Source organism: Hibiscus syriacus, unplaced genomic scaffold (genome assembly GCF_006381635.1).
Source record: "Hibiscus syriacus cultivar Baekdansim isolate YM2019G1 unplaced genomic scaffold, ASM638163v2 tig00112737_pilon, whole genome shotgun sequence".
Classification (NCBI taxonomy): domain Eukaryota; kingdom Viridiplantae; phylum Streptophyta; class Magnoliopsida; order Malvales; family Malvaceae; genus Hibiscus; species Hibiscus syriacus.
The window spans coordinates 369067-441155 of NW_024063391.1; the positions used below are offsets into that span (position 1 = coordinate 369067).

The 72089-nt window shown below is 34.7% G+C and overlaps 1 protein-coding gene and 1 pseudogene across 1 annotated transcript; both read left to right on the top strand.

The window, feature by feature from the left end:
• The first annotated feature begins 6949 nt into the window (after positions 1-6949).
• LOC120182712 (protein Ycf2-like) lies at positions 6950-10973 on the top strand. Its single transcript, XM_039187602.1, has 2 exons — positions 6950-7149; positions 10364-10973. Exons 1-2 carry the CDS (start codon positions 6950-6952, stop codon positions 10971-10973), a joined length of 810 nt encoding a protein of 269 aa, XP_039043533.1.
• Positions 10974-26693: 15720 nt separating this feature from the next.
• LOC120182713 lies at positions 26694-45926 on the top strand (annotated as a pseudogene).
• Positions 45927-72089: the final 26163 nt, after the last annotated feature.

The window sequence follows — 72089 nt, forward strand, 5'->3', positions numbered from 1 at the left end:
ATAAAATAATTTGGGTTATTCAAACCCAAAATGATATAAAACCATTTAGTAAATCAATATAAAGATATTTCATAAAATAATTCAAATTGTTTCGAAAACAAATCTTCAAGGTTGGCTTATCGCAACCCGTCCTCATATCGAATATAAACTAAGATGCACTCACCTGGTGCTTCACCAGCTTATCCTACGATCACCTTTATAATCCTCTTATTCGGTTCATTTTGATCTCGATTATAACCACGAACTACTTGGTCATCGATTTTCAACATAAAAACAATTCACATACATTAGTACTCGCACTATTATAATAAAATTAAATTCGAACCGTAGTTCTAAAAATTTGACTAAGGAACATTCAATACTAATTTTTACCCCGAAATTGAAATCAACCTAAACTTAACCAAATTCACTCTTGAACTGCGTTCCTTTTTCTTTTTGCTCGTTTTGTTCTCGATTCCAATCACGATCTACTTAAAAATTAATTATCTGACATAAATAATTTCAAACATATGTTAGTATCTAGCTAACTTGTTAAATACATATCTATATACAATCCGATAAAATTCAATAAATAAATATTCGATGTTAATTTCTACAACTAAATCAATTCTACTCAACTCTCCCAAAAATAACCTTCCTAGTCCTTGAAAATAATAATTCTCAACCTTAAATCACTTTTTCATAATTTAACATTTAACCCATAATTACACATTTCTTCAAATTAAACCCCCATATTTCGAAACTTGTCAAGTTGGTCCTCACTATTCACTTTAATCCCTAACAACCATCATACTCAACTAATTTCACTATATTTCCAAATTAGTACATTAATCTTGTACTTTTCAATTTCACCAATAACTTTCCAAAAACTTGCAATTTAATCCCTAGGAATTATTCAACTTCCAAATCAACCCAATTCAACATTTCATCATTCCATCTAAAATTTCCAGCATAGTACCTTAATTTTTCAACATTTACTTTACAATTCTCCAATTTCTCAAAACTTGCAAAAAGATCCTCTAAGCTTAACATTGATCCAAATTGATACAAAACTTAATTCAAACCTTATGAAATCATCATTCTATCTAATTTAAACCCAAAAGAAATTTTTATACAAATTTTCCTAATTTTTTTCTCCATGGCTGAAAGTTTTGATTACTTTCCTTAATGGTCTCGAACTTTGATTTAAGGTTGGTTTAGTCACCTACAACTCTTTTCCATTGATTTCTAATCATTCATATATAAAAAAACAACCAAAAATTAAACATTTCTCTTACAACCCATACATGACCGTATACTTACATCTTGGTCCCTCGGTGGGTTTTTTTATTAACTTTTAAGCTTGTAATTGATTCCATAACACTACTATAATCCAAATCCAATCTTATTTCATTGATTTATCACCTCCCCTTCAACCACCATAAAAACCCATTTCACTCTTTATGCATGAAATCATTAAAAACTTATACCAAAAGAAAGATAATTTAATGGGGAACAATTTCTTATTTAACACTTTAGTCCTAATTCTAATTAAAATGGCTCAAAAATTGAAAATAAAGCTTTGCTTACCTTAGCTATGGAGGACGTCCAGCAGCTGGAGAAGAAAAAGAGATAGTTTTCGTGAGTTTTCCTTGCGAATATCTCTAATTTGGCCTTTTAAATTAATTAAATATTTATTTTGGCCTAAATATCAAAATTATATCATCTTATTTACCCCATGTCATCTTTTTATATATAATTTAATAAAATTAAATAAATATAAAATTCTTATCTATCAATTTCCCTCTTTTTCCTTTCAATTTTCCAAAAAACCAATTTAGTCACTAAATTCCACTATTTCACTAAAACATGGTAAATTCTTTTAATCAGACTGATCCACTTCAAATTCTTCATATTAAAAATACTAAAAAACATTTATAACCTCATAATGCCATCCTTCAAATTTTTGTAATTTTTTTATTTAATTCGGATATCCGATTATTTTATCAAACTTTACTGATTAATAGTGTTTTCTACAAAATTCGGATAAAAACATGACAATCATAAAAATCATTCTTTTAAGGTAAACTATACATTCATGGGACCAAAATATATAAAATTTTCAAAATTACATTTTAGGTCCATGAACTTTTCTAATTTTATACTTTAGTCACCAACTTTCAAAATTTGCATTTTTAGTCACTTGTTGAAATTTTTGAGGAATAACAATCTTCGTAACAAGTTGTTGAAGCCTTTAAAAATAATTCATACTCAAAATAAGTTTTATAGTGATGGTAAGAAGAATCAAATTTTCAGAGAAGGTGTTAGATTAATTTTATAAAAATAAGCAAAAAGTAAAACAAGAGTATTTATATAATAAGAATTAAATTAACGTAAAAAAAGCAATTAAAAATAAATTGAAATTCAACGATGAGAAGATATTTAGTCAATGTATATCAATGAATTTAATACATGATTTAATAATTGATTTTAACTTAGGATTATCTTTTTTTTAATAGGTTGGTTATAGTTACTCGGAACGTCCTCATAACCTGATTTATTTGTAGTTATTCGATAATCAAACAAACACTAAAATGATTATTTCCCTTGTTGATTAGATAATCCCACAAAGACACTCTTATAATTTATTCTTATAAACAATTTTATTAATTAAAATTATCCAACTCTAGTTAACTAACTAAAACCAGCGTGAATGATTCAAACTAGTTAATTAAAAATATGTTCATGGATTATTTTATTACTTGTACTAAAATGTACCTATAATTACGGATGAAAAATTTCAATTAGAAAGTTCAAGGACTTAATTAATTCTTTTAGAAAATTTAAAGGCATATTCAAATTTAAGAATTTTTTTAATTATTTAAATTTTAAAAAACTAAAAAACTAAAAATATAAAAAATTACTAACACTAAAAACATTATTAAGTATTTCAAAAAAATAAAATTTTCAAAATATTAGAATCAATAAAAATGATAATGATAAATTATTAAAAATTAAAAATTTAAAAACATTTATAAAGTATTAAATAACTTGAAAACTTTCATAAGAAAAGTCTCATTATCTTTCATAATCTTGAGTCTTATTATCATATTTTTAGTAGAATCAAGCTTTTATTAAAGTAACGATTCATTTGAATTACATTCTTATTCTATAGTTATGATTAGAACATACATCTTTTTTATTTTGTTCAAAGTTTATTTTATGATATAAATGCATAGCATAATGATAATGATTCCTCATACATTACAACCTTTACCACAATAATGTTATCCATAGATCAAAATTATTTTGTGAATTGAATTTTGTTATCATATAGGTAAAGCACATGGTTTGTTAGGGGCTGAATATTGAGCAATGATTGTTGTGTGATATTGCTTGTAGTTTATTATTAATTTGTTAGTGGAATAGTGTACAACTATAAGGTTTGCTAGTGGCGTGTGTTGAATGACTACATACATTTTATATACGTGTTGTTGACTTTCAAATAAAATAAAGCTCATTGTTATATTTTTGAAGAAAGTTCTCAAGAAACTAACATGGTATCAGAGCTTATTGTTGCTTTAGCTTTTGTTGTTGTTGCATATTCTTTAAACTATATTTTTATAAAGTAATAAATATACATGAAGTAAGCTTGTTATTGGTGATGGCAATGAGTTAAGTATTATTAATGTTGGACGTTTATTTATAGTTGCGTCTTCTCGTGCTTTGCAATTAACTAATTTACTTCATGTGTTGAACATTACTAAAAAACCTTTTTTTGGTGTCTAAGCTTGCTCGAGATAATGGCATGTTTTTGGAGTTTCACGTTCATCGTTTTGTTGTTCATGATAAAGGGAGATTTTACTTGAAGGATGAGAAAATGGTTGTTTATATAAGTTTGACTCTACTTTACTTCAATCTAGTGGTACTCGGTTTGAATCAAGTTTTGCTTGTGCATTTAACTTGGATTATGATGTGTTGTATAGGCATTTAGGGCATCATTCTCATGAAGTGTTGCTAAAAGTGAGTAGTTCATTTAATGTTCCACTTAGTAATAGAATGAAAAAACATGTTTCCGTTGCCTGTCAAATAGGAACAAGTCATCAATTGTCGTTTGTTAAATAAAAAATAAAATATGTTGCACTATTTTAATTGATTTTCACAAATCTTTGGGGCCTATTACATGTATCGTCTAATGACTTTAGATACTAGGTTTTGTTTGTGGATGTTTATTCTTGCCACCCTTAGGTGTATTTATTATGTGATAAGTCGTAAGCGTTGAATGTGTTTCTTCTATTTCAATAGATGATGCAAACCTAGTTATGTATTTGTATAAAAGAAGTTTAAAGTGATTGAGATATGGAGTTTCGTTGGTTGTCTAAGGTGCTTTAAGACGGTGGCGTGGTACATCGTGTGACATGTCTACATACATCAAAACAAAATGATGTTGTTGAGCGCAAGCATCGACATGTGATTGATATGGGGCTAACTTTATTGGCTCAAGCATCATTATATTTAAATTTTGTTCGTATGTGGTTGTGACGTCCGTTCATTTTTTCAATAGGTTGCTAACCATGGTGTTAAATGATATATCTCCATTTGAGAAGTTGTTTGGGCAGGTGCCTATGATCACTTGCAGATATTAGGGTATAAATGTTTTCCTTGTTTACGACCTTCTCATAAGTTTAATGTTCGATCACAACCTTGTATTTTTCTTGGATATAGTTTGCAACATAAAGAGTATCTTTGTCTAGAGGAGAATGGACGTGTTTATATATCTCATCATATTATGTTTGATGAAACGGTTTTTCATTTGCTGCTACTTGTGATATAGGTGGTAGTGTTGCGTCGAAGGAGCAGGCTTGTGTGCATCCTGGTGCAACATTACTGTTACGTATTATTGGCCTTCTAAGTGGCAGTATGAGGTCTTATTTACAGCAAAAGGATGTTAGCACTGGTGGTACGGGTCATAACAACCGAAGGAGTATTCAGAGTGAGTCTACAAAATCTTCTAGTAGGTCAGCTTCTGATAATATGGAAACTGCACTTGGGCAGTCTCGTGAACCGAAAGCTTCGACTGAGAAACTTGGTGAGGTGGTTGAGGTGCTATCTAATGAGGTGGTTGTTGATGTTGGGGTTTCTAGATAAAATGGTGATGGCATGTTGCTTGATTCTACATGTTTGATTGATACAGATTCTTTACGGGTTGTCGCCAATGTGCATCTGATGGTTACGCGAGGGAAACAAGGAAATTTCAAACCAAAAGTATTTCATGTAATGAAGATGGACAATGGCACTCTTGAACCAGCGACGGTAAAATAAACTCTTTCTTCACTAGAATGGAAGCAAGCTGTTTTTGTTGAGTACGATACTCTTATTAACAATAAAACATGGAAATTGGTGTCATTACAAAGCTCTATAGCTTTGCAATTGGATGGCTCTATAGCTAGTAACAAAGCTCGTCTTGTAGAAAAGGGGTATGTTCAAGTTCCTGGCCAAGATTTTTGAGACAAATTTAGTCTCATTGTAAAGTCTTCGATGGTGAATATGGTCTTATCTTTGGCTGTTCATAACAATTGGAAACTTCACCAAGTGGATATGAATAATGCATTTTTTGAATGTTGAGTTAGTTGAAGATGTTTTCATGGTCCAACCTTCTGGTTTTGAGCAAAAATCTATTATCGGGGGAACCTGCTGATGTATTATTATTTGTTCGATGGAATAAAGATTGTTGTGTTTATATGCTTATCTATTTTGATGACATAGTCATCATAGGCAGTTTTGATACGTTGGTTAAGGAGATGGTAAGCATGCTTGGCAAAGAATTTTCATTGAAGGATCTTGTGGAGTCGAGTTATTTTCTTGATCTTATGGAGTCAAGTTACTTTCTTGGTCTTGAAGTTGAATATGTTGGTTGTGCCTTGAAAAGTTAAAGGCACTTATTCCAGATTGGGAGGAAACATCCCTTGTGAAGGGTATTTAAAGGCACAACCAACACGTATTGGACGTGTTGGATGTGTCGAAGACATTACCACGAGCCGAGCCCGGTGACGACGCGTGCATGCAAGGGAGTTATTTAACCACATTCAACGTATGCGCGCGTTGTATATTATTAGAGAAAATACACTGAAATGAGAATTTTTAAAATGTATTTATAAGTAAAATAATTTTAAATCGGTCAGATTAATTATCTGTGTAATTGTTGTGCAAGCTGGTAATCTGAAAATTAATATGTTGTAACAGCTGTGTCAGTTGGTATTTTAAGAATTATTAATATTGGAATTTGACTTTCCAGAGATTGAACTTAGATGATTTTGAGGCTAGGTTCAAGTCTTAATTACAACATATGACATTTTTATTTTCGAAGCTTAATTCATCAATATGTGTCGCTGATTTAAAAGTTGTCTCAACAACTATTTTTTGGACAAAACTGGATGATTTTTGGGGCTAGGTTTAGCCAGCTACACCAGCTAAAATTATAGCAATTAATAGACATTTAATTTCAAAATTAAATCAGTGATTTATTATTGATTTATTTTTAAGATTTTACCCCTTTAATTAGCCTATAAATAGATATGTGTTTTATCATTTTAAAATATCTAACAATTCAAAGTATTTTCTCTCTTTTAAGAATTCTTTAAAAAAGTTTTCTTATTTTTTTCCTGTGAGAAGAGTGATTCCACAATTGTCCACTTTGAAAATTCGGGTGTACGAATTTTATGAGAGCCGCGCTAACCTTGGGGGATGACCACCTATAGCAACAACTTTCATTCATTGTTAACGATTTCATTTTGTTGTTTCTATTTATACCATGACGCGGTTGTTCAAATTTACTATTTTATTATTTTATTAATTTTCATTTAGTGTTAACGATTTCATTTTGTTGTTTCTATTTTCAATAGAACATAGTGATGGTGTTCTTTTGTTAAGTTTGCACAAGTATATTAGAGAATTGTTGGATCATACGAATATGGGTGATGCAAGGTTAACTTCTATTCCTATGCTTTCGTTGCCTAGACTTACTCATGATGATAGGTATCCGTTTGATGATCCTCATATTTATTGGAGTGTGATTGGTGGGTTACTTTATCTTATTCATATCACACCTGACATTTCGTTTAGTGTTGGTCGTGTTGCTCAGTATATGCATCAACCATTTGGACTTCATTGGTTAGTACTGAAGTGTATCTTACAATATTTATGTGGTACTCTTGACTATGCGTTGATGTTTAGTGCCTCTACGAGTTCTCTTGTGTTTTGTGCTTTTTTTTATGTTGATTAGGCAAGTTATACTGATGATAGACGATTGACATATGTGTATTGTGTGTATTTTGGTGACAATCTTTTTTCTTGGTTCTCTAGGAAACACAAATTTGTCTCTCGTTCTACCATATAGGTTGATTATCGATGGGTCACTGATATCATCTGTAAAGTTATGTGGTTGTGCACTCTTCTTGTCGATATGGGAGTTGAATGTTACGGGACTCCAATTATTTAGAGTGATAACACAAGTATTGTAGCCATGAGTGCTAATTCAGTGTTTCATGCTCATTCCATACATGTTGAACTTGATATTTATTTTGTTTGGGAGGAAGTTGCTAATGGATTGGTATGTGTTAACTACGTTCCTGCCCAATATCAACTTGCAGATGGCTTCACCGAGCCCCTTTCAAAGGCTTACTTTTTATGTGTTTCGACAAAAACTTAATGTAGTTGAGTAATGATTGTTGCATGGCATTGGCGTATAGTCTGTTATTGATTTGTTAGTGGGGTAGTGTACATCTAGAAGGGTTGTTATTGGCTTGTGTTGCGTGACTTTATGCACTCTATATACATGTTGTTGGCTTTCAAATAAAATAGAGTTCAATGTTAGTTTTGAAGAAAGTTCCCAAGAAATTAACAAAATTTACTTGATATTTTATGACTTTATAACATGTATCTGGGTAAATGTTTTGTATACATATATCGTCAATGCTATTAATTATTTTTTATTTAGTTTTTTTCATTTTAATAGGTCAAATATAATAATTAGATTGAAGTATAATGATTATAAGCTTGTAATGTATTATATATCCCATAATATATCTTATTCTTCTACTCTTTTTGAGGAATTGGCGACTATTCATAATTATTAAATTTTATTTTATGGTTATCTTGACACCAAAAAAGAGTTTGACCTAACACTTACTAAATTGAAGTATCAAATATGAATTTCCTAAGTATATAATTTTAAATTTTGTGTGTATGACCAATTTAGCAAATTTTATCTAATATCTATGCATTGATTTTCTTAAATGAGAAAAATAATGAATTTTAAATTCGAATACATAATTTTCCTAATATTCATCAACATCAAAAATGGAAAATTGAATTTAGGCAAAACACATTGACACACAACTACATATATCTACCTGAAATGAAAAGTCAACTTAATATTTTGGAAAGGAAAGACAAATAAATATCTACAAATTGAAAAGATAAGTGTTCTAAACACCATTAAAAATAAATATTTGGAAAGGGCCAATGGTTGGAATGCAGGCTGAGGGTCACTAACAATTCTATCTCAATCATTTTATTAAAAAGAGAAATAGTAAATCATATTATTTTATTTACATAATTATGAGATCAAATTGGTTCTAAGTCAGAAGCTATTTTTTTGGTACACAAAATATTAAGTCTAGGTGGATCCACAGTCAGGGTCATAGATTTACATAGGATTTTGTAGATTGTTTATCAAGAGTAACGGTGATGGGATTTAAACTTAACATTCCAAACTCAAATTTTTAAATTTCAATCACTTGTATTGACACTCGTTGACACTCCATAAGCTGTTTAATTTAGGTAAAACGTAAAAAAAAATGGAATAGTGAGTGAAAACAAATTAAAAATAGAAAAAAATTCCGAAAAGGAAGACAAAGTGGTTTCGTATGAGGTGGCAAGGCGTCCCACCTGATAAAGAATGATGAGAGGAGGCACATGCCTTAACTTACTTTATGATCTAACGACCACATTAATACTTTAAATATAATTTTTTAATATTTGAATTTGAACTTATTAATTAATTTCTCAATGAAGCCTTAATTCATTGGATGCTGTTTTTGTTTTATCCAACATTAGATGATGTCTGAATCGAAATGTAATTAAATTCATTGTTTTAATTTTTTTTATCATCTACTACCATTCAGTCCTAGATTAGGGATAGTACAGATTATAACTTTTGAAAAATCTTAGTAATATAACGAAGTTTTGTTCTCCTAAACATTTTAAATTTGAATAATTATATTTACGTGAAGGTATCGGGCAGTTCTATGTTATAGGGTAGGGTTGGATTTAAGGGTTAGTTTTAGTTTGAGTAAGCTTTGGGCCTTTGGGTAGGACCATAAAAATGTGGTGCCCACAACCACCATTCCATAAGTTTGGATTTAGGCCGTGTTTTCCCGCCAGATCGCTCGACAGTTATAACGGAAAAAGAATCAATCTGCTTTCGTTCTCTTTATATAAAGCTCATTCATCCCCATTTCTCCTTCAAAGAAGCTTAAATCTCATTCAGAAAATACAAATTGGTAAGAAGTCAGAATCAAGAAACGTCTGAATGTTCATCTTTATAATATAACTTTGGGTGTTTCTTCTTCTACTCGGCTGAAACAAAACAATCAAATATCGTTTCCTCAAAGCTGTTTCAATGGCGTCGCCTTCAAACCCTAACTCCGGTCCTCCATATCATCTGAATATTGAAACTCCTTACTTCTTTTGTACTCATTGCAAAAACCCCGTCCTCGACTCCGTCAACTTCCTTGGCATTGTATAAACTCTCTCTCTCTTTTAAAATATATATCCCAATACATATTCTTGTTTTACTAATGTAACTTCGATTCTTGATCGTTTTCATTGTGGGATAAGTTAATTTCTTTGGAAAAGAAAAGCACGTCGAATGGACTTCTTTGCGACGATTGATAAGTTGTAGCTCACTGAACAACTCAATCTACATTTCATTGTGTAATCTAGTCTTTGTGCTTGGTTGATATATAGTTCCAACTTGAGTATCGATGAGACGATTCACACGTCGATTATCCATGAATTGCCAGTCAACAATGTCAGTTGCAAAGATTGCAACAAACACATTGGAGAGAAATTTGTCAGTTCTTTTTATGCCTCTGTTTTTGTCTCTTTTTTTTTTGGTTGATCAAATATAATCTGAGTGCGTTTTTTGTACTTACTGAGTTCAGATTGTGGTTGGTGATAATGATCCGCCTGCGCCTCGCCCTTTTCCATTGAAAAGAATGGTTTATTTTATACGTAAGTTGTTATTTCCCTTTGAAATAGTGGAATCATATTCCGAAATTAGAAAGTTGGTTTCTGAATGAAAATGGCGGTTGCACTGCAGGGACCGGATGCTGTATTGGGATGGAGATCAGTTGGTTAATGCTGCTGACACAGCTGCCGAGCCGTTCAGGAAGTCTTTTTTTTACGATGGAACCCAGTTGCAAACCGGCCAGGGAATCAATGAGGGAACTAGTGAGCAAACCGATGACGGAATCAATGCCGAAACCGACTTTGAAAGCGATGAGGGAACCAGCGAGCAAACCAATGAGGAAACCGACGAAGGAAACAATGAGGAAACTGACAAGGAAACCAATGCGGAAACCGACAAGGAAACCAACGAGGAAACCGGTGAGAGAACTAGCGAGGAGATCGACAAGGAAACCGGAGAAGGAACCAGCGAGGAAACCGACGAGGGAACCAGCAAGGAAACCGACGAGGGAACCAGTGAGGAAACTGACGAGGCAACTGGCGAGGGAACTAATGAGGGAGCCGACAAGGGAACCAATCAGGAAACCGGTGAGGGAACAAGTGAGGAAACCTTGGATGGAACCGGCAAAGAAACCGACGAGAGAACCAATGAGGAAACCGCTAAGGGAACCGATGAGAAAACGGTAAGAAAACCAATGAGGAAACCAACAAGGAAACTTTCGGTGGAACGAAGGAATAAATGAAGAAATTGACAAGGGAACCGGCAAGGATACTGGGGAGGAAGATTGCTAGTAGATGAGATCTTGGAAAAAAGTTCACAGTATGTGGAAGGAAAACACTCGGTAGATTTGTTGTTCCTTTTTGCGTTTAGTGATTGCTAACATGATCAGAGCAAAATAATAAGTATATTTCGGATTATCCAATCATAAAAGATATTTCATTCAAAGCAAATTATATTGAAAAATTAAATCACAATTTAAATCATTTGACATAGCAAATCATAGTTATATAAATAAAATATTTATAAATGGTGATTTTAGCCCTTATTAGGTCAGTCATTTAATAGATGGAGATGAATAATCATAGCTGGCTAAAGACATATTTAATCTTATTTCTTTATGTTTTACTTTACTTATTATTACAGAAATTAATTAAACTCATGGTAGTATTATTTTGCCATGAGTGCAACCACCTTGGCGAGAAATTTGTAAGTTGTTTACATTCTTAGTAAGATTAACAGTAACAACATTTATGTCTGCTGCTGGTGTTTTGCGTTTTAGCTTTCTGTTTCAGTTTAATGTGTTTTTGTAACCCTTCAAAATGCTGCAAATGTGAGACTGAAAGTATGATTACTGTTGGCTTTGGTACTATTTTCATGAGACTGTACAGTTAAAACAAGGATTTTAAAGCCAAAGACAACGTTTTGTTTTGGCTTTCATTTGGTCTAAAACAAGTATATAATCTGTGCTCAATTTACCTTGCATTGTTTCGTCCTTCTTTCTTATAGAATGCAATTTGTTTAGTATATAATTTGCTCATTTTACCTTGCACTGCTTTCGTCTGTGCTTCGCATAACAGTTGCAAAATATCACTCGGATTTTATCTTTTGAGTCGCAGAAATTTTATTAATTTAAAAAATAAAGATCAAGTTTTATTTATTTATTTTTAAATTTATAAGAGCTTTAGAAATATTTAAATTAAAAAAATAGAATGAGTCTCGTCTTAATTTTCTTGGTTTTAAAACGGACCTAAAATTTTGGGGGCTAAGGCCATACCCACGGCACACACAAATAGATCCGCTGCTGTTTAAGAAATCATATTCTGAAATAAAAGAAGTAACTAAACTTATCATTTTAGTCAAAATACGTACTTAAAGTATTTAATTTTTTATTTAATTTATGAAAAAGTTAACATGTGATATTAATTAAAGAATACTTTAATTACTTAGATGAAAAAAAATGAATACTTTCGTACCTATTTTGACTAAAAAAATACTTTAGGTACTTATTTTGACAAAAAAGATAAGTTTATATACTTATTTGAAAAAAATACTTTAGATACTTAAATGAAAAAAGATGATATATTTTAGGTATTTATTTGTAACATAAGCCATATATAAGATAAGATTAAAGACAACAATAAGATCCTAGCTTATTTATATATTATGTAGTTTAAGAATTGTTAGTAGAGCATCATATTTATTTTTGGGTTAATATAAAAATGTTACACAACACTCTCATCAATCTCCCTCCTCCACTGCTGGATTAGACTGATCTTGGATTATATGATTCCCCTCGTTAGACGAAGTTCGTTCTCTGTTTGGATCGCGGAGTTGTTACTCCAATGACTAGAAATCGCCAGACGGTAAAAAGTAAAACTTTTGCTTCTATTTCTTTTTCTTTTCTTGATTTCTTTATCACTTTTTTTTTTTTTTTACAGATTTCTCTTCCTCTCATCTTTTTTCTTGTTGATCGTCGTCAAGTTTAAATAAATACAATTTTAGGTGATTTTTATTGTTGTGTTGGTTAAGATAAAATGGTGCTAAGTTTGAAATGAGGATAATAATAAGGGTTAGTTTTGGGAGATTATTGATCATTGGTGTGGATAAGGTGGTCGATAGTGTCGTGTGGCCGAAGAAGAGACAAATGACAGCTAGGGTTCTATATAAATTAGGGTTAGGGGTGAGCATAATTTAGGGTACAATTTGGACCTTGGCAGTGATTTTCCAAATTGGGCTCGAGTTTAGTTTGGGCTCATAGCTCGAGAAAAAAAAATATGCGTCTATATTTGTTCCTCTTTACTCGTTATCGAGAAATGATAACATAGTAAAGATTAAAAAAGATATATTTCCTTTGCACTCTAGCTAACTTTATTCAACGGAAAAAAGATCCTCCAACTTAAGGGTAAAACTTCAATGATAATGAATTTCCCCTTCAACTTAACGATATAAGACTTAAAAAATCTAGACCGCTCGACTTGAACCGATGAGAGATATATTCGATCCTCCAACTCGAGGTAATTAAACTTTGAATTGCTCATTGAAAAGTGTCATATATTGTCAAATAAATAATCCTTAATCTCAAAGTATATAATTAAAAAGCATATTAAAGAGAAGAAGGGTCAATCCACAGGGACTAGGGAGCTTCTGACGTTGGGAGGTTTTTGATTCTGACTTTGATGGAAAAGTAAAGAAAATGAAGGGTTTTAGTTAAAAGCTCGGAAATAAATGTAAAAGAGTAAAATTGATTGTGAAAAATGAAATATAGAAAAACAACGAAAGTAAAATTTGAGAGAAGGAAATCAATTAAATAAAATAACCTTAAGCTTCGCTTTGCCTCAGTTCATTTTAATCATCGAAAGAGATTTTACTTCGGGATTCATGCATGTTACATTCTACAAGGCCCAACCTTTGAAACTTGCTTTTCTCTCCAATAAACCGATTTTCCCAAGTAAATCTTTGAAATTCAGTCCTTATTTGGACTAACTACAACAATCGCTGTTAGCATCGAAACAATTTTAAGTATTGGAAAAGCCCGACTCGGATTATATTGTCTCAATGAGAATTAAATCCGATCTCAATTTCCCTTAGCGGACCGCCGCTAAGTGTGTTCCTAGGAAGTCGAACTTACTACTAGCCAATTCTTCCTCCCCACTTTAAATTAGAACAACATTCAGACTAACGAGCTCTTTCGGAGATGAAAGTGTTAAATTTTTTAAAGGAAAGGCTGATTGTCAATCCAAGTTTACATAAAACTGAGAATGTTATCTGAAGATTTTAAGTGCTTTTCAATTCTCACACTGTGAATTGAGTCATCACTAAGCCATCGACTAAATGAGAAAATTAGCTAAGCATGATAAAAATCATACTTAGCATTTTTAAGAAAAATAAGAAAAAATAAACTTAAAGTAAAAACAAATATGAAAAGAAGAAAAACTTTTATAAAAGTAAAAAGAAAATAAAAACAAATCGAATCCAAGTGTGTTTCAAGCTTTACCCTAAGGGGTTTATAGCTTTCTAAAACCCAAAAGATAACATGAAAATTCAAAGATAAATTATCCTAAACATTAAAAGATAAATCCAAAGTTTTTTTTTGTATTCAAACTTAAATTTAGATTCATAAAGATTTTGTCCATCATCTTCCTAGATAATGCTGACTAGAATGCTTCTAGAAACCGTTATTGATGACCGGATCTTTTGGAATCTGCCACGTCAGGCTGCATCATGTTCCAGGTTGTGCCCATGCCTCCAACCACGATAAGATAATAAAAAAATGCAGAATGTGCTCTTCTTACTACTGGTTTTAAAAAATAGATTATTGCACATAAATAAGTGAAACATAACCAAATCAATAGTAATAAATCGACAACACAAGAAAATTAACAAGTAAATATATACAATTTAAAACACTCATCAAATTCTCTCTCACTTATCTCATTCTTTTCCTTAAGCATGCTTCAATTAAACAAGTCAGAACTCCATTTATCTTTCTTCATCAAGTCTCACATCCTAGAAAGCCATGCAAGTCAAGTTCACAACAATCATCCAAATCAAGATATCAATCAATTGGAAAGCATAAGTTGGATTAAGTTAAGCAAGATCATGACATTCATTCATCCATTAACCTCAATGCAACCTAACTCAATACCCAAAAAGTTCACTCAAATCACTCAATGTGTTTTGGGTGTTAAAACGTTCAATGGTCGGAACCACACATGATATTACCATAATCCTGTAAGAAAATCAAATCTACGTTACTTGTTAGAACAAGATGCAATAATTAAAAGGCCTTGAACATGTTGTAACGAGGCTTAGGTAAAGGTGGGGAGAAAGGCTAGAAACATGGGTAAAGAACAAGATAATAAACTCATAAATAATTAGATCAAAGTCCACGAAATAAATAAAGTAAAGTAAAAACAATACAAAAATAAGAAACAAACATCAAACAAATTTTTTTTGAATTGTTTTTGTTTTTTTTTCTTTTTGGGTTTTTCCTTATAGCATGATCATACATTCAGTTAATCGTTCGCTTGTCCTGATAAGGTTATAAAAGAGGGATAAATAAAAAAGCTCACGTTTTAAAAATGTAATGAAAATAAAGATTGGGAATAGGCTCAGATGTGGCTAACTCGGGGAAATGAATGGGTATACAATTTTAAGGATAAGAAGTGGGTGAATGTAACCCCTCAGACCGATAAGCGTAACCTGATCCGATCCGGGGTGTCACACCGGAGTGACCCACTGTAATTATAGCAGAAAATTTAAAACTTTTTATCAGAACATGTAAACTTATAAAATCAGTTTTCACTATTTAAAAATAAAACAGATTTCCAAACTCGTATATAAATCAAAATACAATTACATGCCCCCTAATCACATGCACCATACTCTGCAAACAGCACCGGAAAAACTCCCTTACTGAAGTCGATAGATGCACTGGTACAATTCTTTTAACCTGAAAATGTGAGTAATAGAGTGAGCTTCGAAAAGCTCAGTAATACAGAACTACCAGATGATGCTGATGAACGTGCAGATACAGATAAATATATATTTCTTTATTGTTTCCGAACATTTACAGATTTTTATGCTGAGCAGAGATCCTACTGATATTTCAGGTGGTAACGGACAATGAGCTTTCAGTTCAGAGAAATATTTCGGATGACTGAGTTCAGGAGATCAGAACAGGTTATCTAGTGTGTTCCCGTAAAACCAGTGAAAAGATACATATCTTTTAAAACAGTAGCAGTTGAAAACATATTTACCCTGTGCACAAAGCAGAGGAGCATGCAAAAACGATAAGGTCTTATACTTGCACATAGCAAAAGAGCCTGGGGAAACTGTAAGGCTTACCCTTGCACACAGCAAAGGAACCTGGGAAACTGTAAGGCTTACCTTTGCACACAGCAAAGGAACCTGGGGGAACTGTAAGGCTTACCCTTGCACACAGCAAAGGGACCTGGGGGAACTGTAAGGCTTACCCTTGCACACAACAAAGGGACCTGGGGGAACTGTAAGGCTTACCCTTGCACACAGCAAAGGGACCTGAGAGAACTGTAAGGCTTACCCTTGCACATAACAAAGAGACCTGAGGGAACTGTAACGGTAATTAATCCATATTTAGAAATCATGTACAAAAATACCGTAACCAGAAACCATATCAAAATATGTGGTAAATCAGATCTCAAAATAAACTGTATTCAGAACATCGGGTAGTGTCTCATAAAAATATTCAGTAGGTGATTTATCAAGATCATATTTTCCAATGAAAATAGGAAACCCTATAACATATTTCAAGTAAACATAGTTCATAAAACCAGTAGATTCCAAGATGTCATAAATCAAGAATAATTCATATTTTTCGGTAAAACCCGTAATCGGAAAACATATAACATGTTGTCATGGTTCATAAACCAGTAAATCAATAGTTTCGGTGAAAATCATTTAAAAACATATAAAATCATCATGTGGTACATGTGGAACACACTAGGATATCCAAGTATTTCTCAGAGTCACTTAGTAGTTATCAGAATTAATAACATGAAACTGATGTAATTTGATCAGATTCTAAAAATGAGGTCCTATTGAAGGGAATTGATTACTAACCAATCTAATCCGACATTTAAGGTTGATACTTTAGAATTCCGATATGATGCATATGCATCAGGAAAGTGTTTAGAAATCTTTATACAAAATATATCGTTTGATATGATTATCGAACAACTCTTAGATGAATAGTTCCTAGAACTAATGCTTATCGATTGGTCAATTCATTGTTCTTCCAGGATATTTACTCTTTAATACCATAATTTCTAGTCCATATATCATCTTCAGAATCATCGCTAAATAAATCTTCCAATGTCTTTATTTCATGTTCACTTTCACTATACATGAAATGCTGACGTGCTTGATTTGTAATTCATGATCCATAAGAACATTACATCATGTATGTTGATTAACATTTCCAGATTCATCCAAATCACTTATTTAATCCTCAGTCCTTGAGGTTACTTAATTTATTTAGCATTCAAGTGTATTCCAGTTACTTCGGGATTTTCCAGAGTAATTCAAACGTTCCTGAATTTCAGATACATATTGTACTTCCGTTTCATTCAATTTGGTCTTCGTGGTTGATTTGTCGAACAAACATCCAAATCTTAGTGCTTAACGCGATCTAGAATTGAGCTGAGCTGAATACTTCCAAAATTATCATCGAGCCAAGCTTGAGTAGACAAACACGCATTCAAGTAATAATTATGCCGTTCAGGTACTGACATATTATTAAGGTTGATCGGCTCACTTAAGCTGTGTTCCATAACTTTTAAAGGTAGTCCAACACCTATGCTTATTTGGATTCCTTAATTAATCCCAGACATTTACGTAATATAGGCCATAAGGGTATTTTGGTAATTTTGGTGTTTAATTTTATTCTATTTATTTCAGAGCTCGAGGATATCCAATCATTCTTGAGCTTGGCTTGGGTCATTTTCATTACAGGGTTATTTTGGTCATTTTACAGATCTAAGGTATTTCAATCTTTTACTTCCATCCGGTCTTATTATTTAATCAAATCTTATCATTTCCTTCAGTCCTTTCGAACAATTCTGACAGTAGAATACTCCCGATAAATTATTCTTTAGATATTTACTCATTACTCGAATATTTTCGGGTCAAGTACCTTCTCAGATTTTACAAACGGAATATCATGAATTTTTCTGTACAAAGATAGGATCTTAACAATTAAATTCGTACTTAATCGAGTTAAGTACAAATCCTCAAAGTACTTTCTCATTCATGGTTAACTCAGACTATTTTATCTCTCAAGGGCATTTTCGTAATTTCTTAACCAGATAATTTCAATATTATCTCTTAACGAAAATAATATAATTTAGAGATCCTATGATTAATTGCTTTCTTGAACACTCTCTGATCTTGAAATAATTCCCTGAACAGACTTCTAGTATCTTGCATAAGCCCTCTTGGGGTTAAAAACCGGTTATCCATAACTTCCAAGTACAACTACATTTCTTATGCACATCAATATATTTATCAGATCAATATGTCTTTTCAGATTTATTAATCCACTTCCAGGGACAATTCTTATCATTTTCCAATATAAGGGTAATTTCGTATTTTTACCCTACCGAAGTATTCTCATAATTTCCCATCCAAGTACCTTTAACATTTAACCTTTGATGATATAAAATATAATTTACAAATCCATGTCTGATTTCTTTATCACTAATCACAAACTTGTAATTTAATTCTAACAATCTTTCAATCTCTTATATTAATCATTCGATCCGTATTCAGATACTGAATTTCTACCACATTCATATCGAGTGTAGAAACTAATTAACTACACAAATGAGACCAACATTGTCTTAATCATGCATTTACCAATATTCACATGTTCCAAAAAGCATAAAGAGGTAGTAAAGTATTACCTTGATTTTCCGTGCTATACTGGTCGGCCATTTAAATTCTATTAGAACGCCCTCGATATTTGATTCAACTTCCAATGTTTTCCTCTCGATCTAGACCATCAAAATTACTAACTCGTATCCAAATAATTTTCCTTAACATAAAGATAACTTATTAGAATTGAAATAATAATTTGGAAACTCAATTAGTATAATCGAATACTTGTGGGGTTACTTTAAATAATTAATCATTAAAATTAGGGACTGAACCGAATTAATTTTCACTATTGGGCCATAAACAAAAACTAAAGGAAACTATGAAACAAGGCCAAGTTCTTACCAAACCTTGAGAACCCATGATGCGATTTTCCCCTTTATTTTTTTTTAAGTCACCATCCACGTGATTTTCCTGTTGGAATCATAACTTTATTTCCCCATATTTCAATTTCATTTATTAAGGCAAAGAGTAAATCCTCATTGTGCACTCCAAGAGATTCACGAACATGTTCACGTAAAACCCCTTTTAGCCACATTATCTTCTGTAACTTGCATCAGTTCCTTGTTATTTCTTCAAACGTTCCTGAGTCCTATTCTTCTAGTATTCAGTTGTAACATACGAATCAATCATAACACCAACTACAAAAACAAGATTCTTTACATAGTCTAATTTGAAGTAATTACCTCGCATTTCATGGATCCACCACAATACCTTAGGAAAAACACGATGAACGTTTTCTTTAAGAACAACATCCAACCATTTCCCAGCAACAACAGTGTTCAAAACAAACAGATCAGCTCTTAGAGCAGTATCTATATTCGGTTTTTGCCTGGGTTTTCAATTTCTTAGAAAAACTTGAAGAGTTACGGTTCTGTTATCTTCATGTCGAGACTGGTTGACGACGAGTTAAGCTTAGTTCTCAAAAGAGTTTATCATCAAAACGACATGAAATCCTTCTCTTAAGTATGCAACCCATTGAGCTCGATCTCCTCCCCAGTTTCATGCCCAGATTCCCAAATCTTCTTTTCTTTGAAACCTAGATTTTTATCTCCGATCCCCATCTTGAATTCGTGGCCAAAACATGCTCCAGGCTCCAAGTCCTTAACCTTGATCTTAAGAAAACACTTGAAGAATTCAATGAAGTTGATGGGGTTTCTGGCTTGGCTTTCTAATCCCCCTTTTCTTATTTTTACAACCGGTCTATCTCTTAAAAATATCTTCCATTTGTGTGGTTTTCTAATTTACATATTATAAAAATAATAATAATTGTAGTGGTTGAATAATTCTTCTCACTTGTGGTTATTCATTTTCAATATTTTAAACCTAAGAAATCTAAACCCATATTGGGGTATGACAGTGAATCCTAAGTTCCCTAATCACTTTAAAGCATCAAGTTCATATGTAATCTCGACATAAATTTAAATTCATGTTCTAGAATATCAATGTCTAGTTTGACACACTCAATTAAAGTAGAATAAGAGAAAGAATATAAAGGATATGCTCGTAAAGGCTCAAATCTTACCGAAGTGTGTTCATGCGTTAAGTTAAACACATTTCAACTAACAAAGTCATGGAATATAAAAAAAAGTTTAACCCAATCACTACTCATGCCATCCATTATCATGTATATTGAAATTCAAACAATAGTTTGATCTCAAGCAAGCATGACATACCATAACATTAAAAAAAGACGAAGAATTTCAACATAAATTTTTGCAAGTTCAACCAAGGCATACTAGAATCAAAGAATAAAGATGAGAAAGATAAAATCAACTAACACTCTAACCCCTCACTTAAAGCGTATTGTCCCAATACGTAAAATGAAAGTGCAAGAGAAGGAATAGAGATACTCCCCATGTTTAGTGTCGACCGTGGCCAAGATCAAGACCACGGTGATAAGAGCTAGGTTAGATATAAGATAAGATATTGACTATGTTTGTCTCAATGGTGTGGAGGTGGCCATGAATGTCATCCATTTGCGTTTGCATATCAGAGCGAGGTATTTCTGGTGTGGTGATTGATAACTCTCTAAAAGTGTTATTATTTATAGCCTTTTTACTTAGGTTTGTCTTTGTACTTTATCATATTAATATCATATTTAGAGTGTTTTTAGTTAATTTTGCATTACATGCATTGTTGGGAGTGAATTGATAATTTTTGGATAAATTATGATATTTTGCTGTGATATTGTTACCATGATGCTGTGACATTCTCTGATGCTACATACATTGTTGAGAATTGATGCGAGGCAAGATTGCTGGGTTATTGCAGTAGCAATTAATGCACGGGCAGAAGGCTATTGACAGCTGGACAAAATCATAATATGGAAAGGAGTCTTAACGGAAAAGGATTATCAATTTAATGCTGGTTTAAACTATATTTTTTAGGATTTTTAATCATTATATAAAGGAGACGACTGTAACCAATTAAAATAGAGCTTTTTAGGGTTTTTATTCTATTGTTTTATTTTCTCCACCGTCAACCATGGCTCTTAAGAAATTTTGGGGAAAAGCAACAGCTGATCGTGAAGGAAAAAGTTATAGTATCGAGAGGTGGTGACTGGTGATCAGTGACATCATCAATGATGACAACGATAAAATAATTCTGAGAGGGGGATTTATTTTTTTAGTTGAATTAATCTATAATTTTGTGAGATTTATTAAATATTGGCTCCTTATGATTTTAATATATATTTTATGAATTTCATGTTTAATTAATTTTTCCATTGATTCGATTAGTGTTTGCTCATTTTTACTAAAGCTTTTATTATAGATATATATAATTGCACAGTCCATTGCTTCGAGGGATGAGTGACATTGTGTGAGTACTACATCGAGAGGTGAGTATTATTGTCGGAGCACCAGTGATTGCAAGAGCAATATTTCAATGTGGAGAGATCTTGCTGATTGATTGTCGTAACATACTTAGTAAATTTTCATAAGTGGGTATAGAGATATAACACTGCTTTGAGTTTCTAGGTAGATCTATCGAGAGAGGAAAACATTCTAAGTTAACGCTAGACGCATCAATCTTATTGTCATGGCATCGTTAATTGCATGATTGAGTATAACAAAATGCTAATCTTTAGCTTGAACCAATCCATTGCTTTCATTTCCACTGTTATGATTCCCTTCATCCCTTCATATCTTTATTCACATATTTATTCTAATTATTATATTTTTATTGTTTTGTTCCCAACATCACCTTCAAAAATATGTTATTTTACTTACTTAGTACTATAGCAATTCTTTGATCATATGTTTTTGCTGTTACATTATTCAAAGCATCAAGTTTTTGGTGCTGTTGTCGGGGACTAGTGTCATTACTTTGAAAGTTGTTTTTTTACTAACATAGTTCCATCCCATTTTTGTAAGTATATTTTCATTATTTTTGTGCATAAATTAAACCAATAATTGATGGATGGAGATCAACAACAATAAATGCTTAATGCTAGAACAATTCAACATTTGCAAAATATTCCGATGCTACCAGTTTACCAAAACATTATTGACAGAAATAGGCCAATCCAAGAACATGTTGTGCCCATATTGGAAGACTTAAATCTTGGCATTGTTCATCCTATCATCCATGTTGCTCACTTTCAAATCAAAGTCAGTGATGTTTCAAACGCAACAATCAATGGGGCAATGTAATGGTTGCAGATCGAGGACCCTCAAGCACACTTGAGAGCATTTATAAAAGTTTGCGACTTATTCATACAAGAAGGAGTTCCCAAAGAAGCCTTAAAGCTAAAGTTGTTCCCATACTTGCTTTGTGACAAAGCCAAGTCCTAGCTTAAGTCGTTTCCACCTGGGCTATAGCATCATGGAATGAACTTGCCTAAAAGTTCTTGCTGCGATTTAATCCTCCCAATATGAATGCTAGATTGAGGAACAACATCACATCTTTCAAGAAATTGGAGGATGAGAACTTGTATAAAGATTGGGAGAGATTTTAAGACTTATTGCGGAAATTTCCAATGCATGGTTACCAACATTGGATACAAATGGAAATATTCTAAAATGGACTTAACATGCAAACAAAGATGGTTGTAGATACTTATTCCATTAGAGCATTGTTGGACAAGTCCTATAATGAAGAATATGATATCTTAGAGAGGATTTCCAACAATGTCTACCAATACCCCACTACAAGGAGTATGTTAGGTAGACACGTTGCTGCAGTAGTAGAAAATGATTCTTTGGACACACTGACCACACATGTGACAACATTGACTAAAATGATGAGAAAGATGCAAAAACCTAGAGGTATGCATGAAGTTAAATCAACATCCATTATTAATTGTGTTTATTGTGGTGTTAATCATCATTTTAAGGAATGTCCATAAAACCCCGAGTCTATGTATTTCATGAGAAATTATAACAGGAATGACAATGCCAAAACATATGGAAACACCTTCAATCCAAACTTCCAGAATCATACCGAACCCAATTTAGCATTGTAATCCAGTTTTGGTAATACATAGCAACATTATTGCAGCAACAATATACTCAACACCAACTGATGTTGCCACATCAACCATTGCATCTGCAAGCAATGGCATAACCTTAATAGTGCATCAATCATCATATTTATCAAGGCCAATCTTCCAACCAAGTTCAACATTGGAATCACTTGAGTCTCTACTAAAGGAGTATATCTCAAGGAAGGATGCCTTCATCCAAAGCCAGACAACATCACCGAGAGCATTGGAGAATGCATTGAGCAATAAACCACAATGAGTAATTCTAAGTGACACTAAAGTCCCAAAAGATAATGGAAAAATGCATTGCAAAGCTATCACAACTAAAAGTGGACTCCAAGTTGGCAAACATGATGAGAACAACAACAAAGAGGAGGAATGGCCTAAACAACAACAATGTTGCCACCATTGCTGCCAGCAATGTCGCCACAATGGCCACTACATCCTAAAGAAAGGCGACCACCTCTATTCCTCAAAGGTTCTAATAGAGCAAAGAGGATAGACAATTCAAGAAGTTCATTGATATGCTGGTACAATTACGCATTAACATACTGTTACTAGAAACATTAGAGAAAATGCCAAACTACGTTAAATTTATGATGGAGGTGCTTTCCAAGAAACATAGGATTGGTTATTTTGAGACCATCACACTCACTGAAGGGTGTAGCGCCATTGTCATGAGCAAATTGCCCCAAAAATTAAAAGATCATGGAGTTTTACTATTCTTTGCATTATTAGAAATTAATACATAGGTAGAGCTTTGTGTGACTTAGGTCCCTACATTAACTTAATGCCCTTATCTATTTTCAAGAAACTTAGCATTGGTAAAGCACATCACACAACTGTTACAATTTAACTTACTGACTGTTCCATTGTACATCCTGAAGGTAAGATAGATAATATGTTAATATGAGTGGAAAAATTTTCTATCCAGTAGATTTCATTGTCTTGGACTATGAAGCTGACAAAAAGTTGCCCATAATACTGGAAAGACCATTCCTTGTTAGTGGAAGAACATTAATCAATTTTGAAAAGGGAGAACTTACATTGCATTTCAATGACCAAAAAATTACATTTAATTTGTTCGAACCTCTTCAATGTGATGAATAATATGAATGTCATGATGTTGAGTTTGTTAAAGCAATAGTAAAAGAGCAATTAGATGAATGTGGGATCATTGAAGAACTCTTTAATATTGCTACATCAAAAGAAGACTCTGACAAGCTAGAGGGGAACCAATTCTTGTACATTGATCCTGGCATCAATAACAGTTCTGCAGTGCTAATGTCAACTACAAAGCCACAACATAAGCACCTGAGGAAAATTAGAAATGCTACCATGCTGTAGAATGATAAATAAGTGGCAAAGGCAACAAAGAATGTCTCAGGCAACTTTAACAATGGAAGCTCATCGTTGAAAATTTACCCCGTGAAGCTACAACATCTCTATGGTGGCAATTAATAAGTGCACTTCAGGACTGATTCCAACAAGAAAAAAAATTCGCTTTGAATAATGTTTTGATCACACCAGCATAAAGGACCTGAAGTTGTACAATTATGTCACAACAACCATCAAAAAGCAAAAAAGGATATCATTTTATTGGGAACCAGGAGAAGTTACCACAAACTTCAATTTCATTATGTGAAATAATATTTTTACATGCTTTCAATAAGTCATTTTTTTACATTATATTATTTTTTTATTTATATTTAATGTTTTTATCCTGAGTTTTTTTTTCTAGGTAATGCCACACATTGATTACCGCATCATCCTGAATTTTGTGTTGTTATTATTGCCTTTGCTTCACATCATTAGTAGGAGTTCTAAATAATTGTTGTTGCCCAACATCTTCTTGAATTTCAGGCTCCCATTGCTGCACGACATTTTCAACTCACCAGGGGAGTATTGTTGTCCTCATTACATTATGCATTTAAATTCATTTTTTTATTTTTCTCTACATGCATTAAGAGAAATGCACATCTTATTCTTGTGGCATCATTAATTGCATGAATTATTTTAAAAAACCCCTAATCTTTAGCTTGAACCGATCTACTACTTTCATTGCCACTGCTGTGAGTCCCTTCATCCCTTCATATTTTTATTTACATATTTCTTCTGGATATTATATTTTTATTGTTTTTTCCCAGTACTGCCAACACAAATATGTTATTTTACTTAGTGCTATAGCATTTTTTTGAGTAATAATAGTCTTTGTGGATACGATACTCGATGCATTAATTTGTATCCACTTTATTACTTGATACGATAATGTACACTTGTAATTTTGTTGTTATATTATTCGAAACATCAGTAGTGTTGGATTTCAATAGATGAAGACCCAGTCTTCTAGAGGGGTCATTACACTTAGGGGAACAATGTACGACATAATTAGGGTTTTGGTAAGTAATCTCATCAAATATAAACACTGCTCATCTAAGTCATCCATAGAAAACACATAAGTGAATTGTGTAACATCAAAATTGGCTATACGAGAAGCGAGATGAGTAATGTAAGGTTCGAGGATAAACGAGCGATTAGATCAAAAATGATCTTGAAAGTATGGGAAAACCAAAACCCCAAGTTTACCTTCCTACCAGTTAACATACACCATAGGGAGAAAAGTTCAACCTTACTACGGAAAAAAGAAGAACCGTTTCTTCTCGAGTAGTTATAAGCCAAGAAACGATGTATGTAATACAATGTTGTATCGTTGGTGTAAAGATCTTTAGTCGAATGGGCATTAAAAAGGTTGATTGACTAAATCGGTAAGTGTCGCTTAAGCAAAATCCGCATCAAAATCCCGCGGCATCTCAAGCAAGGCATTAAGATAATCATGATTTTTAACATCAGTCACAAACTTCATAGAAAGATTAAATTCAGAAATAGACATTAAAAAATAATTTGGACATAATCAGAAGGAAACCATATTGGGAGACAAAATGCTTATATAAGACGATGCTGCGAAAATGTAAATGTAGCATATAATTCAAAAACAAGTTCATAAAATGTGTCACATTTAATTCTAGGGTATAAAGTCCAACAAATGGAAACAAAATAAGCATGCAAAACATCTCGCAAATGTAAATTTTCCAAAGTTTGAGTCATGATAAACTTACCAACGTGGAAATTTTAATGTCTTACTGACTCAAAGCGTCTTAGTTCCTTGTTTTTGAATTGCAAGAAGCCTTGCAAATTTTATTCAATAGGAATTGCGTATGATCGACCTCAACGATTTCGCTCAGGATTTTTTGAAACTGGTGGTGGTGGACTATCGAGAATTGCTGGAATTTCACTTAAACTTGACACCTTGGACAGAGAAGAGGGCTACCCAATATCAATAATGGTAAGTACAAGTATAGTCGGCCTGCCCCGTTGGTGGAAATCCGAAACTAAAGTCCTCAATAAATCCAAAAATAGAGTGATACATTAGTAACGGTTAAATCAAAATTGGTTCATAATTTACCTCAGTGTACTCTTTTGATGATGTCGAGCGCATCGAGTAAGGCGAAACAACCAAATGTATCGGTCGAGAGAAGAAAGAAGACACAATTGACATAGACTAGAATGACGAGAATGATGATTGTGGAGGGGACAACTAGCGTGCATTACTTGGTTTGGCCGCATCGGATCGATGTGAGTAGTGACCGATGGATGGGGATGAGACAAACGACACTTGATATGGTTCGGCCTCAACTGGTGGAGGCACAGGTACCTTCTATTGATAGACATTGTGTCCGAGTCACTCGAGACTTCCATAAATTCCTGTAACACCCTAAATCGATAGACACAAAGTCGATCGATTTAAAATGTCACACGTGACCAAAAGAGTGGTTAGCCTAAAATTTTTCTTTGAACACGTTGGAAATCATAAATTAAAACCATTCAACCAAAAGAAATCAACATCATTTAAAATAAGGTTTACATTGAGAACTCCCAAAATAAGTATTTCAAAATAATAAATACAATCAAGTATAAAAAATAGAGTTACGACTTAAATACTTGAAGGTCAACGAATAATACATTCCCTCTAATGGAAAGACTCGAGACGTACTTTGCTGCTTGAACTGTCTGGAATGTCTTCTATGCAATAGACTCCCCGAATACTCCTCCTAAAGTCCTATGAATGAAAACAAATTTCGAACACTGAGCTCACTAGGCCAGTGCAATACTAATAACTAAACCATACAAATGGTACTCATTAAATGCTTCAATAAAAAAGTGAGTATACTCGTATACTACAGATTATACTCAGGTAGACATTATGGTGTGGTTGGAGGGTTACTCATATCGGAACACACCCCTCTAGTTCACCAAGGATGAGGTCTAAAATCTCTTTATTGGACATAACACCAAACTAACCCATCCTGGGCCTCACACCTTAGTTAGTCTTAAGTGCCTCGCGCACTACCTGAGGATATTCGAACATTCTATACTTCGTTGCTAACTTCCTCTTCTAAATTAACTCGGGTGTCATGATATTTTTCTCGAGCATCAACCAAGGCTAGTTTTATGTTTCCCTATTTGATATTATTTCTATTTGTGATTTTATTTAATTCATGGTTCTCACTTGTAGTCTTATTTGATTATGTATTAGTGCTCTTGGGTCCATCAAATCACAACCTCTCATTCACTTGGGCTTATTGCCCAAAGATGTATGATGTTACTGATACTCGACCTTGAGTATCGATACTATAGGGTTAAAATAAGCTGAAAATTATGGGTAGTATCGATATTGTTAGGACAATATCGATACTCCCAAGCTAGGGTATCAATACTCTTTGTTTCGATACCAAAATTGGCTTTGATGTTTTGAAAAATACCCCTGGTATCGATACTCATATGAGGAGTATCGATACTCTATAAACAGTATTGATACTCAATGAAGAAGTATCGATAATTCCACACTAAAATTTCCTCATTTTATTCCTTATAAAAATAATATCGGTATTGTTCCTCCAGTACGATATCCAAACCTAGAAATGCCCTGTTTGGGTACGAGTTTGACTCTCAAAATTATGCAGGATGTCCTACTAAGGTCCCCAACATTGTTAAAGTCTTATGTATACAGTAAAAATAATTTCATAAATCTACCATGAATGCTTCATAAACTCAAACTCTCTAGCTAGATGCATTTGATGATTCCAAATGATATGAAGGAGTTGTAAATGTGTTACCAAAGGTCAACTTCTCTTTCCCTCTTGTCTTAGAACTTTCTATCACATTTTAACTAATAAAAAATAAGGCAAATGAGTTACCAACTCATTTAGAAGCTTGGTTTGAAGTCTAGGACATTTTATAACACTTAATTCCACTAAAAATGAGCTGGAAACATTTGGTTCCTTGAACCCCCACTGAAACCCATTTCATGAAACTATGGCCAAAACTTGCATTTAAGGGTTTGAGTTAAAGTTTTTGGGATGTAGATTTTGTTTCTTACCTTAGAATTCTTAAACTATTCTTGAATAACTAAAAAGTTTAAATCTTTGATGAGTGTTTTGAGAGGAAGGAAAAATTGGAATAAGAAGGAAAGAAGACAAAAGAAATGGTGAAGAAAAAGAGAGGAACATGCGTGAAATCACCCAAAATTAATGGTGTTTTAGCTTTTGTTTCAAACAAGGGTGTAATTGCACTTTTAGTGATCGTTCTTTCTCCCTAATATTAAAAATACCCTCTTTAACCTCAATTAGGCCTCTTACTAAGCCCAATCTACAACCTCAATTGGTCTAGCTATCTTGCAAGGTAATTTAGGTTTGTCTAACTATCTCGGGTCAACCTAAAACTCTTAACCCGGGATTTGGAGCTTTACAACTCTCCCTTTCTCATAAGAAATTTTGTCCTCAAAATTTAACTAGGTAGAATATATGTGGATACTGAAGTTGCAGATCCTTCTTGGTTTCCCAAGTTATTTGTTTGATGCCATGCTTTCTCCACAAAACCTTGGCTTGAGGAATTCGTTTATTCCTTAGCTCATTCACTTCCCTTTCTAAGGTCCTTATCAGCTTTTCCTCATAAGTCATGTCTTGGTTTACCTCAATTTTCTCTAAGGGTATGATGTGTGAGGGGTCAGAACGGTACCTCCTAAGCATGGATACGTGAAAAACATTGTGTATGTGCTCTAACTCTAGGGTTAAGGCCAACCAGTAAGCTACAGGTCTATCTCTCGGTATCTAATACGACCCTATGAAACGCGGGGTCAATTTTCCCTTGCATCCAAACCGGAGAACCTTCTTCCATGGAGATAACTTGAGAAACACCTTGTCCCCCATGACAAACTTGATATCTTTACGTTTCAATTCATCATACAAACTTTTCTTATCGGAAGCTTTCTTTAAATGACTATGAATCAATTGAACCTTTTCTTCAGTTTATTTAATCAAATCCAGGCCCACTAACTTCCCCTCACTGAGCCCTGTCCAACAAAGCAGAGTCCTACACTTGCATATGTATAAAGCCTTGTACGAAGCCATTTGGATACTAGACTGGCTATGATGGTGCACTTGAGCATGTCCTCTAGGATCTGAATGATGCGCTCAAACTGACCATCCTTTTAGGGGTGAAAAACGGTGCTAAAATGTAGTTTGGTTCCCAAGGATTCATAGAGAGCTTTCCAAAACCAGGAAGTGAAACGAGGGTCTCTTTTTGAAATGATCGATGTTGGTACTCCATACAACCTCACAATTTCACGGTCCTACAACTATGGTAGACTCTCTAAGGTGTAATCCATCTGAATCGATAGAAAATGAGTAGTCTTGGTTAAATGATCAGCTAACCTACACTACATCGTGCCTCTACCTAGTTATAGGTAACTCCGTCACGAAGTCCATAGTCACTCTGTACCTCTTCCACTACATTATCTAAATCTGTTGGAGTAACCTTAAAGGAACCTGATGTTCTACCTTGAGTTACTGACATACCAAACACTTCATAAAGAACTCACACACCTCCTTCTTCATGTCTACCCACCAATACAAGGGCCGAAGCTCTTGGTACATCTTATTACTACCCAAATGAACTGAGAGTGGACTCTAATATGCCTTATGGAGGATTTTACTACGCTACTGCTTGATTGAAGGAACACACAAATGACATTTGGAGAAACGTACGTCTCTATTGCGCAACTCAAAACCCGGGGCCTTGCCTCAGTGGGCTTGCTCCATGCGAGCCCTCAGCTGACTATCAAAACTTTGCAACTTCTTAACCTTACCCACTAACTCAGGCTCAACTCGTAACTCAGCTAAAAGTCCATCATTACTAGATAAGCTCAAACTTGTTAATAACACCCTCAACTTTGACATTGACTTCCTACTAAAAGCATATAAGAAAAACGTTAGCTTTCCATGGGTGGTAGTTGATCACATAGTCGTAGTCCTTTAACAAATCAACCCACCTACATTATCTCAAGTTTAAATTCTTTTACATGGGTAGGTACTTGAGGCTTTTATTGTCGGTGAAGATGTGACACTTCTCGCCAAAAAGGTAGTGTCTCAAAATCTTGAGCGTAAAGACTACTGTCGCAAGATCTAAATCATGGGTGGGGTAATTTATCTTGCGAGGCTTGAGTTTATAGGATGAATAGGCTACTAATTTCCTTTGTTACATTAATATATAACCGAGTTCATTTAGCAATGTGTCACTAAACATAATAAAGTCTTTCTCTGACTCGGGTTAGGTTTAAATAGGATCTTGGGTCAAGATGGTCTCTAACTATTCAAAGCTTTATTGTAATTTCCTATCCCACAAAAAAAAACTCCCTTATGAAGTAGTTAAGCCACCAGGGAAGCTATAATCAAGAAACCCTTTTCAAACCGATGATAGTACTGGCAAGGTCTAGAAAGTTACGCACATTATTAACGTTCTTCGGTGGTTCCCACTCTAACACTATTTGGATTTTCTAAAGATCAACCCGGATGCCATCTGTCACCATAACACGTCCAAAAAATGAAACCTCAAACGACTAGAATTCATAATTCGCAAACTTAACAAACAACTTTCATTCTCAAAGTGTCTATAGAACTATGTGTAGGTGTTGATCATGCTCCTCTTCGGATCGGGAGTATACTAAGATGTTATCTATGAAGACCACCAGAAATTGATCAAAGTTTGGGTAGAACACTCAATTCATTAAATCCATGAATGCCACCAGGACATTGGTGAGCCCAAAGAACTCATAGTGACTATACCTTGTCCTAAAAGTTATCTTGGCTATGTCGGTATCCTTAACCTTTAATTTGTAGTACCATAACCTCAACTTTATCTTAGAGAACACACACATTCCCTTAGAGAACACACACATTCCCTTAAGTTAGTCATAACCTCATCGATCTATCATTTTTTCTTGAAAAAGAGAACTGACGCTCCCCATGGAAAAATACTTGGATGGATGAAAAATTTCTCCAAAAAATCTTGAATTTAGACCTTCAACTCCTTTAGTTCCATTTGTTCCATGTGGTAAGGGGTAATAGACACTAGAGCAGATCCTAGTATCACCTAGATGCCAAACTATAGCTCTCAGTTAGGTGGCAATCCTGGTAATTCCTCTAGAAAATGTCTAGGAAGTCTCAAAGAGGTTAGATATCCTTGAGTCTCAGAACTGCTACTTGGGTATTAATTACATGAGCCAACAAAGCTTCAAAACCTCGATCTATCATCCTCTGTGCCTTAATGGTTGACACAATCCTTGTACACTTCGACTTCTCACAACCGTCACGACCTTGGTTCCATCATTCTTCCTAAGTTTGAGTTTCCTAGGCTTGCACTTCAAACTAGCATCGTGCTCTGATAACCAATCAATGCACAAGATCATATCAAACTCTCTGAAGGGTAGCTCCATTAGATCGTTTAGAAAATTTTCACCTAGAATCTCTACGGGGCACCTATAGTGGACCTTGTGTACCAAGACATCTAATCCGAGTGGACTAGATATTCTTACACCTATCTCAAGGTCCTCTACTAGGATATTACTCTCTCCAGGTTATAGTAGATATAGGAGTGTATGGATCCTGTGCCTATTAACAAGGTGACTAGAATAGAAAACACTGCTAAAGTGCCTAAAATAAAATCGGTCAAGTCATATTCCTCTTGAGCCCTGACTATATACTAGCATGAGTCAACTATCATCTTGGTACCGGAAACGAATCAAGTGGTACCCCTACTTTGCATGTGCCCTCTTCGAACTTACTCGACTGACCCAACAAAACCCTTCAAGATCACTAAGAGTCCCTATCTCTCTTGGTCAAAGATTGGAAAGGCCTCGATGACTCAACTACCATTTTGTTATATCTAGGAGTGGTGTCAGATGCTTCAGTTTTCATGAACAGTACCATCTCTAACGCCTTCACTTGGTGAATCAACTCAGCAAACACTCTCAGTGGGTCAGAGGCTAGATGGGTGAGGATGACCAAGTAGAGGCCTTCCATAAACCTCCTTCATCGGTGGTACTCTGACACCATCAACTCTGGTCATAACGGATCAGACGGAGAAATTCCCTCTCATACTCAAACATTGACTGGTCTCCTTGCATTAAATGTAAAAATTGATCCATCAGATTGTCAGTTTGAACTTTGCCTATGTACTTCTGATGGAACTCTTCCAAAAAGTACTCCCAAGTGGGTTGCTCAGGCTACATCGCTATCTTGATAGCCTCCCACCAGTTTATAGTGCCACCCATCAGTAGGGCAGTGACACATTCTAGCATACCCTCAGGGTATGATGCGATTGGAGGAAGGTCCTAAGGGTCTCTATGAGCCACTGGTCGGCTGCTATGGGATCATCGTCTTTGGAATTAAAGAAATCCGTGGTCTTGTAACTCCGCAGCCTCTCTATATAGGACTCTTGAGGTGTTGCAGTTGGAGGGGCTGGCTAAGCTGATGGGGTGGTGGTGTAGCAGATGTCTTGGGTATGCCTCACACTATGTGTCTAAGGGTGGCTGTTAGGTCCCGAAAGAAAGTTATTTCGTCGACTTTTGCATATCTCGGGACCTTATACTTAGAATACATGATGAGCTCATCACTGGTATCACTTGCTAAAGAAGTTATACTCTCATCACTTCCCTCATGGCTTAGAGTGGCACTATCATCCATGTTTAAACCATAAAATTAAGGCAAAACAAGGAATCATGATCACTATTCCAAACATAAGAGAACTATTGACTCCCTATAAGTATGTATATTTATAGACTCTCACTGACTCTAACCTGTGGGTCCTAAGAAAGACTGAACCCGACGCTCTGATACCATTAAATATAACAACCTAAATCGATATGACACAGAGTCGACTGACTTAAAATGCCATATGGGACTACTAGAGTGGTTAACCCAAAATTTTTCTTTGAACACTTCGGAAATCATAAATTAAAACTATTCAACTAAAAAAATCAACATGATGGCATATGAATAAGTATTTCAAAATAAGTATTTTGAAATAAAACCAAGTATAAAATATAGAGTTATGACTCAAATATATGATTGTTTATGAATAATACATGCCCTCTAATGAAAAGACCCGAGACGTACTCTAGTGCTCGAACTGGCTGGAATTTCCTCTTTGCGATAGGCTCCCCAAATGCTCATTCTAACGACCTGCACGCAAACAAATTCTGAACATTGAGCTCACTAGCCTAGTTCTACACTGACAACTAAACCATACTGAAGGTCCTCATTAAATGCTCATACTCTCAAGTAAAATAAAAGAGTGAGTATAGTCATATACTTCACACTATACTCGGGTAGATATCATGGTATGGTTGAAGGATTACACATCTCGGGACACATACCCCTCTGGTCCACCAAGGATGAGGTCTGAAATCTCTTCATCGGACACAACACCTAAATAACCCATCCCTCACGAATGTTCGAGCCTCTTTTTCTACTTAGTCTCAAGTGTCTTAGCACTACCTAAGGATATCGAGACATTCTTTACTTCATTGCTAACTTCCTCTTCTAAAGCAACTCGGGTGTCGTGATCATTTTTCCGAGCATCAACCAAGGCTAGTTTTATGTTGCCCTAGTTGATATTGTTTCTAGTTGTAATTGTATACCAATCATGGTTCTCACTTGTTTTATTTGATTGTGTATTAGTTCTCTTGGGTCTATCAAATAATAACCTCTTATTCACTTGGGCTTCTTTCTCAAATATGTCTGATGGTACTAATACTCTCCCTTGAGTATCGATACTACAGGGTTAAAACAACTTGAAAAATGTTGGCTAGTATCGATATTGCTAGGACAATATCGATACTGCCAAGCTAGGGTAACGATACTCTTCGAGTATCGATACCAAAATTAGCTTTGATGTTTTGGAAAATACACATGTATCGATACTCCTATTAGGAGTATCGATATACCCCTTTACCGAAGGTATCAATACTCAATGAAGAAGTATCGATACTTCCACACTAAAATTCCTTCATTTTGTTCCTCGTAAAAATAGTATCGGTACTGTTCCTCCAATACCGTTAACAAACCCAGAAATGCCCTGTTTGGGCATGAATTTGACTCCCAAAATTATCTAAGATGTTCTACCGAGATCTCCAACATTGTTAAAGTCTTACATATACATTAAAGGATCATAGTATGTCTTTAAACATGCTAAAAAATAATTTCGGGAATTTACCATAAATGCTCCATAACTCTAACTCTTTAGCTAGATACATTCTAATAATTCATAAATAATATGAAGAAGTTGTAAATGCGTTAACTTAGCGGCTAAAAACTCCCTCAAATCACCCAAAGGCCGGCTTTTCTTTTCCTAATTTCTTAGATCTTGCTCCTAACTCTTTCACTAATAAAAAATAAGTAAAATAAGTTACCAACTTATTTAGAAGCTTATTTTGAAGTCTAGGACATTTCCTAACACTTAATTCCACTAAAACCAAGTTAGAAACTTTTGGTTCCTTAAACCCTTACTAAAACCTGTTTCATGAAACTATGGCCAAAACTTGTATTTAAGGGCTTGAATTGAAGCTCTTGGGATATAGATTTCGTTTCTTACCTTAGAATTCTTGAACTAGGCTTGAATAAATACAAATTTTAAATCTTTCCTTATTGTTTGGAGACAAAGGAAAATGAGGAAGAAGAAGGAAATAAGACAAATGAAATGGTAAAGAAAAAGAGAGGAATATGCATAAGATCACCCAAAATTAATGGGTTTTTAGATTTTGTTTTAAATAAGGATACAATTGCACTTTTAGTCCTCCTTATTTATCCTTAATATTAAAAATACCCTTTTTAACATCCATTGGGACTCCCCCAACCCTAATCTACTACCCAAATGGGTTTAGCTCTCTTGTACTGTAAGGTAATTTAGGCTCGTCTAACTATCTCAGGTCAAATAAAAACTCCTAACCCGAGATTTGGGATGTTACAATACCAGTACATCAAAATGGCCTCAACCATTGAGAATTGCCAGTGGAACAGAGGGCTCGTTACCTTAGTTTTGGGTTCGCACCATGAAAAACAAAAGAGCGACAACGACTTAGGCAGACGAGCGGTGAGTGATCCAGAGAGATACGATATCGGTAAAGGTTTAGTCGAGCATGGTGTATCAATGAGGAAAAAAAGAAAATAGTGAGGCTGAGGGTGATTATGAGTGGCTATGGGAGAAATAAAACAAAAGGGGAATGATTTTTAGATTGTAGGTCACATGAGTTTTAGGGAAAGAGTTTGATTGGTGATATGAGAGGTTTATCTAGAAAATATGTCTTTTTAAATTGAAAATAAAAAAGGGACTAGATTATGAAATTTGAATGGATCCCACGAGAAGTCATAGGTTGGTCAAATGGTGTTTGAAATTAGGGTTTGTAAGAATTTGAACGCCAAATTAAATTCAATTGAGATTGGGATTTCGGTAATATGCACCGCGCCTTGGGAGGAGGGAATGCTAATGTGTACCGTTAATGAAACGATATACTTCTCATCCTTGGAAAATGTCGTTCACATGAGCTCCTATACAGAGGTCTAAAAATTACACTATTTGATCAAAAAATGGTGCATCCGACTTTGATTAAGTTCGATAAAAAATAATGGGTACCTGAAAAAATTGAAAATAAAAATTAAAGTTAAAAAATAATCTATAAGAAAATAAAAATAAAAATAAAAATAAAAATCAATGAAATTCAAAGAAACGAAATTAAAAATGGATTGCCTCATATAAAGTTCTTTGTTTAACGTCGTTGAGCTTGATGACCTAATTCAAACTACATGTTTTTCCAAAAGGAGCTCTTCAATCAAATAAGCCTGATTGTTCTCGTAATACGGCTTCAACCGCTGACCATTCAATTTAAAATGAACTCTCGTATCGTCTTGAACTTTGATTGCGCCATGGTGAAATACTTGTGTCATTGTAAAAGGTCTAAGCCATTTTGATCAATGATTTCACGCAAAAAGTTTAAACTTTGAAATAAAAAGTTAACCCTTTTAATCGATAGAAAAATATTTAAAAGAAATTCTACGAACTTAAAATTCTTTTGTTTTACCGTGTTATACTTGAGCACTATCATAGGTATTTCTACGGATTTCCTCAAGTTCTTAAATGTGTAGTTTTCGTGCTACACCGATTGCATCCATCTCCACGTTACACCGCTTAACCGCCCAATAAGCCTTATGCTACAATTCAATGAACAAATGACACGATTTACCAAAGACTAGGCGATATGGGGATATGCTGATGAGACCTTTATATGCGGTTCGATATACCCACAAGGCATAAATCAACTTTAGACTCCAATATTTACAGTCTGGTTGACTATTTTTTTTTCAAGAATCACTTTGATCTCTCGGTTTGATACTTCTGCTTGTCCATTCGTTAGAGGATGGTAAGTCGTGGCGATTCTTTGGGTTACCCATACTTCTTCATAAGCACATCAATGATCTGATTGACAAAGTGTGTTCCTCGATCACTTATTATCTCTCGTGGCGTGCCAAACTTGGAAAAAATAAAATTTCTTAAAAACTCAATAGTAATTTTGGCATCATTATTTCAGGTAGCTTTAGCTTCTACTAATTTTGATACATAATCCACATCAAGAACAATATAGCAATTTCCAAAGGAAGAAACAAATGGCCCCATGTAATCGATTTCGCACACATAAAAGATTTCACATATATGAATCATATTAAGAATCATTTTGTTTCTTCGTCTCAAATTCCGTATGTGATGACATTTTTCACAAGATTTGGAAACAATATGCGTCAGAGAAAATATTAGGCCAAAAGAATCCACACTTAAGAATTTTATGTGTTATTCACTTTGGTCTGAAGTGACCACCGTAAGAATAATAATGATAAAAACTAAGTATAGAGTTTACCCTGCTTTTGACAACATATTGCCAAATTACCTAGTCTGAGCAATGCTTCCAAATATACGAATTATCCCAAATAAAAAATCGAGACTCATGCTTAATACAATTTATTTTAGATCTTGATAAATCTGACGGTAACTTACACGTGGCTAAAAATTAACCATATCTGCAAACTATGGGATAGTCTTATGCTCCAACATCAAGCTCTCCTCCTGGAATTCTTCATGAAGCGACGCGTTAATTGTGGAGAGGGGAAGTCAACTAGAATGATAGGTTACCAAATTCTCACATCCTTTGTTATCTATAGTTTCTTAATTGAACTTTTGTAAGAGTAAGATCCATCGAATCAGTTGTGGCTTCACCTTTTTTTCTCATCAGGTACTTCTCAAGTCTGCATAATTAGATAAAATAATTATTTTAGTACCAAGAAGATATGAATGAAACTTTTTTAAAGTAAAAACAATGGAGAAGAGTTATTTTTCAATATTCAAGTAATTTCGCTGAGATACATCTAATGTCCTTAATGCATAAGCTATGATGTAAGGTTCTTTACCTAATTTCTATCCAAGAAAAGTTCCAACACTTGAATTGCTCACATTGCACATAATCTCAAAGGGGTAGTCTGAATTAGGTGGTTAAACGATTGATGATAAAATGAGTTTATCTTTTAGAATATCGAACGATTCCTTACACTCTGGATCAAAGTCGAAAGATTTTTCCTTTTGCAATAAATTACACAACTGTTGCGCCACCTTGGAAAAATCTTTTATGAACATGCGGTAAAATTCTACATGATCAAGAAAAAATCAAACTTCCATCACAGTTGTGGGGTAAGGGAGTGAGCATATAATATATACTTTTTCCTTATCTACCGCCATTCCATCAGAAGAAATGATATGGCCAAGAATCAAACCTTTATCAACCATAAAATAACATTTTTCATAATTAAGCATAAGGTTGAATTTAAGGGATTGCTTTAGCACATTAGTTAAACTCAAAAGATAATCATTAAAGGAATTACTATATACCGTAAAATCATCCATGAAGACTTCAATTACCTTTTTGATATAGTCAGAAAATATGCTAAGCATGCATCTCTGGAATGTTGCGAGTGCGTTACAAAAGCCATAAAAGCCATCAAGACAGTAGTAGTGAGATTTAACGGTAAATCATTCTATCATCTGATTAATAAATGGAAGAGGGAAGTGGTCTTTTTGGGTTAACGAATTCAACTTCCTATAATCATTGCAAATTGTCCATCCATTCTGAACACATGTATGGACTAATTCTTGTTCAGAATTTTCAATTACCGTCACTATGATTTTCTTAGGAACCACATGGAATTGACTTACCCAACTACTTTATGATATTGGGTAAATCACATCGGCATCTAGGATATTCTAAATTTCTTTCTTTACCACTTCTATCATTAGAGGGTTCAGACGACGTTTACCTTATCATGATGGTTTTGCGTCTTTTTCAATTTTGATCTTATGCACGCGTGTTGATTGGCTAAGCCCTTTGATGTCAGCTATAATCCATCCAATTACCTCCTTAGTTTTTCTTCTTATTTTTTGATAGTTTATTCGAGATTATTACCGATAAAATGGCGTTATCTCCAAAAAATGCATATTTCAAGTGTTCCGACAATTGCTTCAACTCGAATTTTAGTGCCTACAAAATAGAAGGTAAAATTTTAGATTTAGATGGATTAGTCGCAAATCATAATGGATGGAAAAAATATTTTCTAACTCTCTAATTTCCTCATTGTAGTTCTCCAAAACTCTGCACAAATTATCAGATAAATTAGTTTCCACAAATTCATTTACTAAAGGATAAAAAATATTAATGAAAATAATATTCACAATATTATCTGGGGTACTTCATTGCATTGCATACGTCAAATTTAACAATCTCACCGTCGAATTCCATAGTAAAAATACTACTTCTCATGTCAATTTTGGTGCGTGTGAAGCTCAGAAAAGGACAACCAAAAAGAATTTCAGAGGAAGTGTTGGTTCAGTCATTTTCAATGTCAATCACGTAGAAATCTACTAGAAAAATTAATTCATTTAACTTAACCGGTACTTTTTCCAAGAGTCATTTGGGATAAATGACGGATCCGTCGGCGAGTCAGATTATTACTCTTGTTTCCTTCAAAGGCTCAATAGAAAGTAAGTTGTAAATGGAAAATGGATTAATATTTATAGAAGTACAAAAATCACACATTGCACGCCTAATTTTGACCTTACCGATTACTTTGGTGGAACTTACGTTGAAAAATAACTGAGATGTTCTCACTTAAGTTCACATTCTCATTGCTGGTAAGTCTCATTTTTTTGTGTGTGTAGAGGTCCTTTAAAAATCTATCATATCTCGGAACCTTTTGAATTACCTCAAGGAGAAGAATATTTTTCTCCACTTTCTAGAACACATCAAGGATTTCCTTTTCTTCCGCTTGCCTATCATGTTTCACCAACCTTGACAAAAAATGAGGTGGAACGACGCATGAGGAAGGAGAAGGAGATGATATGGAAGGGCCTTGAGTGGGAGAAGATGGTATTTCATCTTTATTTTTCTCCTAGGGTTATGCAACACCTTTATCTGGGATTTCAGGTGTGATAATAATGCCACTCCAGAGGGTGATGTCACTAACATTTTATCATTGATTCGACTCAGTTTGAGATGGTAACTACCCCTATGACTCTAATCGCCTCACAGTTTGATCTAATGGGCTCATTTTTTTATCCAACTCTTATTGATGAACCTTGATTTTATTATGGAACTTATCATTGGATAAAGCCAACCGCTCGACGATAGACTCTAATGAGGATTTTGATGGTTGATACTACTGTGGTGGCAGTGGCCTTGGTTGATATGCTTGGTTTGGTCTCAAGTTTTATCCTTTGCTGAAGTTTGGATGGTACATCCACCCTAAATTGTAAGTGTTGTTGTGGGAGTTGTAAGGCCTTTATGGAGGTATAAAAAAATTGCCCATTGCATATACTTGTGCACCAGCATCTTCCTGTAACATCAGGAATCAATCTTTTGGATGATCTGACATTGTGCATATTCCGCATAATCTAGTTGTTCAGATTTTACCAAAGACAAAAAAAATTAACCAAATCATTTAGTTTATCGATCTTATTTTCTAAAGTAAATGTACTTATCTCATGAACCTGTCGAGTGGGTTTACTGGATTGGCGAAACTATTGAGAGTTTGAAGCCATTATAGAAATCAAATCTATGATAGCATTTGGAGTTATGTTCACGAGAGCTCCTCTACTAGAAGCATCGACCATCTTCATCTCTAAAGGAAGAAAGCCTTTGAAGAAGTATTGGAGAAAAGTCTGTTCAGTTAATCTGTGTTGCGGACAGCTAGAGCAGAGCTTTTTAAATTGTTCCCAATAGTCGTAAAGTGACCCTCAATTTTTTTTAGATTCCTATGATGCTTCTTCTTAATTCACTCGTCCTTTCCGTAGGGAAGAACCTGTCAAGAAAAAGATAAGTCATGTCAGCCCATGTTGTAACAGAAATGGGAGGTAAGTAAAATAACCATTCCTTAGACAAATCGACAAAGGAAAAGGGAAAACGCGAAGTTTAATCTGATCCTTAGATACTCCATGTGGTTTTATGCTTGAGTAAACTATGTGAAATTCCGTGAGATGCTTGTGCGTATTTTCAATGGGCAATCCATGGAATGTAGAAAAAAGGTGGATAAGATATGTTTTAAGCTGAAACCCGAATTATTTGATCACCCGTTGAAACTAGTTCTTCTAGCATGAAATGTGTATCAACATCAGAAGTGACGTCAGACATTAGTTTTGAATGTTGTTCTTGTTGTTGTCTCTTTTGTCGAAATGTTTATATGTAAATTTTGTGAGATAATGCTTCAATATCTCAGTCACAATCTACTAGCTCGTCGGGATTTCTCATGGTCATAAATCAAAACAAATCTTAATTATTAAGTTTGTCGAAGTCCTTGGCAACGACACTAATTTGACAAGTGTCATTTATTGTCAAATAAATAATCCTTAATCTCAAAGTAAAGAATAAATAAGCATAGTAAAGAGAAGAATGGTCGTTTCACAAGGACTAGGAAGCTTCTAACATTGAGAGGTTTTGATACTATTTTTGGTGGAAAAGTAAAGAAAATGGGGGGGGGGTTTAGTTAAAAGATTAGAAATAAATGTAGAAGAGTAAAAGTGATTGTGAAAAATGAAATCTAGAAAAATAATGAAAGTAAAATTTGAGATAAGGAAATCAATGAAATAAAATAGCCTCAAGCTTCGGTTTGCCTTAATTCATTTTGATCATTGAAAAAGATTTTACTTCGGGATTCATGTCGGTTAAAGGCTACAAGGCCCAACCCTTACAACTTACTTTTCTCTCCAGTAAACCGATATTCCAATTCAATATTTCAAATTTAGTCATTGTTTTGTCTGACTACAACTATCGCTGTTAGCACCAAATAAATTTTAAGTACTGTAAAAGCCCAACTAATATTATGTTGTCTCAATGAGAATCCAACTCGATCTTAATTTCCCTTAGCGCACCGCCACTAAGTAAGTTCTTACAAAGTCAAACTTGCTACCAATCGATTCTTCCTCAACTTTAAACCAGAACAACATTTAGACCAACAAACTCTTTTTAAAATGAAAGTGTTAAGATTTGTAAAGGAAAGGTCGATTGCCAATCCAAGTTTGTAGAAAATCGAGAATGTTATCCGAAGATATTAAGTGCTTTTCAATTCTCACAATATGAATTGAGTCATCGTAAGCCACCGGCTACATGATAAAATTAGCTAAGCATCACTACAAGAAAATATACCTTAATGACAAACGAACGATGACACATGCTAATTTATGACTTGCAAGAAATGTGTGTCATAAAAATGTCATGTTTCTTAAAATCTGAACGATTTATGACTTAAAATAATGTGTGTCATATTTAATAGTTATAATCCAAAACATTTAAAAAAACACGAAGTACACTTTTTAATTGTGTGTCATCTCTAAAAGTCATCTTTTAATTTCCCCCATAATTTTCATTTTCCCGCTTCTTACCCCCTCGATAATCAGTTCATGCCTAATATTTTCCACTCCTTTCATTCTCTCTTTTTCTCTTCTGCTTTTCATCCCGATTCTCTTCTTCTTGTTAGGCCCGAGTTTGAATCCCCAGCCTCTTCCGCCCATTTCTGCCTCCGATGAACTCGACGATCTCCGTCTCTTCCACCGCGCCATCGTCTCTCCCTCCCCATCGTCCTCACAATGATCCCACTCTCTTGTTCGCTAATACCGATACGATTTATTTTCTTTGGTTTTTCTGTTTAGTTGCATTTACAACTTTAAATAGACGAATCGACCCTCTTCTTCTTCTTGTTTGTTTTGTAAGTTTCCTATTTGTTTTGGCTATATATTTGTTACTCAGTTTAAAATACGAGTCTATTATCAAGAAAATTTTAATGGTGATTTTCATGTTTGGTTTGTGCAGATGTTGCAGAAAACTGAGATTCCAGAAAAACCCATGTTTAAACTTGAATTCCCCATCAAGGTTTATTCCATTATCGTTTTCTCACCTTTTTGTTATCTGTTTCATTGTAATTTTAGAAGAAACTTTTATGCTTTGATGACAAGTGTACCATGTTTCAATGTCTAAGCTATAGACATTAATTTGACATAATGAGTAATTTGGAAATAGTAATTTGATAGTAACAAAATCTGAACTTGGGAGCTCCAAGATTGCAATTGACATGCTTTTAATGGCAACTTGTTGGTTTATTTTGATAACTCTGAGAATGAGAAATGAGGAACCAAGCAAGAAACATACCAATTGGCTTTCATACATATCACTATTTTGTGAACTTTGACACCTAGCCGACTGTTTGTATAATATCAAATAGAAGCAGAACCTTCTATAATCAATGTGGATGAAGAAGAAAAACCTACAGACCGAGTTGAATCTTCCTTAAAGTGTCTCCCCCATTATGATATTGCTAGTTGCTGGAGTGAGTATTCGCTTCCATCATTCCGGTATTGGAAGATTCGTGATTATGCTTATGCTTATAGATCGAAACTTGTTACACCTTCTAAGTCACCATTAAATGCTAGAGAATTCTTTTTGTTCTAAATCAATTACAATGAAAATTCTCTATTTTTGGTTTCTATTATTTTCTCAGTTACCAAACACTGATTTTATCATCTAGCTAAGTATTCTTACATTTGGTTTATAGGTAGGGAACAAATCATCTCAGTAATTGAGGGGTGTAACTATCATAAGCCCCCAACACCATTGTCAATCTCATTTGAGGCCGAGGATATAAGGAAGCAAGCTGCAGCTTCAACACAGGTTTGAAGTAGGTATTTTGATTGTAAAGCTTTCTCATCCACATATTATGGTTACTATAAGATTCCCCATCTACAGTAGAATTAGAAAGTCAATAAATTAAAATAAAAAAAAATTTCTGTGAGTCATACAAGAAATCCATTGTCAATTTTGGATGGAATTTTCATGGCAATCAAGGATGACATAGATTGCACTCCTCATCCAACTAAGCGTAAATAAGCTTAGCAATTATTTTCTAAAAGAATATTTCCTATTGTTTTTCCCTTTTTAGTGGCAGGAAAGACATACTAGAATATATATATTTTATGACACGTGAGTTCGGTCTATTGAGAAGTATGGGGTTAGTGTCTCAAGATTGCAGAGCTGTGGTGTGATTCTTATTGGAAAGGCCAGCATGCATGAATTTGGCTTGGGCACAACCGGAAACAGTCCAAATTATGAGTAAATTTATAGTTCTCCAAATGTATAAAAGACACATTATTCAATATGTCATTTCAGTAATGTTTTATGAGTGGTTTGTATGTATCTTTTATGGCTAGAATAATTAATCACCAAATTTATAAAACTTATCTCATATATACGTGTGTGTGTGTGTGTGTTTAACCTGTAAATATATTGGGGTACAGAACAACCAGAAACCCTCATGCACACAAAAGATATACAGGTGGATCCTCCTCTGGTCCTGTAACAATTGTAGCTTCTGAACTATGTTCTGATGCCCTAGGAACAGATGGTGGAGGTTGTCAAATTTATTACCTTTTCAAGTCTTTTTATGTCATTTACAATATAATAACATTCTATCGCACTAATCTTTGGACTAAGTTCCACTTAATTTCTTTCTGTAACCTTTGCACTAAGTTACACTTAATTTCTTTCAGTAATCTTTACACTAAATTACTATTTTCTTCTTTGTTTTGGGGGGCACAACAGCACCAAAAATACCACCTAGTGCTCTGGAAAATGGAGAGTTAGACATGCAAGTTACATGTTTGTCATGCATGTTTCTTCAACTCTTCATTTTTCTTGAAATAACCATATACAACTCCCATAAATGCATATCCAGACAGGGGTATGGGGAGATGATTCTCCAAACACTAAAAATCTTAAAACTTGCTTTGGACACATACTCATACTTGACACTCGCACCCTAGTTTGAGTAACATAACTTGATATCATCATACAGAGTGACATATGAGCTTACTTTTTTTTATCTTTTATACTGCGACTCACTTTTTTATAGGTTACCTTATGCGGTTCATTATTGCTGGTAATCTTCTTGGTCTTCCTGCCCTTACTGTCCCTGTAAGTGACATGCATTTCTTTCCTCCTTGATTATATATTAAATTAACAATTGACAACAGAAAGGGGTCAAAACATGAATCTAATAATTCTATTATGGTGCAGACCAGTTTGGTATACTTACAGGAACATCTGTTTTTCATACAGCTTTTGCTGCTAAGAATTCGAACTTCTCACTTGAACTACTTATTTTTAGTCAAGGATCCAGGAAACCTTGGAGTGGTTTCCTTTGCTATCCTTGAGAAAAGGAATACTTGAGAAAGTCTTAGCCTCTTGGATTTGAAAGTTCAGTGTCTAAGCATAGCCTTCTTACTTGAGGTCCCAAATTCAATCGAACATTTTGTTATATTCGATTATGGTTTACTGCATAGTAGGGAACAAGACAAGCTGTAGTTGAGTCAAGTTCAAACTACCCCTGGTAACTCTATAGCTTGGGTTTCTTTTTCCAAACTAATTAAACTTTATGTTCTCTCTGGACCTGGAAACATAAACCGTCTAAAAGGGTGGAGTTGATCATGTTCTACCGTAAAGAATACCCAAAACTATTGTAATGAAACCATTAGAACTTGTGTCTCATTTTCTTTATTCTTATGCTTATTCCAGGTTGATTATGAAAAACAAGGACTTCCCATAGGTTTACAACTAATAGGTCGTCCATGGGGTGAAGCTACAATTCTACGTTTGGCTTCTGTAATCGATGTATAAACAAGTTTATGTTCCTTGAAAGAGAATGTTCTGAACTCTGTATTCGAGGTTGCATAACTAATTATAAAGAAAACGTCTCATGTTTCTAGAAACTTTGTATCAAATCTAGGAAGACACCTGCTTCATTCTATGACATCTCAAAGGCCAAGTAAGAGCCTTCATGGACTATGTTATATTGCAGATCCTTATGTTGTCTCTTCAGAATCACCAATAACGATGCGTCTCTAAACATCGTTATGTTATTTGATGTATGAATAAGCTATGTCTGCTATAATTCTGGCAAACCATGCCTTTGATTTTGTTATTTTTATGCAATAACCTGTGATATTACATATATATTCACTTTGATTTCCGTAAGATCTACGAACATGTTCATTTTGAGCGTATTTCCTTCCTCTATGATCAAATTGTAGATTTTCTTGATAAATATGGATTGACTTGATAATTGAACTTATCTGCAATGTACAATTTGATGATCGTTCCTAGTGGACTTTTTATTTGACAAACTTTATTATGCCGTGATATTTTGTATCGACATATGATTACAATATTTTTGATAACTTAATGTGAATATATTGTATGCAAATGGATTGCTTATATATAATATGATATATATTTAGTATTATGAGGCATTAAATGTAATTTGGTTTGATTATTTGTCAATCTACAATATATATATAAATATATATATATAATTTACGAAATACAATCACGACACACGAATGTGTCATCTTTATTTATGACAAGGGATTCAATGACACACAATGTAAGCCATAAATGCGTGTCATAAATTTATGACACACAAATGTGTGTCATCTTTAATTATGACGGGAGATTCAATGATGCGCAATGAGCGTCCTAAATGCGCGTCATAAATGAGCGTCATAAATGCGTGTCATAAATACGCGTCATAGATTTATGACGCACAATTGCGCGTCATCTGAGATTTATGTCGGTCGCTTCAATGACGCGAATTTGTGTGTCATCTGCACCCATAGATGACGCGGATTGCGCGTCATTAAAGGGATTTTTTCTAGTAGTGCATGTAGAAATCATACTTAGAATTATTTAAGAAAATAAGTAAAAATAAACATAAAGTAAAAACAAAGAAGAAAAGAAGAAAAACTTTTATAAAAGTAAAAACAAAACAAAATAAAATCAAATCAAATCAAATAAAATCCAATCCAAGTGTGTTTCAAGGTTAACCCCGAGGGTATTTATAACTTTTTAAAACCCTAAAGATAACATGAAAATTCAAAGATAAATTATCATAAACATTAAAAGATAAATCCCGAGTGTTTTTGAATTCAAACTTAAATTTAAATTCCTAAAGATTTCGTCCATCATCTTCCCAAATAATGTTGATTAGACTACTTCTAGAAACCGCTAATGCTGACTGATCTTCTTGAGGCTGTCACATCAGACTGCGTCTTGCCCTAGGTCGTGGACATATCTCCAACCACGATCAAATAATAAAAATACATAATACATCCTTCTTACTGATGGTTCTAGAAAATAGATTTATGCACATAAATAAGTGAAACAAAACCAAATTAGTAGTAATAAATTGGCAACACGGAAAAATTAACAAGTAAATGTATACAATTTAAAACACTCATCACCACTCAATCTTGAGACATTGAAACTTTCTGAAATGTAAACAAGTCCCCCTCCACTCTTATTCTTAGGAAGAAACACTTTATTCCAACTCACCTGAGTCATTTTCAAATTTTCATTCGAATATCCCATAAATATCCTCTCCTCAATTTTTTAATTTTCAGCATCATTGTTTCTGGTAATTTGAATAAGGAGATAAAGTACAATGGAAGCGAGGATAAAACAGAATTAGAACCAAATTAATTAACACTACACGTCCTACGAACGAAAGGTTTCGACTCTTCTAACCAGCCAATTTTGATCTAAATCTATCCAATACAATCTCCCACGTAAGAACTGCCCTTGGATCAACACCTAAAGCGATCCCTAAATATGTAAAGGGTAAGGAGCCAACACTGTAGTCATACAATCATGCCAAAATTTCCACTTTCTTCTGTTCTACTACAATGCCTACCATACAAGATTTTCGAAAGTTGATGCTCAGACCAGAGCTTACTTCGAAGACCCATAATAAGTGTTTCAAATTCAGCATGAAAATATCCTTTGGTCTTAGAAACACAATCATGTCATATGCGAATTAAAAATGCGATAAAGCTTGATTCGATATCACCTTTTTAATGCCCCGAATAAAACCACTTGCTTCGTAGCCTCAAACAAAAGGTGTAAAGCCTCTGTAATCATGATGAACAAGAAAAGGGATAATGGGTCCCCTTGACGCAGCCTCTAAGCATCCTAAATTCTTTTGTGGGGTCCCATGTCCAATAATTCTCACCTTACGCTATAGTACACTTTAAAGAAGTCTAACTTAACAATTATTCCCCTCGACTCCTCCCCACATTTGTTCATTTAATGGATAGCTTCATTTGCAACTAAAATTACATCGAAAATTTGTCTTCCTTTTACAAACGCACACTGGGTATCGCTTATTAATAAGTTTATCACAATCTTCAGCCTATTAGCAATGACTTTTGCAATAATCTTGTACATCGGTCTAAACTCAGAAGTAACTGTGGGATTGTTTGTCTTTGGGATTAGAGCTATAAAAGACGAGTTAACATTGAGATAACTTACATAACTTGTGAAAGTAATTCAATGTTTTCCACAATTCACCCATGATGTCCTCCCAGTTTAAAATTGTCAGGACCGAGCGCCTTGTTTTCATCACGGTTCCAAACTGCCCGTTGAATCTCTTCCATTGAGAATGGTTCCTCCAACTTTACCGCATTCTTATCTGAAAGCTTCTTAAAATTCATATTGAAAATTTTCCTCCATCTGTGATCCTTGCAATCAAAATGCTTCATGAAATACTCATAGATTTCCTGTCGTAGCTTCTTTGGGTCCTCGCACCTTTCACCCATGAAGTTCAGACCATTGATGGTGTTCCTTTTCACCCTGATCTTTACTTTCCTATAAAAGTACGAGGTATTCAAGTCCCCATGCACAAGCCAGTTTAATCTTGCCTTTTTTTCCGTGCATCTTCATGTAGCTTCAGTGTTTCCCATAATTCCAATCTAAGAACTTTGAATTCAATTTTTTTTATCTTGATGTCTCTAGCATCCTCCTTAAGAAGACTTTGCATCTCATCGATTTTCCTCTGAATCTCCTGAACTCAGATATCAAAGTTTTCAAAAGAATCCTTGTTCCACTTCTTAAGCATTTTAAGCCTCCTTAATTTGACAGCAAAATCAGATTTGTTTAAGGGATTTCTGCCAAAAACATCTTTTATCGCCTTCCTTCAACAATCCTTTTGTAGCCAAACATTAATAAATTTGAACGGTCTTGGACCCCAATCCATATTTTCTGTTGACAACAAAATCGGTACGTGATCCGATATGTAACAGGATAATCCTGATTGTGTTAAATCCTTATACTCCACGCCTTTTCATCAATTAAGAATCTATCTAGCCTGCTTCTTTTACTTCATGGACCGAACCAAGTTTACTTTTTTCCCAATATTGGTAAATCCACAAGATTACACCTTTCGATGAAATTATTGAACTCATTTGAACCTGACAATTGACTTGTGCATCTGTTGCGTTCCCTACCATTTCTCACAACGTTAAAATCTCCCCCAACAATCCATATATTACACTCCGACTCTTTCAAAGCCTCAAATTCGTTTGACAACGCGTTTTGTTCCCCAGTAGCACAATGAGCATACACGTTTACAAATGTAACTTCTGCTTCAGTTTGCTGACAATTTCCCTTTAATAGAATGGAATTTGTTTGCACAATCATGATCGACGCACTGAATCTGTTCTTACCCCAGACTGACAGTAATCCCCATGATCTTCCACTTGCATCCGCTATTTTATAGTCAAAATCTTCTTCCTTCCATAATATGTCAATCTTTTCTCTTGTCCATGATGTTTTCTTTGTTTCTTGTATTAGGGCAAACTCGATCTTTTGGGCAATTAACAATCTTTTAATCGTAGAGATTTTAACTTCCGACCTCAATCCTCTTACATTCCACGTGAGCATTCTCATTTTCTTAATGCTCATCCCAATCTCTATTGGATCATAATCTTGATCCACTATGAGAGCCTAAACCCACACCCAAACTAATTTGATGTCATTGCTTATATCAATTTGGTGAATATGTCATTACTTACATCAATTTAGTTAGGTGAGAGTTAGGTATTTGTCTTATTTTTTTAATGATTTAAAGTAGTTTATTTGTGTGGTGTATGATTGTTCTTAAGTAGTATAAATACCCCTCCCCATTTTATTTTAGGCATTAAGAAAAATTAAGAGCTTCTAAGTGAGTGAATAAACAAAGTCTTATAAGAGTGAGTTGTAGTATCTTGTTTTTGAGTGAGAGTTCTCTTGTAATATTTTTTTGAGTTTCAATAAAAGTTGTTTGTGTGAGTGTTTCATTTCCAACAAAGTGGCATCGGAGCGAGTTGGAAAGATCGAAGGTCTTGACGAGAGGAATCTGACGCCGCCAAAATTTTCCCAATCTGAGTTCTGACACACCGCCACGCACCGTTGGAAGACTGTTGCTAGAAAATCGAGTTGACTCGTCGAGTTAATCGAGTTAGAGCCATTGATCGAGTCGTCCAAGCGAGTTGACTGAGCCATCAAAGTCATTGACTGTTGAATTTGACCGTTGACCGAAAAAATTGAAAATTTTGACCAGGTCCATCCCAAGGTTTTTTTCGGCGTTCCGGATTCATCCGTGCAATCGGATTTTGCAAATTCTCATTATATTGAGAGATATGACAAATGGTAGGGCCCCATTCCAAGTTCCGACACTCAACAAAAACAACTACAATAATTGGAGTATCAAAATGAAGGCACTTCTTGGATCACAAGATGTGTGGGATATCATAAAGAAAGGCTATAACGAGCCTGCGAATGATGCTACTTTTACTACTTTTACACCAGATCAAAAGAAAACTTTGAAGGATTCAAGAAAGAGAGACAAGAAAGTTCTCTACCTCATCTATCAAGAATTAGATGATGATGATTTTAAAAAGATTTCGAGTGCAAGCTCTAGCAAAGAAGTGTGGGAGAAGCTGCAAACCTCTTACAAAGGATCCAAGCAAGTGAAGAAGATCCATCTCCAAACATTAAGAGGTGAATTTGAATCCTTATACATGAAAGCATTAGAGTCTATTTTAGATTATTTCTCAAGAGTAGTAGCTGTTTCTAGTCAATTAAAAAGAAATTGTGAAAAGTTAGAAGATGTGAGGATAATAGAGAAGATACTACGTTCGTTGGATCCCAAATTTGAGCACATCGTTGTGACGATTGAAGAAACTAAAGACTTGGAAGAAATGAAGATCGGGCAACTCCAAGGATCATTTCCAGCATATGAATAGAAGCATGAGAAGAAGCATGGGTTTACTGAGCAACTCCTCAAGCTACAATGCATGAAAGCCAACGCAATCATAGAAACCAACGTGGCCTAGGAAGAAGTAGAGGCCATGGACGAGGTAGAAGTTGCATTCGTGGACGAGGTTGGAATTAAAACAATAACAATTCCAACAAAAACTATGAGAAAGGAGAAAACTCAACACGAGTCTGTGGAAGAATCAATCCGAACTCAAAGTATGACAAATCTCAAGTTCGACATTATAATTGTCAGAAGTTTGGGCATTATGCTTTAGAATGTAGATCTCCCAACAACAAAATTGAGGAGAATGCCAACTACATGGAGGAAAGACAGATGGCAAAGAAACTCTTCTTCTAGCACGAAATGAAACTAATGGTGGCCAAGCAAATTCATGGTATCTTGACAGTGGTGCAAGCAATCACATGTGTGGAAGGAAAGTCATGTTCGTGGAGCTAGACGAGTCAATAAGCGAAAATGTTTCGTTTGAAGATGATTCCACAATAGCAGTGAAAGGGAGGGGTAATATCCTTATCCGTTTGAAATATGGGAGACATCAATTTATTTCCAATGTCTACTATGTGCCCAATATGAAAAGTAACATCTTAAGTTTAGGGCAACTGTTAGAGCAATGTTATGATATTCATATGAAGAATTATAATCTTTCTATAAAAGATTATAAGAATAACTTCATTGCTAAAGTGCCAATGTCAAAGAACAAAATGTTCTTGATCAACATACAAAATGATGTTGCAAAGTGCTTGAAAGCTTGCTACAAAGATGCATCATGACTTTGGCATTTTCGATTTGGGATATAAATTTTGGAGGTCTAGAGCTGTTATCTAAAAAGGAGATGGTGAAGGGACTACCTTACATCAACCATACTGACCAACTTAGTGAAGGGTGTCTAGTCGGGAAACAATTCAGGAAAAGCTTTCCAAATAAGTAAGAGACAAGAGCCAAAAAGACACTTGAGCTCATCCATACCGATGTGTGTGGACCGATCAAGCCAAGCTCTCTCGGTAACAGTAACTATTTTTTTCTCTTCATTGATGATTTTTCAAGAAAAACCTGGGTATATTTCTTGAAACAGAAGTTAGCAGTTTTCAAAGTCTTCAAGAAGTTCAAAGCAGCAGTGGGAAGATAAAACGATAGAAAGATCAAAGCCATGAGATCCGACCGAGGTGGAGAATTTACTTCCAGGGTGTTTCAAGAGTTCTGTGAAACAAATGGAATTCGTAGAGCAATGACAGTTCTTAGATCCCCCAACAAAATGTTGTGACAGAAAAAAAAGAACAGAACAATCCTCGACATGGCACAAATCATGCTCAAAAGCAAGAAACTACCCAAGGAATTTTGGGCGGAAGCAGTAGTGTGTGCAGTATACTTGTCAAACCGATCTCCAACAAGAAGTGTATGGGGAAAGACACCACAAGAGGCATGGAGTGAAAGAAAACTTGGAATTTCCCACTTGAGAATCTTTGGAAGTATAACCCATGTTCACGTACCAGATGAGAGAAGAACGAAGTTGATGATAAAAGTGAGAGTTTTATCTTCATCGGCTATGATGCTAATTCGAAAGGCTACAAGCTATACAATCCAGACAATAAGAAGATTGTGATTAGTAGAGATGTGGTCTTCAATGAAGAAGGAGAATAGGATTTTAACTCTCATGCAGATGACTTAAATTTCTTTCCTCAGTTTGAAGAAGATGAGCAGACAATGAGGGAACAACTAGGTGAACATCAACAAAACCTCAACAAGAGCTTGAAACTCCACTCACTTCACCAACATCAATCACTCAAGGAGACTTATCACCTTCGTCATTGTCAAGTGGGAACCAAAGTATAAGAGTTGTGAAACGTACAAGAAGCCTTATAGATCATTATGAGGTAACTGAATGACAAGATACTATTACATTATTTTGTTTGTTTGTCGATTGTGAACCCGTGAGATATTAAGAAATAGTACAAGAAGAGAAATGAGAGATGCGATGGACGAAGAAATCAAGGCCATCGAGAAGAATGACACATGGAAACTTACCTCACTTCCTAAGGGACATAAGGCGATATGTGTCAAGTGGGTGTACAAAACAAAGAAAAATGCCAAAGGAGATATTGAAAGGCACAAGGCGAGGCTAGTTGCTAAAGGCTATGTCAAAAGGATGGAATTAACTATGATAAGGTATTTGCTCCTGTTGCTCAATTGGAGACTATCAGACTAATCATTTCTTTGGCAGCTCAAAACAAGTGGAAGATACATCACATGGATGTAAAGTCTACCTTCCTAAATGGAGTTCTTGAAGAGGAAGTCTACATTCAACAACCATCAGGCTACGAAGTGAAAGGGAACGAAGACAATGTGTTGAAGTTGAAGAAGGCTCTTTACGGGCTGAAACAAGCACCAAGGGCATGAAATAGCCGAATCAACAAGTACTTCCAAGAGAATGGCTTTAACAAATGTCCCTACAAGCACACTCTATATATCAATATCAAAGATGGAGATATTTTGATCGTGTGCCTCTACGTGGACGATTTGATCTTCACCGGAAGCAACGCAAGCATGTTTAATGAATTCAAGGATGTGATGATGAAGGAATTCGAGATGACAGACATGAGGCTCATGGCGTACTACCTTGGCATTGAATTTAAGCAACAAAAGGATGAAATTTTCATTTCACAGGAAAGCTATGCAAAGAAGATACTGAAGAAGTTCAAGATGGAGAACTACAAGCCAATAAGCACACTGACAGAATACAGGATCAAAATGTCCAAACATGAAGAAGGCGAAAGTGTAGATCCAATATTCTTCAAAAGTTTGGTGGAAATTCTACAATATCTAACTTACACGAGGCATGATATTCTTCACGCAGTTGGATTGGTTAGTCGCTACATGAAATCTCCAACAATCACCCATTTTAAGGTCACAAAGAGAATTATTCACTAACTGAAAGGAACAATTGATTGTCTTGTTTTATTCAGTTTCTAATGATTACAAGCTTGTTGGATATAGCGACAGTGATTGGGGTGGAGACATAGATAATCGAAGGAACACTACTGGATTTGTATTTTTCATGGGAGATACTGCTTTCACATGGATGTCAAAGAAACTACCGATTGTCACATTGCCCATTTGTGAAGTAGAATATGTTGCTGCTACCTCATGCATTTGTCATGAAATTTGGCTTAGAAATCTATTAAAGGAGATAGGTTTGATACAAGAAGAGTCTACCAAGGTTTGTGTCGACAACAAGTCAGCCATTACCTTAGCAAAGAATCCAGTATTCCATGATCGAAGCAAGCACATCGATATTCTCTACCATTATATAAGGAAATGTGTTGCAAGAAACGATGTGGAAGTTGAATAAGTGAAGTCACAAGATCAAGTTGCTGATATTTTTACCAAGCCACTGACAAGCGAAGACTTCATAAGATTAAGGAGCTTACTAGAGGTCACAAGATCAAGTTTAAAGGGGAGTGTCGGATCATAAACTTGATCCATTATGGGAGCCTAAACCTACACCCAAACTAATTTGATGTCATTGCTTACATAAATTAGGTGAAGATGTCATTGCTTACATCAATTTAGTTAGGTTAGAGTTAGGTATTTGTCTCATTTTTTAATGGCTTAAATTAGTTATTTGTGTGGTGTAGGATTTTTCTTAAGTAGTATAAATACCCCTCCCCATTTTAGTTTAGGTATCAAGAAAAATTAAGAGATTCTAAGTGAGTGAAGAAGCAAAATATTATAAGAGTGAGTTGTATTATCTTGTTTTTTAGTGAGAGTGCTCTTGTAATATTTGTTTGAGTTTCAATAAATGTTGTTTGTGTGAGTGTTTCATTGCCAACAATCCCCTCTTATTAGAATGCTCACCCTAATCTCCTTCTCTTATTATAATACTTTTAGGAGGGCTAAGTCCCTCATCGCCTCTTTATCTTTACCTTTTATTTGGATTCCAATGATCTTCCCAATATCCAGTGCCTTCTTTGCCCCTCTTGTTAACATCTCCCAGCGATTAACCACATCTAAATCAGAGAGATATCTACCTGATAACTCCATGGATACCCTTAATTTTAGAAAAGTTATACTTTACCTCCACCAAGTTGAGGATTTCATCCCTTCTTGCAAGGTATATCAATTAGGAAAACAAAAATGAGTTGCTATTTCTTTTTGAAAGTAGGTAAGAGAACATCAAAGAAATTTATGACGATTTTCCAGTGAGAACGAGATTATTCTACGATGTGTACGGCATGTGAAGTGCAGATGTGTTGAACTCATTACATCCACTACAAGAATTAAGATTTTTAGTAACAATTTAATTACGATACTAAAGAATTTCGTCACAGAAAGCATGTTATTTATGATAAATTTTTTTATTTTTGAAATGTGTAATTGTGACTTATTTTTATTTGTTCACTCTTTAGATAATAATTGTGACAAATTTGAAGTTCATCACAAGTAATTAATCAATAATATTGTGACCAAAGCAAGTTGTCATTATCTATTAGTCACTAATAGAATAATCAAATTGACGCCAACTTATTTACCACGTAAAAAATTGTAATAGTGACAATATATTAAGTAGTCACTATTATTATTCATAATTGTGACGATATTTGTGACGATATTTTTTTGTCACTAGTCTTAATTAGTGATTTGTGACGACAATTATTCTTATCACTATTGAAGTGAATAATTGTGTCACACTTCTATTGGTCACTAATAAAATGCTTGAATTGACATCAACTTTTTTAACAAGAAATGGTGTAATAGGGACTATTAATAATTTTTTTCACTTTTTTTAAGTTATCATTATTATTATGCATAATTGTGACAATAACATTTTTTCACTAGTAAGTTTACCATTTTATATTGATATATTTGTGACAGTCCTAAATTACATCACAAGTATCACTACAAGAGTAAAATTTTTTTACTGGCAAATTGATATTGACTATTAATAATTTTGTCGCAAATATTAAACTTTTGGCGTCAAATTTTTTTACGACACTATTAATAAAAGTAATTTTGATATATTTTTATTTTGTCACTATTATATTAATAATTATGATGATTATACTTTTCATTAATTACATTCTCACAATAAGTATATAATTTTGACACAAATTTCACCTTTACAAAATTTTGACATAATTAGAATACGCAAATTGACGTCAATTATTTTCTTGGAGAGAAATTATATAAATGACATATAAAGTAATCACTATTATTTGATATTTATTGTGACAATAAAATTGCTTATCACTTAAATTTTTATTTTTATTGTGAAAAATATTGACATCAATAATAATTAAAATTATTGTTAAGAAAAGCTACTTTGTCAAAAGGTAAAATTTTGTTATTAGTCTTTATATTATGTGGAATTGTGGTTTTAGTTATTATGTTCTAATTTGATCAATTTTAGTCTATATACATTTTAGAATTTTAAAGTTCAATAACAATCCAAATTGTACAACGAATATATAAGTAATATATTACTAATAAAATTAACTTAACTTTTTAAATATATTTTTATATTATTATGAATTTTATTTTTATTAACTAAATAAATGACTGATAATACTATAAGCGTTGATAAGGCCATTTAATCTTCAATTATCATTAGTTTTTTCTTCAAAAAAATTGATTATTTTTATATATAATTGATTATCTTTATTGAGATATATATGAATTTTGTAAACACAATTTAATTAATAGCATTTTTTTAATTTAGGACTTTCACGAAAAGTGGTTAATACATTGTCAAATATTATTGTTTTATTTTTTAAAATATAATTTAAGAACACTTGGTATTATTTTAGATTTAAATCTTAATATTTAAATGATTATATTTTTGAAATCAACCTAATTATTTTTTATATTTATCTTCCACAAACATATTTCATATGATAAATCATAGACAATTTAATTAAATTATTATAATAATAATTTATATTATATATATTAAAATAAATAAAATTAATTCCAACAATAATTTAACATAAATATTATTTTTATCAACAACAAATATTTCTTTCTTAGCATAATGGTTAGGTGTTGCACTCTTTCTCAGAAGGTCCCAGGTACGATCATCTTAAAAGCCATGAATTGTATTAATTTATTAGAAAATAACATGTGAAACCAACAACCAATTGATCTAGTGGGATGAGACATTAGATCCAGGGTCGCCCTTGCCTATGTAGTTCCTAATACGAATTAATTGATTAATAAAAATAACTGATGATAATGATTGGAATTGAAAGTGATGGGAATGGATTGTGTTTTGGTCAACCCAACTTGAGTCGAAAATATACACCCGACACAAAATATTTATATCCTACATCCGACCCGATCCAACTCGAAAAATATATATCCTCCACCCGACTATGACCCAACCCAATTTTTTGGAGTATAAATGTAACATCCTAATCCAGTTCGAGCCAAAGATCACTAGATCATTATGTCACACGGGACTATCAGAGTGGCTAACCCAAAATTTCTTTTAAAAATAGTTGATTATAATCATCTGATAAACGATACTAAAAATAATTATATCATAGTATTCAAGTTTTACAAATAAAAAGAAGCTTTCAAAATATCCAAAATAAAGGAATTTTGATTTATAAAAAAATAGAGTTACATTTGAATGCAACAAGGGTCCATAAACAGTATATGCCCTCTAAAAGTGACTCAAGACATTGTCTGATTTGGCCTGATGCACTTTAATGTCTGGTGACAATAACTACATTCTGAACGCTGAGCTTACGAGCTCAGTGCCTCACTAAAAGCTGTACTATACTACATGCATTCATTAAATATGCTAGCTGGTGGCACATGTATAAGGGCATAAAAGATATTGGACTACTATAATGTGGCGGATATCTTGGTACGGCTGAGAGTTCTACATCTTGGAGCACACACACCCCTCTAGTATGCTTGAATACCTGAAGGTACTCTGGGTGAGATCTGGAATCTGCATCGAAAACAAATACCCGACCAACTCACTTCGTCAAGTATTGGGGCATCTGCGCCTAGGTGGAAGCTAAGTGCCTTGGCACTGGCTGGGATATCCAATTGTATGAATGTATCTACTAAAGTGACTTGGGTGTTCTGACTGTGTCCCGAGCGTCAAACAAAATTAGTTTTATTTTACCCTAGCTATTATTGTTTCTAGCTGTTCTGAGTTAATTTAATGTTCTCACTTGTAGTTTTATTTCATGGCATTCGAGTATTGTTGGGCCCATCGAGTTTGATCTTGAAAGACATTGGATTATCTATATAATACTGCACACTAGTATCAATACTGATATTTCAATATCGATACTAAACCTTGGGTATCGATACCCACCTTTAGGTATCAATATTAACTGACTGAGGTAGGATGATTTGGGAGGACCAATATCAATACTCCTAGGTGGGTATCAATACTATGGTGTTGTGGTTTCGAGACTAGGTATGGGTATCAATACCAAAATTTGGTTTGATGTTTGGGAAAATAGCTTGGTATTGATACTCCTATAAGGAGTATTGATACTCTACTATTGGTATCGATATTCACATGAGTACCGATACCAAAATAGTCTACTAGAATCGAATTTGTGTTCTCGGTATTGGTACCACCCCATGGGTATCGAGACTTGCCTTACAGTATCAACACTCCTTGAATGGGTATCAAAACTCCCTCTTGAATTTACCATTTGTTTTAAGAGTAGTATTGGTACTATTCTTCCAGTACCGACACCCTCCGTCAAAAATTCCCTATTTGGACATAAAAAATGCAATTTTTCTATTCTAAAAAACCTATTTAGGGTTCTAACTATTTTTAAAATCTTATGCTAGATTAAAGGGGTCATAAATGGTCCATAAACATGTTGGAAACACTAATTTTTTATTTTTACCATGAAAATGCTATTTAACTCATGCAACCTACAAAACACATTTAATTTACCTACATATGGTATAATTGAGTCTGGAGTGAGTTATCTTTGACTTCTAAACTACTGCACTGGTCCAAAGCTTAACCCAAAGTAAGTTTTCTTCCACTTGTTCTTGGAGCTTTCTCTAATTTATCGCACTAGACAAGAATCAAGCATATATGTTACTAAAGTTGTTGATAACCTTAGAGGAGAATCTAAAATGTTTCTAGGGGTTGAAATCTCCCAAAAAATGGACTGGTTTGCAACGGTTTTCTAAAACCCCTATTAAACCCACTCTTGGTTTTAAATGGTGAAAATAAGGGGTTTAGAGCTTGAGTTGAAGCTTGAGATGAGTGTGATATGATTCCTACCATTAGGAATCCCCACTAGAGTTGATGAACTATCAAGTTGCCACCTTTCTTAGTTACCAAAGGATATATATGAAGGGATGAAGGAGGAGGAGGAAGAGACAACGAAGAGTTGGAAAAAATAGAAAGAAACATACGTGATATCATTCATTTTTAATGGTTTTCAACTTTTGTTTTGAAAAATAGTATATTTATTCTTTTGGTCACTCTACTTTTGGTAAAATCCCTTTATCCTTATTTTGACCAACATTGGGATTAATCCCAAGCCCAACTCCATCTATATTGGGTCAAGGTTTTTCATAGGTTAAGAAATTTATTCAAGGACTAACTCGAGTTATCCCGAAACTACTAACCCAGTTTTTGGGGCGTTACAACTCTTCCATCCTAGAAATAAATTTCATCCTCAAAATTTTATTGAATAAAAGAGGTGAGGATACTGAAGTTGCATGTCCTCAGTTTCCCAATGCCATGGTTCTTCCATAGCACTTTCACTAAAGGAATCCTCTTGTTCCTTAACTCCTTAACCTCTCTGGCTAAGATTCAGATCAGCTCATCCTCATAGGTCATGTCCTGACTTATGTCGACTTGCTCTAGAAGGATGCCATGAGATGAATTAGACTAATATCTCCTAATAATGGATACATAGAACACATTGTGGATGCGTTCTAACTCTGGGGGTAAGGCCAACCTATAAGCTAGTAGCTCAACCTTCTTTAGCACTTCGTAGGGTCCTATGAAGTGTGGGTTCAACTTTCCCTTACGACCAAAATGGAGCATTTTCTTCCACGGGGACACCTTGAGGAACACTTTGTTCCCAACTAAGAACTATATATCCTTATGCTTCAGATCTGCGTAAGATCTCTGCCTATCTGAGGGTTCCTTCAAAAGGTTCTGAATCAACCAAACTTTCTCTTCAATTTCCTTGATCATGTCTGAAACCACTATTTTACCCTCGATGAGTTTTGTCCAACAAAGCGGATTCATATATTTGTGCCCATATAAGGCCTCATACAGAGCCATCTGAATGCTCAACTGAAATTTGTTTTTTTAGGTAAACTCTACCAATGGAAAATGGTCCTCCAAACTACCCTTGAAGTCTATAATGGTGTACCTAAGCATGTCTTCCAAGATTTGGATGACACGTTCTGACTAACCGTCTGTTTGAGGATAGAAAGTTGTAGTGAAATTTAGTTTGGTGCCTAGAAATATATAAAGGGTTTTTAAAAAACGATAAGTGAACAGAGGATCTTTGCCCGATATGATGGAAATTCGTACACCGTGTAGTCTCACTATCTCCCAGATGTACAACTGAGCTAACCTATCTAGGGTATAATCCATCCTAACTGAGAGAAAATTGGTTGATTTAGTTAAATGGTTGATTATGACCCAAATTGCGTCTTATTTCTGTCTTGTCATCGGTAACTCGGTCACAAAGTCCATAGTCACCCTGTCCCATTTCCACTAAGGAATCTAATTATGCTAGAGTAATCCAGAAGGAACTTGGTTTTTTGTCTTAACCTACTGACACACTAGACACCGAGAGATAAACTATTACACTTCCCTTTTCATACATGGCCACCAAAACAACTGTCAAAGCTCCTGATACATCTTATTACTACCCGGGTGGACTGACAGTAGGCTGTGATGCACCTCATGAAGTATCTTGCTATGAAACCGAGCATCTGTGGGCACATATAACAGACCATTGAACTACAACATTCCATCATTACACAACTCGAAACCTAGTGTCTCGCCTTGACGAACCTGTTGAACCCGAGCTTTCAATTGTTCATATGAACTCTGTAGTCTCTCGGTCTTATTACCAGTTATAGCTTGACTCACATCTCAGCTAACAACCCACCATCACTAGATAAGTGTAACCACACAAGGAGATCTCGTAAATATGATATCGATTTATGGCTTAAGGCGTTTGCCATAACGTTTCCCTTTACTGGATGATAATCTATCTCGCATTCGTAGTCTTTGAGCAAATCAATCCACCTACACTGCCTTAAGTTCAACTCCTTCTAGGTGAGTATATACTTTAGACTCTTATGGTCTATGAAGATGTGACATTTTTCCTAAACAAATAATGTCGCCAAATCTTCAGGGCAAACACAACTACCGCTAGCTTGAGATCATGGGTAGGATAGTTACGCTCATGGGGATTAATCTGACAAGATGAATAGGCCACTACCTTGCCTTCCTGCATCAAGACACACCTGATACCATTCAACGAGGCGTAACTAAAAACTGTGAAGTCCTTACTCGACTTTGGTTAGGTTAGAACTCAAGCTTGGCTTAGAATAGTTTTTAGCTGCTCGAAGCATTTTTGTCGTTTCTCGTTCCATACAAAGAGAACTCCCTTATGAAACAATTTGGTTAAAGTGAAAAATATCATAAAAAATCCCTAAACAAAACAACGATAATAACCAACCAAACCTATAAAGCTTCGTAATTCTGATACATTCTTAGGAGGATCCCACTCGAATATGGCTTAAATCTTCTTAGTCTCCACTTTAATAAATTCTAGTGACACAATATGTTCTAAAAATGCTAACTCTGAGGGCAGAAACTCACATTTTCCAAACTTGGCATACAACTGATGGTCTCTAAGGGTCTGAAGAACAATGCAAAGATATTGATCATGCCCCATTCCAAACAGGAGTACACTAGGATGTCTTTTATGAACACCACTACAAATTGATCCAACTAGGGGTGAAAAAATCAGTTCATCAAGTCCATGAATGCCACTGCGACGTTGGTGAGTCCAAATGACATTACTAGGAACTCATAATGACCGTATATTGTCATAAAAGTTGTCTTCAGTATGTCGGCCTCCTTAACTTTCAACTGGTAATATCCTAACCTAAAGTCAATCTTGGAGAACACACACGCTCCCCTAAGCCGGTCAAAGAGATCATCTATCCTTGGGAGCGGGTAACGGTTCTTGATGGGTAACTTGTTTAACTGTTTATAGTTGATGTACAACCTCATTGACACATCATTTTTCTTGGAAAACAAGACGGGTCCTCCCAACAGAGAAATGCTCGGTTAGATGAAGCCTTTCTATAAGAACTCATGAATTTGAGCCTTTAACTCTTTTAACTCTTTCGATTCCATGTGGCAAGTAGCAATGGACACCGTAGAAGAACCTAATATTACCTCAATGTAGCTCTAACTCTCGATCGGGCGGTATGCCTAACAACTTCTTTAGGAAGAGTTTAGGGAAGTTTCGCACTGCTCGAATATCCGTGAGTTTTGGAACTGAGATTTGGGTATCATCCACGTGAGCCAAAAAGGCCTTACAACGTCAATCATTCATCTGCTGGGTTTTTATGGCTGACACTATCATTGGCTAACTTGATTTCTCATTGGTCATTACTAGCTTGGTACAATAATCCATCCTGAGCTTGAACTGTCTGGTTTTGCATTTTAATCTAGCATCTAATCCATGCCAAGGATCATTTTGAACTCCCAAAAAATAAACTCCATTAGACCTGCTAAGATGGTCTGTCATTGGATTTCTACTGGGCATCGTCTATAAATTTTTTACAAGGACATCTAGACCTAGAGAGCTTGATACACGAACTCCTATCTCTATGTATTTTATTGGGATTCTTATTTCTTGAACTATGTCAGAGTATATGTAGAAGTGGAAGAACAATGGTCTATTAATGCTGTAACTGGAATGGAAAATACCCACCGATCCCTGCTGACACGTCTTTAGGTGCCTCTTCCCGTACTAATCACAAACAGGTGAGTGAAGCCTTTGGTTTACCTACCGGCCTAGCTCTTGAATCTAGCGTCAAGGGTCTCCTCCTAGAATCATATCTACCCCTTCGATTTAAACTCTACCAGTCTTCCTCAAGTGTGTGGCTGGAAGTCTCCCTAAACCCTGATTAGCTATAGCCCTCTTGGTTGGAGTCTGCGATGATCTAGTTGTATTGGTAATCCTCATGGACGGCCCCTCGGTCACACTGGATTATTTATCCCTCATACTCAAAACCCTTTCGACCGCCTTAGGTTGGTGGGATAACTTAACAAAAACTCGTGAAGGGTCGACTTCTAAGTGTGACAGAATATCGAGATATAGGCCCTCCCTGAACCTATGAAAATGATGCTCCTCTATGGAGATCAACTCGGGTGCTTACTTACTCAGTCAGAGGAATGCACACTCATACTCCATCACTGTCTGATCAACCTGGACCAAATGTAGAAATTACTTTCTCAAATCATCGGTGTGAGCCTCACCAATGTACTTTTGCCTGAACTCAAAAATGAACATCTCTCATGTCGGCCTTTCTGGCTCTAGTGCCAACTCTATCTTCTCCTACCAATCTATTGTATCACCCTTGGGCAGGGTGGTGACGCACTTAAGTCTACCCTTAGGGGTGAGATGCGTAAAGGGTTTCTCTTAGCCATTAATTTACTCCTATGGGATCATCATCTCCTGTGCCAAAGAACTCGATTGTCTTGTATCTACGAAGCCTCTACGTAAGGGACTACAGGGAAAGTACTGTTGACTGGGGTGGGGGTACAGGTGAGGGAGGTGGTGCAGTTGTAGTACTAGGTAAGGACCTAACAATTTGTCTAAGCATAGAGGTGAGGTCCCTAAAGAAGGTCGCCTACTCAACCCCTCGGATCTACTAGGGTATTTTGTTAGTCAAAGTCTGAAATAAATTTGTCCCCTAAATCAGCTGCTAGAAAAGCTAAACTCTCTACCATATCGTCCTAACTGTGGGCTGTAACGTCTGCCATCTGAAATTAGAAAGAGTACGGTTATTATCGTTATTTCAGTCTTAAAAGTACTCCTCACACTCTAGATGCATGTACACTTACAAACATTGACTAACTCTAACCCACAGGTCCTAGAATCGACTAAACCTGATGCTCTGATACCACTAAATGTAACACCTTAATCCAATCCAACCCGAAGATCACAAGATCACGATGTCATACAAGACCACCAGAGTGGCTAACACAAAATTTTCTTTTAAACATAATTGATTATAATCATCTCATAAAACTCCATCCATACTGAAAATAATAATAACATAGTATTTATGTTTTACAAATACGAGTGAGCTCCCAAAATATCCAAAATAATGTGATTCTGAGTTCTAAACAAAATAGAGTTACGACTGAATACAACAAGGATCCATAAACAACGCATGCCCTCTAAAAGTGAGTCAAGATATACTCTGGGATACTCTGGCGGATCTGGCCTGTTACATTGGAATGTCTAGTGACGATAACTCCTCTCGAAATGTCTTCTAACCTACTCACGGAAACACATTCCAAACGTTGAGTTTACGAGCTCAATGTCTTACTAGAAACTACACTACACTACATGTATTCATTAAATATGCTAGCTCGTGGCACATGTATAAGGATATAAAATATATTGGTCTAATATATTGTAGCGGACATCATGGTACGACTGAAGGTTTTGCAACTAGGAGCTCACACACTCATTTAGTTTGCCTAAACCTGAAGCTGCTCTAGGTATGATCCATAATCTGCATAGGAAATGTACTCCCGACCAACTCATTCCGTTGAGTCTTGGGGCATTTGTGCCCAGCTGGCAATTAAGTGTCTTGACACTAACTGGGATATCTGATTGTGCGAATTTATCTGCTAAAGTGACTTGGGTGTCCTGACTGTGTCCCGAGCGTCAAACAAAGCTAGTTTTATTTCACTCTAACTATTGTTGTTTCTAACTGTTTTGAGTTAATTCAATGTTCTCACTTATAGTTTTATTTCATGGCATTCGGGTATTGTTGGGCCCCTCGAGTTTGATCATGAAAGACATTGGATTATCTATCAAATAATGCATGTTGGTACCGATAATGACCCTTTAGTATCAATATTGAACCTTAGGTATCGATACCCACTTTTATGTATCGATATCTAATGACTAATGTAGAATGATTTGGGACTGCTAGTATCGATACTCCTAGGTGGGTATCGATACTCCGATGTTGTGGTTTTGAGAATGGGTCTAGGTATCGATACCAAGATATTTGGGAAAATAGCTTGGTATCGATACTCCTATATTAGAAGTATCGATACTCTGCCATGGGTATCGATACTTCCATGAGTACCAATACCAAAATAGTCTATCGGAATTGAATTTGTGTTATCGGTATCGATACTACCCCATGGGTATCGAGACTAGCCCTGCAGTATCGATACTTCTTGAATGGGTATTGATACTCCTTGTTGAATATACCTTTTGTTTTAAGAGTAGTATTAGTACTTTTCTTCTAGTATCGATACCCTCGCTCGAAAATGCCCTATTTAGGAACGAAAACTGCAACATTTCCATTATAAAAAGACCTACTAAGGGTCCCAACTATTTTTAAAGTCTTATGCTTGATTAAAGGGGTTATAATGAGGCTATAAACATGTTGGAAACACTTATTTTTTATTTCTACCATGAAAATGCTACTTAACTCATGCAACCTACTAAACACATTTAATTGAACTCCATATGGTATAGTTGAGTCTGAAGTGAATTACCTTTGATTTCTAAACTGCTAGAATAGTATAAAGCTCAACCGAAAGTAAGCTTTTCCTTCCTCCAATTTCTCGCACTAGACAAGAATCAAGCATATATGTTACTAAAGTTGTTGAGAAGTTTAGTGGGGAATCTAAAATATTTCTTGGGGACAAAATCTCCCAAAAATGGACTGGTTTGCCATGGTTTTTTAAAGCCCCCACTAAACCCACTCTTGGTTTTCCATTATGAAAAGAAGGGATTTAGAGCTTGAATTGAAGTTTTAGATGAGTGTGATATGATTCTTACCTTTAGAAATCTCCACTAGAGTTGATGAACTATCAAGTTGCCACATTTCTTATTTACCAAAGGAGGAAGATGAGGGGATGAAGAAGGATGAAGAAGAGACAAAGGAGAGTTGGAAAACAGAGAAAGAAACAAATTTGATCATTTTTAATGGTTTTCAACTTTCGTTTTAGAAAATGATATATTTACCCTTTTGGTTACTCTACTTTTGGTCAACTCTCATAATCCTTTTTTTTACCAACTATTGGGCTCAATCCCAAGCCAACTCCACTTAATTTGCGTCAAGGATTTCCATAGGCTAAGAAATTTATTCAAGGACCAACTTGGGTTAGCCCAAAACTACTAACTCGAGTTTTGGGACATTACAATAAATCTGACCCGATATAAATTAAGGTTTTATTTAAAAAAGAGTAATAACATTTTAAGGAAATTACATTATTATCCTCGAGTCGGGTTGAAGTTTTTTCACCTTCCACTTGAACCCGACTGACCCAACTTCAACCCTTAAAAATCTGACTCGACCCGAAACATATTTTTTTTATAAAAAATTTGACTCGATCGGGTCGGAACCCGTCAGATGCGGGTGAAATTGTCTTCCGTTAATGCAAATTCCTAAATATAAAGATGACGGATACAAATAAAAATATCATATCTACTATAATTGATTTCATAATGAATTTATTAATTATTCAGTTTAATTATGTAGTTATGAAACAATATTTATCTCTATAAGAATAATAGTAATGTCTATATTGTTATCACTATTATTAATCTTTCTGCGTTAGAAAACGTAGTCACAAAAAATAAAAGTAATTGTGGAAAAATTCATTAAAATCGTCACTAATATGATAGTGATAAAGTTATCGATAATAATAACAAACAATTGATCACTAAAAAATACTTAGTGTGACAACATCGATGATCACAAATGTTTTTCTCATAGCATGATCTCTCCTTTTTTTTTTTTCCTCCAATTTTGAGGGGATATTTTCTTGAATCCCAAGCATGAATCCATAGTTCTTTACACATATTGATTGTATCCCATTGACATTAGGAAAGATATTATTATAATGTTTGAGTTGTTTCACCTCTCGTGGTTTATTTGATAGTTTCCAAAATATCTTAAGGATATTAATCATTTTAAGAATCATTTTGTTGATCCTTGCGGAGTAAAGGATCATTAGGAAACATTTTCGTAACATCACATTTCAAAAGTTTCAATACAAAGGGTTTCTATTAGTATGATGTAGCTCTTTTCATATCCAATTTATTATAGACAATTGCAACGTATTAAGAATAATGGAAGTTTATTATTTTGGCGGTGTTTGTTTTTCCAAGAAATATCTACAGTTATAACTGAATAAGTAAAGTACCAATGGGTTCATCTTCTTTATATACAACCCAAAAAACCATTCCCATTTTTTGTTTGAAAGAAGCTTAAATCCATTTCAGAAAAAAGAAAATCACAACGATCAAGAAACCTCTATTTCCCTATCCCTCTCAACTCCAATCTTTATACTTTGGGAGTTTCCGGGACGTTCTCATCTGAAACAATGGTGAAGCCTCCAAACTCCGTTAGATATCAAATGAATGCACAAAATCATTTCTTCGTATGCGGTTTTCATAATTGCCCAAACCACGTCCTCAACATGAATTACTACGTCGGCAGTGTATCAACTCTCTCTCTCTCTCTCTCTCTCTCTCTATATATATATATATATATATATATATATATATATACACACACACATACATACAAAGATTCTTCTGTTCTCCATTGTTCTTCTTGGGTGGGAAGGAAGACTTGTTCTAAGTCTCATGCTCAATGGCGCATTTTTCTTTTATGAATCATTTCTCATTGCTTAAAGTTCCTATGGTTAGGTTTATTGACAGTTCCTTTGTAAAGTTGTAACTTTAACTTCAAACAGATCATTTAAGATTGTTACTTCTATGTAACATTATCTGGTCTGGCAAGATTACTTACAAACTTTGAATCAAATTTTCAGCTAACTGAGACTGACCGTGAGATTACGAAGCTGAAAGGAATTCTTTGCGACAGACCGTAAGATATCTCTCATTAAGAATTCAATGTTCCAAACTCCAGTTCATTTTGTAATAATTTAATATTTGTTCATCGATATATATTTATATAGTGTCAATGTGAAGACCAATCGTAGCGCATCTTTCCATCATCTGCCGGTGGTAAATGTGTATTGCAATAAGTGCAACAGCCACCTTGGCGAGAAATTTGTGGATGATAATGGTCCGCGTGGACCCCGTCGCTCTTATACAGTGGAAGGAAGATACTTATTTCATTTGTAAGCTGCTTTTCCCCCTTCTAATATATATATATATATATATTTTGAAATGAAAAATCTTATTTTGGAATGGAAACGGAGATGGCAGGGACAAGCTGGGGTATTGGGATGGAACCCGGTTGCGTTATCCGGGCCTAGAGGAGTGCAATTTCGAGAAGGTGTCATTTTTTAAGGAAAAATCCTGCTGCTCGTCTTTTGCGTTTTAGCATTCTTTTTCAGTTTAGTGTTTTATGTAATCCTCCAAATGCTGCAAATGTGAGATTGGAATTTGGAAGTATGATTACTTTTGGCTTGGGTAAGTTTTCATGAGACCGTGACAAGGATTTCTGGCTTTGATTTTGTCTAAAACACAGTTGATTGATATTTCCTTCGTATATAATCTACTCATTTTACCTTGCATTGTCTCGTCCTTCTTTCTTATAGAATGCAATTTGTTGAGTATATAATTTGCTCATTTTACCTTCCATTCTTTCGCCTTTGATTTTAATAAATCTTATATATTAATTCGTTTTGATAAATAAAGAAAGAAACCTAATATCTAGTTACATACGCAATATTTGTGAAATAGGAAAGCTAAGCTACTTGGTTGTTGCCATGCTAGTCTGGCCAGTCCGTCGGCTATTTTGTTGTTCTGATAAATGATTAGCAATCGTGAGTCTTCTGACTCCTGACTCCCAGGGTTTAAAATAGCGGGACGAAAACGCAATAGCGTCCGTTATTTCGCGGTAATACCATCATCCGAAACCGAAATCTGGGAAAATAACGGTGGGTAACGGATTCACGCCAAAATCGATCGATCGCGTCTGTAATCTAACGAGTAACGGTGAATAGTGCCGATAACGGGACGTTATTACCGTTATCTACTGTTAATGTGGGAAAAAAAAAACTGAATCAAAAGTTTTTTTTTTTGTTTAAAAAAGATGAAAGGTTGGGGGAGTTAAGAGATTGGAGAGAGCTTTGTAGAGAGCTTTACTATGAGATTGGAGAGAGTTTTGCCGTGAGGCTGGAGAGAGTTTTGATGTGAGACTGGAGAGAGTTTTGCTGTGAGATTGAAGTTGCATCATTCTTTTCTTTTATGGATTTTTTCCTTCAATTTATCTCTTCCATGCTATGTAATGACTACTGAAGGTTATAGATTTCTCCTCTGCATATCTCACAAGAAAACGGGTAAAAATACCAAAGAAGTCATGCATTAAGTGGAAGATTATATTCTGGTCTTTTTACTAAAAAATAGTAAAGCAAACTTGTTGATGAATTTATTACATTTAAAATTTACATTATTATTATTTTTAAATAAGTTATACATTTCTCTACCAGTTTAATTTAGTCTTAATTTCAGTAATATAAAATTTTTACATTTAAATTTTACATTTTATTTTAATTATATTTAATTTAGTTATTTTGTGTTCTTTAAATTTATTCAAATTTCATTCAACATGGTAAAAAATTTCTTATCTCATAGTTATAGCAAAATTTATTTTTATCCATTTTAATTTCTTAGAGTTTTTCCTATGTTGATAGTATTATTTCTTTTAAATAATAATGTATTCAAAATCTCATCGTTAATTAATTATCTTATCCTATCATCAGATTTTTAAAGTCTTCTATTTGGTTAAACTATATTATATATATGTCATTTTCGCTTAGAAAACATTCTAAAAATCATTAAAATGATTCATTATAATTATAATTATTTTTATTATGTTTTAAGATAAGTTGTGCAAAATTTTAAAAAAATTCACGACCGCGACACCCGCAATGACATCCGTAATGTCCGCAATCGCGATAAACACGACACGACCGAAAACATGATCGCAAACGCTATTTAAATCCCTGCTGCCTCCCATAGAGGGATTGGTTCTCATTTGTATTGCTTCTTGCAGTCCGATTCAATGCGTAGCTGAGGACTTCAAGAACGCCCCATTATATTGGCTGGGGCCTTGCCTTTGTGTTTACAGCGCTAAGACCTCCTTCTTGCATAGCCGTGAGTATGGACAAAATTTTCTTTGTTTCGTTGTAGCCACAGGAACCAAAGTATCGCTCCAAATAGCAGATCCCATTCTCCGGCCTCTTTTTGGAAGTAAGTAGGATGTTGTAGGTTTCTATGAACCATTCCATAAGCCCGATGCTTTGAAATTCATCTATTTTGACCGGCTTGATTAGCACCGCCCAGAGTTCCGTGGCGAATTACATGGTTTACATCTTCAATCCGATGCGAGCTGTCTTCTCACTCACTCGTTGTTTGTGAGGATTTTTCCTTTGTGCTCCTTTGTGTTCTTTTGTGTTTCGAGATTACTTTCAACATATTATCCTCCGGTTCTTTTGTTAGGTTCGTTTTTTGTGCATAAGCCGACTTGACATGATTGCTGCAATTTTCAGCAAGGCTGTCATTGGGAGTAATTCATGGAATTTATTCCAATTCCTCTCCCCATTGCTTCCTACCAATGTTGCCACCGATATGTCCATGTTCTCTACATTTCTTGGGTATGCGACTATGTCGATTTAGGGTGGAATGACACCAATCTAGGGGTCTTTCCAAAAGTTTATGCTCTTACCATTACCTATATTCCACCATATTCCTTTTCGGATGTCTTACCATATTGTTGAAAGTCCTTTCCATAGTCTTGATCCATTATGATATTCTATGGCCTATGGGACTGTGTTTTTTCATTTGTATTTTGATTTTGATTTTTTTTATTAATAATTGTAAATTTGGTTAAAAGCCAAAAGAAAATCAATCGGTGCTTTTATGAAGCAAGGACACAAAATCAAGCACATAAATATACCACCAAACGAAGACAAAAATACAAGTAAAACACTCTAAAAGCACAACCTTAGCACCTTGACCTAAAAAACAACAATATTAATAGTAAACTGACAAGGAAAACAATCCACTTCAACAGCAACCAATAAATAGCCCGAAAAATATACCAGTAAAATGCCATGACCGCATATTAGAGGTAGATGCTTATAGCACGTGGAGCTTGCATCTTGTGGAAGGCAGTGTTGCTAAGCTGTTAGTGTTAGTTGCTGAGCTGTTATGAAACGATTATGGTTGTTAGGATTAACAACATATGTTAGAGCTAGCTTCTTGAATACTTTTGCTTTATATAAATGTGATGTATGTGAGTAATTAATCAACCAATAAACTCTCTATATTCATTGTTGTGTGTAATCCAATATGGTATCAATCGCTGGTGGTCCTGGACTTCATTGTTTGGCTTCTGCTGCTTGACGGTTACAGAGATGGAGTTTCTCGCTCAAAGCTCAAAGACTTTCTCTCACAAGAAAGTCAATGTGATGCTCGATGAAATGAACTTCCTTCTTTGGAAGCAGAAAATATTATTGACAGTTCGTAGCCATCGGCTGAAATGATTGCTCACTGGTGCAGTCTCTACACCACCAGAAACAGTTGTTGACGATAGCGACATTGCTCAGATTAATGAAGAATAT

Excerpts from the sequence above, each read along its gene's own strand:
- LOC120182712 (XM_039187602.1), top strand. The coding sequence starts at position 6,950 with ATGGGTGATGCAAGGTTAACTTCTATTCCTATGCTTTCGTTGCCTAGA. Across the intron at positions 7,150-10,363 it reads CAACCATTTGGACTTCATTG|GGACCGGATGCTGTATTGGG; the intron begins GTTAGTACTGAA and ends GTTGCACTGCAG.